This window comes from Pagrus major, chromosome 11 (assembly GCF_040436345.1).
Source record: "Pagrus major chromosome 11, Pma_NU_1.0".
NCBI classification, from domain to species: domain Eukaryota; kingdom Metazoa; phylum Chordata; class Actinopteri; order Spariformes; family Sparidae; genus Pagrus; species Pagrus major.
In genome coordinates this window covers 11514165-11586253 of record NC_133225.1, presented here as the reverse complement: position 1 = coordinate 11586253, position 72089 = coordinate 11514165, and the positions used below count along the sequence as shown (strand labels likewise).

Here is a 72089-nt window from a genome sequence, read left to right as displayed (position 1 = left end):
AGGGACCAAGCGCTGATCCCTCAGTGCAGATGACGTCTGATTGCTCCACTGTCCTTTTGCGGGGGTTAGTCATCTCTTGGATGAACGCAATTTTCCTGTCCTCAAGACCGTGCACTCTTTCCTCTCCTCCGGTGTTCAGATCACTCAGTCCCATGTGATCTGTCCATCAGGGCCAGGGTGTGTTTTTTCCGCCTCGTGAGACTCTTTCACACACATTTTCCTATGTGTAGTAGACTGGCTTTAGCTGGGTTAAGCTGCTCTGCCCCCTGTTTCCAAAACATCTACTGGATATGCCTGGGCACGTGAGGACGCATTCACACATGAGAGCATGTGAACACACACACGCTCATCAAAAAAGTGCAGGCAGTCATTTGTTGCTCTTTTAATTGCACGGTTAGCACAGGTGAGGGCCGCGTTACGTGCGCGCTTGCGTGTGTGTGCGTGCGCATGCCCGACCACAACATGCCAAAAGAGGAATCGAGACAAAGTGTAAATGACACCAGAGGAGCACCTCCGGGTTGCCTTTCCTTCCTCTTGAGCCGTGTTGAAACGTTCGTGTCATCGTATCTGTTCTGCCACCTGTGCTGTTTTGAAACTTTCCAACTGACACAGGATTTCTTGAAATCTGTGTCATGATGTCACACTTCCTGAAAGGCAGATGCAATGAGAAAAATAATCGCGTCCATTATTATGTCACTTTAGCAGAAAGGTAATTGACGTCAGACGCAGGACAGCATCGCCACTGTCCGATTCCTAATTCCCGTATGAGTCATACAGCAATTAAATGCCCCACGGTAAACAGTTAAATACTGTATATAGATCGTATATCGTGCAATGAGAAATTCACCACAACTCATTTGCATACAGTATGAAAAACAGCTTCCTCAGAAATATCCATTCCAGGCAAACCATAAGTAAACATGAACCCTGTGGCTTTTTATGAACTTTTATGCGGTATGTATTATATTTACTGTTACTCAAAGGAGGAAATTTGGGAGGCAAAGCAGCACTGAAACTGCCCTGTCACACTCATACTCACTCACACATGTGGCATACTTTGCAAGATGACTTGTATAAACGTGCTTCCCTTTAACCTTCACCGGGCCAGCCGCTCGCTTTTGTCCCCTGAGTGACTGACATTCACTCTTGTGGCTTTCATAGTCACGAGCCTCTTCGCTGAGGCACAATAGGAAAATATGCCAACAGGCTAGTTTCCACTTAGGACACCTAAAAGCAGGCAGAAATAACTCCCTGAACACGCACGGAGCAGCTCTGACTGACAGGGCCTGGATTCCAGGACTGTTGCTGGCCCTCGCCAGCACCCGTAGGCATGAGAGAAGAGCTTATAATGGTCAACGAGTGAACCTTTAGCCTTCGTGGCTCCTGTTAAAGAAATTAATTAATAGGGTCGTAATGATCCAAACTGTCAGTCAAGTACTTATCTCGTGAAAGCAGTCTTCTCCATCAAACGAAGGAAAGCCCATGTAGATTCCCCCTGCTGGATTCCCACTTTCCTCCACCCCTCCACCCCTTGATCCCTCTATCTCATCCACTTTTGATTTTCCCATGTTATACCATCTGGGATAGCACAGCCAATGACATCAACCGGAGACAATACGCCAACAGTCTAAAAACGTCAAAAAACTCAATTTTCTACTATTTCAACAAAAACCGGGTGTGACCCTGTTTTTTGAGTGCTGTGTTGTAACATGCAGCCCATGTATCAAACAGCTCTTATTGCATGAGCGTGACTTCGGCCCAGGTCAAAGATCCTCTGAATGCAGCCGATGACTGCCTCCATACAGACGGGGAGGTGGGGTTGTTCCATGACTCCAAATAGAGGCCACACTTTTTGAATGTCTCTGAAAAGGTCAGACAGATGGATTCCAGTACCGCTACTGTAAATACAGTGCACTACCTATTTATGGTCATAATCTTGTCATAAAGTCATCGTATGGCCTTTAAAATTTTTTCGTAAAATGTAGGCAAATATTAGAAATGTCTGATCAAATTGACAGCACACATTTGCAAATTGGAAACGGGGAAACAGTTTGCCTGGCGCTTGATACTTTTGATGAATGTCGCTCGACAGAAATGACCTATTTTCAACAACAACAACAAAAAAAATAGAAATGTTTCTTTCAGGCGGACCATGGACCATGGACCTTATTCCAGGAAACATTTTTCACAGTAACCAGTAATCATTTTTGATCCCATTTTAATTACACTTACGGTGTTTGTCAACTTTAAGAAGTCAAGAAAGTCAGTTTTTCGTCTTTATCAGCTAGATAAGCTGTCGAGTGACCCTCATTAAAAGTGTTGAGCGGCCTCCCATGGGGGTGCATGTTTTCATACTGACTGAACAAATTAGATATAAAGTGTTTACTGGTGAGCTTTGAAGGTGCTAATCGGTGGATTTTGTTACTTTTGGACAGAGCCAGGCTAAACTTTGTCTCCTGTTTCTAGTCTTTGGGCTCAGCTAAACTGGGAAGTAGCTCCATAGCTACTAATTAATCTTTAAGAGTGAAAGATCCATTCGTGGACTGCAACACTGTAATATTTTAATACATTTCAGTAACTACATTCAAGCAGAATACTGTTCAGTATGTTGATATAACAGTACGTGACTAACGATGTAGTTAATCAGTATACTGGCTCCAAGCAATTCAGGGGTTGTTGACATCGGAGTGAACATTAGCAATTAAAGTGTCAGGGCGTTGAAGGGAAGCTAGCCACTAAATGTGTTTATACTGTCAGTGGCAAAAAGTCAAAGTGGGAAATGTGAGTGATCTGAGTCATTATCTCAACAAAGATCATAAACCGAGGTCCTTTTTTACAGAACCGTGATTACATTTATCATATCTGGATCGAGTGTTATCTCCACCTCTGATAGCACGCTGGAAAATCGTACAATAATGTACATGAACCATCATACGTGACACTGTAGACTCAGAGCTCAGAGGATGAATTATGACCTGGTCCGCCGATGACACTGCCTGACAAAATATTTTCCTTGAGATGACACACTAGGTACCAGTGGATTACTGCCGCCACCCCTCAAATTTGCAGTTTCAGATTACCCTTTAAACGGCTGCTGAACTTGGCACATCACCGCCAGCCCACCGAGAAATGTGTCTGGTTACATAAAACTTTCACAACTCGCCTTTGTGCGACAAATCACTGGCGAATGCTCGATAAAAACACATCCCGACCAAGCAGTCAACACCAGACACGTCAGCTGGTACAGTATAAATAGACACAACTGACTAATTAAGCATGAACTCATAGTTGGCCCACTGGCTGTATCAAGTAACATCAAACAGAAAGAAGACATGACTAAACATAGACAAGGCCAAAGCCTGCTGGAGCGAGCGAGTTGAGGTTGGTGATCGTCTGGTTTATACTTCAGCGCTTCAGACATGTTGATGAAGGTTAACACAAGCTTGATGGTGAGAGACGGGAGCTGGAGAACAAATGACTGGAGTAGGTTGAATGTGAGCTTATGAGCTCTGTCTGTCGTCGTGACTGTTTTGATTCTGAACAGCTATTTTTAAATGCCTCCGGTTCCTGATGTGCCATGCAGGCAGACAAGCGATCATAGAGGAAGTGCGAATAAAGCAAATAAAGGAGTGACGATGAATAAATGTCTCCTTGTTAAGGCGATCCTCCTTTGACACGTCGTTGCTTTTAGCGCTTTTAAAGGGATCGTTTCAATAAGCCAAATATTTTGTCACTTATTTTAATTCTACATTATGTAGTTTGTACATAAAGTTAAATAAATAACTACTAGGGCTTCCTTATAACAAGACTAAGTGTCTACAGCTTTGGGCTAAATGCTAACAGTATGTCAACATGATGATGTTGTTGCAGGTGTAATATTTATTATCTTTGTTTGGCGTGCTGCCGTTTGCTTAATAGCACTAAACACACAATACAGCTGAGGCGGATGGGAATGTTGTGTGTTTTGCAGGTATTTGGACAAACTGAAACTATGGCCAGCTCTAAAGTATAAGGTCCAGTGTGCAGGAGGAGAAAAATGGAAAATAATATTCCAAATAATGTTTTAATTAGTGTATAATTACCTAAACATAACAATCTGTGTTTTTGCTACCTTAGAATGAGCCATTTGAACTCAAGCACAAGAAAAAGCTTTATTAACAAAGCCAAAATCCAAAATACAGGTAAAATGCCGGACCAGGACACAGGAAACACAGACGAACCAACGAAGAGTGAAGGAAAAACACGGACTTAAATACACAGGAGCTGATTAACTAACAATAAACAAGGTGTACACAGCAGACAGGCGGGAATAAGACAAAGACAGGAAGTGGAAAGTACAACGTGACAAGAGAAGATGTAACCTACAAAATAAAACAGGAAATGACAAAACCAAAAACCAAACCATGACCACATGGCCACTGTGGGTTCAACCTAACTCCTAGAATCCACTAAAGCCCACACAGCTGAACTTTAAGGGGTCATTGAATCTACGTTCTAGATGTTGAATGAATGAATTAAAACTTTGACCTGTTGGTGGTGCAGTGGGATCACCCACATCATAAGGATTCATCTTCTGGGGACCACGAATGTCTGTACAAGATTTCATGCTGATCCATTTCATAGCTGTTGACACGATGGAGTCTGGGCCAAAGTGGTGGACCAACCGACCGACACAGCCATGTGAAGACAGGCCAGCAGCTTTGCGAAAGTACACACAAATTTAAGATGGTAAGTAGCAAAGTCTCAATACTGTATGTGTGTTAGACATATATGCATTAGAGCATCAAGTATCTCACTGCTTGTTTATGATGTTAACTTGGAATGATTAATGATAACTTTGCTGATTTGTGCTGGCTTGACTCCAAAAGGGAAGAAAACGCAACAGTATCAAAACATCAAATTATGTGGTTAGAAGTAATTGTGCATAATGATGAAACATGAATTTAGATGTCTCAATATTTAAAAAAAAAAAAAAAAAGTCTAAGCGCTATTGGTGTTCTGAGGTTTTGGGGATCATTTCCTGGTTTATATATATATATGATAATGAGTCTGAGTCGTGTTTGAGAGCAACAGGATACCCGAGGTGTGGGCGGTGGAGCTGTCACGGCAGAACAAACGCTGCCTCACTTTCGGTCAGGGTTAAACTGAAGCCTCGCCTTTGATCATTAGTTATATTGATACAGAGGGTCATTGCTGTGCAGTCTTCCCAGTGACTCACTTGTGCTTCATGGTATTCCGCCCATGCACAGTAAATATTTAACCACACATAATTGGCAGCATTCTGTTTTGTCAGTATCCAAATGCACCTCTTCTCTGAAATGACGGTGACATTTCGACGCTTGAATTTTTTTTACAAGTGCCGGGGAAGTGGCAGGCCAGGGAAGGCCGCGTTCATTTGCATGTTATTGTTATCATTTTTTGGGAGAAACCCCTAATGGAGGTTTCCCTGATTGAATCGGTCACGGAGCATGTTTTTAAATTTTCAGGCCTACAGTTGAGAGATAGCCGTCTGCTGGAGAGCAATCAGCCTGAAGTACGATGAACTCTCTTTTATGGAATTACTGCTGTTATCAAGAAGCACAAACAGAGAGGCGGCAAAGAGGAAGAAAAAAGGAGCAGGGGGGGGGGGGGGGGACGACAGAGCCTGGAAAGTTAGAGAAGGAGGGGGTGGAAAATACAGAGAGCAAAGGGGGGAGAGTGGGGAAGAGAGGGAGGGAGAGAAAGAGTGACAAAGCAAGAGAGGGAAGGGGGCGGCGGAGCCAGAGGGAGACAGGAATGGATGACGTCGTCAGTGGGGACGGAGGGCTATTTTAAGAATGTGATAGGGAGAAGGCCGCTGCGCACTCCCCTGGGCTGACGTCACAGATGAGATCAACTCTCTGTGCGACCTGCCAGCCCGATCATGTGACCTGTAATGACCTTCGCTATCAGTGATTAGATTACCGCACGTCAACGGCGGAGCAAAGACCTGCAGCGGCGAAACAGATCCGCCGCTGCCAAGAAAACAACGGGCGAAAGCAAGAAGAAAGCAAGAGAAAGTGAAAGAACGATCAAGAGAGCTTCGAGACGAGAAGCAGGGGGTAAAGCAGATGGAGAGACAGAAAAAAAAACTAATTAAGCAACAGTGTGAGAGCAAAGACCAAGGGTGGAGAAGAGAAAGACAACAGGAGAGATATAAAAACAGAGGAGCACCAGCCAAAATTGAATTAGCCTGCAGCTTCGGCCACCCCAAAGCCTTGGATGGAGGAGGATTAGTGGGCAGGGATTCTGGAGAGTGTGTGTGGGTGTGTGTGTGTGGAAGTATTCAACCGTGTGGGAGGAGAGCAGGGCGATTTGGCAAGTTCTGAACTTACTTGCACCAACAAAGGAAATGCCTGCATCTGGCATTCATCACTGTGTACTGTACACACACACAAACACACACACACACACTCACTTGCTATTATCTCCTATCTGTTTTCTTTCAGTGTAAAAGTGCTAGAAGTACTTGTGCACATCACAACATGTGTCCCCGCTACAAACACTGACCTCAAAGTGCACAGTGTTTACAACTGATACTACTCAGTGAATGGGCCGAGCCGTTGCAAAACTCATATCTTTTGTTTTACCAGAAGTAATACGCAAGAAGTCCATTCTGCATTGCCAAAACCACCTACCCAGCCACCCACACTTCCTGCCCTGAGTCTCTCTCTCTCCTCCACTCTCTCTCACTCCTGCTTTCTCCAGTCTCTCTCTCTCTCACTCGCTCTGCTCTGTTCTATTTTATACACTCCACGCTGACACCTAACCTTTGTCGGACCACCAGTCCCTCTGGCGCTACGCCGTGGGCTGTCAAACAGACAAATAAACAAACAGATAGAGCTAACACCCTCCCAGCTTGGCCGAGTTTCGCAGCTATAAAGGTTCTTATCGTGCCCGGCTTGTGTCCTGTGGGTGGATTTCATTAGCTTATTTAGCACATTCAGCCCAGTTCCAGGCTGAGTCCTATTGTGGGCCTTTTAGCGTGAGCAGACCGGCTCTGTAAAAGGCAGCAATTATCAGGTCCACTTTGTGGGGGTGTCAAATTTACACCATTTGGAATAGGCTGTGCAGTAAGTGGTCGACAGGCCTGGATCTGGGGTATGGGAGAAAAGGGCAACACCAGTAGCCTCCTATGAGTCGTGCAGCGGCACGACACGAGACTGTGAACAAGACAAATGGTTCTCCGCACATGGTCAGAATATGGAGCACAGTGTGAAGTATCCTGTTACAAACGTGATAGGCTAAGCCTTAACGGTACATCGTATTCTCACAGGATCCATGTGGAGGCTCAGATCGCAGTGGTGTGCTGATTCACATTACTCTGCTACTACCAGCCAATGGTTGTATTTATAAATATTACATTAAGGAACTGTTTGACTCTTCTGAGAATTCACTTATTTACTTTCTTACCAAGAGTTAGATGAGGACATCATTCCCATGACTGTTTGCTAAATATAAAGCTACAGCCAGGAGATTATTAGCTTAGCTTAGCATGCAGACTGGAGACAATGGAAAACAGCTAGCCTAACTCTCTGCAAAACATAAAAATATGCCTATTAGCAACTCAAAAGCTCACTACTTAACATTTAAAGGATGGTTTCATGGCTCTGCAGACTGAAGCTGGGCTTACACTCCCGCACTACAAGACTTTAAATAATGGCACGTCACACACTACAGATAAGGTTACTGTACCACAGGGAGCAATGCACCACCTCACGGGATCTCATGGGGAAGCAGATGTAAACAAAACAGAGATTTCAAGGCACAAGGTACAAGGCAGTTTATTGGGCATTATACAACACAGGGTTGCATAACAAAATGGAACTGCATACACTCCTTCATGCTCCTTACATACAAATATAAATAAACACATAGTGAATCTTTTGAATGATGATGATAATGTGATCGGCATCTTCACATCAAAAGTTCAACAAACATGGAAGCATCAAGCATCAGTGACGGGGCAGAAGGTCAAATGAGTCTGGATGAGTGGGGACACTCGTTCCGGAGCTGAGGTTTTAAGTTTCTGTCAACAGTCGTATGCTAGCTAACATTAGCCTAAAGGGCTAGAAAGGTTACCGCTGCCTGGCAGAACTGTCAGCAGCTACGGGATGTGTCTCTCATTGGTTGTTGTGGTCGGGCTCGGGGAGCACCGTTGTAATAATCCAGATTTTAAACTGTCAATATCAAACATGATGACTCTGAAAGCAGCAATCAAACAAACAAGTCAGGGGATCAACTCTATAATCAAAGTGCAACTATGCCACAGTAATAAAGACAATGTTTACATCAAGTCGTCACTGTCTATACAAGTCTCATCAGCAAAATACTGTAAAAAAAAAACACAAAACACTCACATGCCATAATATGTGAATGGCATTTTGATTATACATTTGGTACACAAAGTATGTATTGTACTTGAATGTGCTGACTAAGGACGGAGTGACTGACATGTTCTCAATGCCGCATCTAAAGAAAACAAAAACAGGACGTAACGTAACTTGTCTCTGTTCGCACACACACAGACACACACATAAAACTGTAGCTATATGATGAATGTGTCACTTGTTGAGAAAGACTACTGCAAGTTTGATGTTGTGAAATGCTTGGACTGTATCCACTGTGCCTCTGGGCGCTCTTCAATCTACAAAGGTTTTCACGTTTAGTCATCACTCATCACTCGGTCAGAAACAGGAAAACATAAACTTTACAGTATGTTGATGCTGTGATTCATTCACCAGTCATGTTTGACAACAGATACATCTTTAAGATGAGAGTGGTGTCAGTGAAAGTTTTCAGGACAGAAGTCAGGGGAATGTCGTGACTCACAGGACTGAAAAAAAGGGGGGGTCTGGTTAAATGTCCGTGGCTTGGATGTTCAGAAGTTACTGTAGGCTGTGACTGTGACTAAATCCTAGTCTGGTGTGACACTTTCTTTTCTTGTCTCCTGTCATAGCACGTTTTGCACATTTTCTCTCTCTTTCTTTCTCAGTCCGGGGGCCCCCGACACTCTCTATGGCACGTTGTCTTCTTTGGTGTGTGTAAAGCCGTAGAGCTGGAGAAATGTCTCATCAATCATCTGTGCTGTGAGCCGCGAGGGCGAGCGAGCGAGCAGCACTTCAAACGGGGCTCCTTCTGCAGGTGTGGGATCAGAGGCCTTGTCCACACTGAAGCCCTTCCCACTCCCACTCATCTCCTCACCCCTCTGCTCTCTGATGACTCTTTTTTTCCCCCTGCCCTTCGCTGTATCTTGGGTCCTTTTGAACTCCTTTCCAAAAAATTTAACACTGATAGCACTCTTCATTTGCTGCAGCCATGACCAGATCTCAAGTTTCAGAAGAAGCGAAATTCCTGAGCAATAATTTGTATCTGTAGCAAAACGTACACAGAAATTTGTTTCCCCAGGAAGTTTTAAGCAGTCCTCTGCCACCGTCTGTTTTAATTTCTGTTAAGTAGTTTATATAGTTTATTCCTATGCATTTGTCACACACTGACTTGCACACGGACAGACCTCGACCGTGACTTCATGTCTTCACACGTTTGCATGACTACATTAAATCCAATGCAACAACTTACATAAAGCTGCGGGTCTGTGAGTTTCACAGACAGAATCTCTTACTACACGTCCTACAATTGATGTGTCAGGATGTGTTTGTTTGTGTGCTCACATGTCTCAATACATGTATGATGACATCATACCTGTGACGTGTCGTATGGGAAGCTGTGTGTCATTCAGACCGAAGCAACAGCCAATGTCATAACAGTCTCCACCCTGCTCGCTGATTGACACAGACTTGTGGCATTATGAAATAGAACTGTCATTTGTAAAACCCATATTGCGAAATAAGAGCATACTTTGGAAAACAGGCGTTTTGAAACACAAATGAATGGAAATGAAAAGATCGATTTATTGGATTATGACTCACTTCTTGTTTCTCTTCGTCACAGACTCAGTGACCTCGAGCATTTTCTTCTTCGATGGAAGACAGCTCAGACCTTAAAGATGCACTCACTAAACACACAAAAACTCACAAATCCGTCACATCTCTTGCGACATAACCTAGTGTCCCCATTATCGCTCATTGCCAGGAACATGCTGGAAAGGTCTCTCTAATCGCAATCCAATCTCATTCACCGGTCTGCCTGTACCGACCGCTCAAATGGCGTCCACATAACTCAGAAACTTTATCCACTTACAGTAACAGGCACTCAGGCTGTAGTCAATACCAGCTCAAAGATAACACGTGAATCAAATTAGAGACACATAAAGATCTGTGCCTTATTTAGTCAAAACCCAGAGAGACAGGAGCGAGTCAGGCCAAATCAATACCAGCACAACCCAAGACGAATGGACATTACATCTTTGGCACGATATTAGCATCATTTCTTTGAGTTTACATCAGAAATACGATGAGGCAACACATCAAACACACACATCGAAATTTAAAGTGCTGTATGTCTATGATCATACATTAACCTGTTCAGCCCAAGCAGAGCCCAACTTCTTAACATATACTGTCAGTGAAATAGATAGTTTGGTACCTGAGAAATATTCAAGATATTCATTCTAAAACTGTATTTTTTTTTAGCCGGAAATTAAATCTTTTTTATTTAGAGTATGCTGTGTGCCAACTTCATTTACTCAGACCTAGTTACATATATACTTATACTTATGCATCTGGAAAAATATTTCAAGTGTCCCCTTTATTATGATACCTTGATTATTCAAATAGACCTCGTAGTTGCTGAGATACACTGTTTATTATGGGCATGTAATTGTCGAGTAGAGACCCAAAACAGAGGCTAGTTCTTAAGTTAGTTTAAAACATTAAAAAAAATTAACCAACATCATCAACAGTGGTTGATGTTATGCCGAAGACGTCTATGTGTCTATGTGTCTATGTGTGGAAATGTCTACTGAAGTTAGCATGTTAACCAGCTAGCCCCGTCTGTCTCTTAATGCCTGATGTAAACTGATGTATACGACCATTTGCCCTCTGAATTCAAGTTTCTCTCTATCACCGAACTCGAACTCGACATAAACTAAATAAGACTCACCAAAACAGAACAGGATCTTTGATTTGTCTCATTTGGATTTCTGGAACGAGACATTTCTTTTTAGTTTTTCAGATTTATTTTATGGAGCTCTTAGTACCACAATGTTGAGTGCCATCTAGTTCCATTATATTCTTGAGAAGGCACACATCATAGCTCCAAAAGTCGCACCAAAACCATCTGAAGATCCTTTCATTTTAGATGGACATGATAGACGTGGGTTTTACAGCTTGGAATGATGATGTGTCTTACATCCCGCTGTGGGTACCTCGGTTGAACCTCACACACCATTTTCCTGAGTATTCGAGTCTACATGTCCAATTATTTGAGAACCACCCTCCCATCTGTCAGAAAGAGAGACACTCCTTGTGTGATAAGTTTTCCAAGTATTAGTTCACATTGTTTGTATCTGCACGCCAGGTATGCCGGCATCTTTATGTGTCAGCTTCCTGTGGTGGAGTTGTGAGCGTAGCGTGGCGTTGGCTGGCGAGGTGTGTCTGTCCCACTCACAGCCACTCGGGGTGAATCACAAGGGGAAATGGTGGCAGGAGAACAACAGTGCTGAGTGTGTCGGGCATGGTTCATTTTTCTCCCGAGGCAGAGGGCGGCCTACTTGTGACTTTGATGGATAGGAATGCTGCTCACCCACCCACACACACACACACACACACACGCCCACACATGTCCCACACACTCAGTCTCTCACACGTTATTGCTTGCACATGTACAGAAACTCGTAGACGGGTACACACACACAATCACACACAGGCTGCTCTGTCCCACCAGATCTGATATCCAACGTGAAATGTTTACGACCCGCCCACACGGCCTTCCTCCCCTGTCAATAAACTCTTCCCAGAAGTACGTGTGATGCATTATCATGTGGCTGCATATGGGGGGGGGGCTGCTCTTGCATCCTCCATCACAGGCTTACCCATGTGCATCCTGCTGCACCATGCAGCACACAGTGGAAAACATTTGGCTTTTAGGCTGCATGATGATAAATTTGTGCATTAACGCAATTCTTTGACTTAATCACATTGTGATTTGTCACATTAGCGCAGATAGAATGAGGGGACATAGCGTACTAGGTACTCTGGATTAAAACAAATGAAGTACTAAAAGAAAGTCCCGAGCCTTAAGTACATAGATAATATCAACATCAATATTATATTTCGTGAGAGTTTGTCAGAGAACATATCAGGTTGTCAGCTCAAGTAGGAGGTCTAATTGGGGCAAACGAGAGGAGGTTAGAGTGTTCTGCACGACCTCAGCTGTGCCGACAGCCAGACCTGCTGACAAGCACAGCCAAGCCTTCTCACAGCTGAAAGGAGAACTCGACTCATAAATACTCCCGTGCACAGATCCACTAATGTAATGTGCTCCTGCTGGCGTGACGAGCATCAAAACAAGCTACGCCGCAAGCAAATTCAAAAGCGCACACGGCGCCCCGACTCAAACAAAGGGTTGTGTTTCAGGTAGAGGAGGGAGTTTTTAACCAACTCCTTTCACTTTGTTCCACTGAGTCAGCATCTCTCAGAGACAAAGAGAGAGATTGGAGACCGATAAGGAAAGAGAGAGAGAGAGAGAGAGCAGTTGGGGCTGAGTAAAGACAGGCCTCTTTTTTTGGAGTCTGTGGGAGATGTTGCTTTTGAACACACAAACATCCATTCATTTCCTGGAGAAGTAACCTTATCTTAACACTTTAACGAGAGGGCCAGTCCCCGTAACAGATGTCGAGAAACACGAGTGATGCATGTCAACAAACACACAGAGGAGGCCGAATCAGTTCTCAGACCGTCATTGTGCCGGTGGGGCGCAGCGTCCTCCTGCACACTGGGGAGGAGTGTGTCTCTCTAATCAGACAGACAGTATGTGCTGGTCCTGAGGCTGGAAGGAAGGACAGTTCTTGGCTGGAGTGGTGCATGTTTGAATGTTCTCTGCGGCAGAGTCTGTGCTTTTTCTTCTGACACATTGCACAACATCTCCCTTGTCCTTGAGGTGAACCATAATGTGATGATTATCACAGATCTGAGTGATGTAGTCACTGCTGCACAGGCAAATCACAACAGCTTGCCATAACAGTTTGTCTACAGTCAGAGGTGGGAAGTACATATCAGATATGTAAAATATGCTGCATCTAGATTAAAGTATGGGAACGGGTGTTAAAGGATAGGTTCGCCCAAAAATCGAGATCCAGTCAGGTACCTGGCAGGTAATCGGTTGACCCATAGTATGCAGTACTGTGCACACATGTGAATATATGTGTTATTACTATTACTTGTACTTTTGATACTTGAGGACATCTATTGCACTTTTGATACATATATTTAATATCAGATACTTGAAGACTTTTACTCAAGTAATATTTGTATTTGAGTCCAATTTTAATACGGCATCTGTAGTTTTACTCAAGTCGGACTTTTGAGCACTTCATAAAACGCTGCTTAAAGGGCCACTATGTTGTTTTGGAGAATACATTTAAACTCAGAATTTTAATATTTACGATATTAATGAGGTAATAATACAAACTCAGAAGTATTTCTTTCTTTCCTATACCTGAATAAACAAGCTGTTCTCAGAGGAAAATAAGATCCCCAGAACACTGTTTGAAGCTAGGAAAGGTGGCAGGGTCCGCCACATATAAACTAAGTAAAAAATTGTGTTGTCCTTTAAGGTCAGTTTGATTAGGCATAAAAGAAATAATCAGTCAATGAAGATCTTTCTCTTCTGGTGAAAATGTCTTCCCCAAAACTACGAAGTGCACCTTTAAAGTACAAAACTTTGTAAAGACAAGTATATAATCTCAATACTTCTTCCATTACTGTCTGCATGTGATTGAGGGGGAAAAAACATGCAACTTTAATCTTCCAAATGATAATAATCCTCCTTCTGTTTTTGGACAGACGTCCATGCACTTCCCCAGTAACCTCGTCTCCACAGGTGTATCGCCTCAAACACAGCAGCCAATCCTGCCAGTAAAGTTTTTGTTTATCAGTGTACGTGCCCTCGTATCCAGGGAGCCTGTTTACCTGCTCTGTTGCTCAGTGACATTTTTTTCTCTCTATGTCGTCAAACGCTGGCACCACCCCTCATATCGCCAAAGCATTCAGTTCATTAACTTTTTCTTAAGGTGGAAAATCACACGCCGGTGGTGTTTTGTTTCTATTTGGGCACCTACCACCAATAAACGCCTCCTCTGCCGTCCAGAGGGCCGCGGCATTGACGCGGTTGGATATCTTTATCTGGTGCGTCTTTTTTGCGCAGGCACATTCTTTCCCACAGGCTGGTCGAGTCCGCGCTGGACAGCGGAGGCGGATACGGCGACGCGTAGTCCACCTTAAATCACATGCTGACATAACAAGAACTGTACTCTCCACCCATATCCGAGAAGAGTGTGTTAAGAGGTGTCTCACCTTCCCAGCGACGCTCTTATTACGGAGAAAGACGCCGGTGTACTGACAACACGCCGGGGCATCTTACATAAGTGCGGCTCCTTATTGGTCAGGACGGTCGAGATCTGGTGCGTAACGCGGCGCGCTGGACACGCACTGTCCCCGTCAGAGATCATACAGAGAAGAAACCCTTGTGGATACTCAAGTGTTTGGATTTTTTTCTATTTTTTTTTTTATTTCCGAGCTGTTCCCGTGTCACTCTCTGGTTTATCTTACATGCCAAAGCTGGGGACTGGAAGACAACAGGACACAGCGCGAAGCTTCACGGTTTCCGCCACAATAATTGGTGAGTGAGTGTTTTAATACCAAGTTTGTTCAAAATGAATCTCAACGCGTCAGCATTTCTAGCTTTTCAGAGATAAGTTTCGACACGGGGCTGTGTGGTGCTGCTGCTGGTGGGAAATCGATTGGAGACAAAGCAGTCAATCGCGGATCGATAAAAGCGTGGTGTGCGAGGATTGGGCGAGCCGCCCTCCATGTAAATACTGCGGGCATGATTAAGTTAATAAAGGTCGGCATCGACGACAGCAGAATGTCACTGTTACTGTGAATTATAATCAGCAGCTGACAGTGAGTCGTTTGTTGAGAAGCACAATAACAACATGTTCAGATCACACTGTAGCCGTGACAACCACGGTCACAGCATCGTGACCGCGTTAAGATTGAGCTCGAGTGAAAAATAAGATTATTTTTTTTGTTTCTAGCTGAATTCTTGCTGTTAAATCCGAGCTGAGGGGCTGCCATTGTTGGACACAAGTAAACTATGAATCGCTTGCAAGTTTTTGATTGTTTGTCCCCTCCTTGACCACTGGGTGGCGACCGAGTATCTTCTTTCTGTGTTGTTAAAGCCCCCTGCTCGAGTGTGTGTGTGTGAAGATGCGTGCATGGTGATTTGAAACAAGTCCCATCCTGACCTCTCTTTCCTCTGGTTTTACTCTGCGGCCGACCCGACATGCGTCGGCTCCAGACGCGAAGCCGTGCGCGTCAGTACGACATGTCTTTACGCACGTGTCACCGGGTCCAAGTGTGTAATTTACATACTATTCCCGATTCCCTGTTAATGCTTTTCTGCGTGCTGCTGAGTTCAGGGGAAACAGGATGGCGTCAGCACTATTAATGTCATCACGGCCCCATCTGATAACTTAGATTTAAAGAGCGTAGCCACCGGCCTCGGTGCCAAGTCTTTAAAATAGCTCCGAGGGCTGCAGAGTGGTGCTGCTGAGAGATAGAGAAGCCCGATCAGAAGTCAAAACAATAACCGTGATGGTCTAAATGCATCCTACATGTGGACTTGAACACATCTTAAGACGCACACAGGCATTTATAATAAAGATGTACAAAAATATATGTGTTTGTGTCTATAAGAGATATAAATGTGACAGCTGGCACAGATGAGAACTGTCTGTGTTGTGTGTGGGCAGACAGCCTCAGCTAACATCAAAAAATAAATAAACCGGCTCTTATCGATACATCTTTTAAAAAAAAATGAGTTAAAAAAATCGTGAAAAGTAAATAAACCGTCATTTCGGTTGAGCTCTCCTCAGTTTTAAGATGCCAAATATTTTTGCTCTATGCTGTAATTTATTATGAATGGCCTCAACTCGCCTGCCCTCCACGTGGGTGTGGATCTCGCCTCGCCATTGGCTGAGATCGAGCAGCGTCCTGAAGGAGCTCTCCTGCGATTGGCCGGGCTGCCCTTAGTCTGTGGGCGTACTTTCAGTCGATGGTGGAAGTGGGATACTTTGTGCCACAGTTCATTGTCGATATTCCACCGGAGCTGCCGTGGGTATGAGTGCGCAGCGGAGAGCCTCTCACCACTAGCCGTATGAGGCTTTGCAGCTCCCGGACTGGTGTGTGTGTTCTCATCTGAGGCTTGCAGAAGCTTCCCAAACACCGAGAGGAATTTATATTCTTTTTTTTAACCTTTACTATTATTAGACGTCCTAGTTTGTTTGTTTGTTTGTTTGTTTTAAAGGTAACCGCCTGCGCAAGTGAGCGTCCGAGACGTTTTTTTTGCTGACATACGCGCGTCTCTGCCTGGCTTTTGCCCATCTTATGTAGCATTTAGGAAGACTTTGCACGTCGGAAAAAGGGCAACAAAGAAAGAGATCAAACAAAGAAGAAAAAGAGAGGCTTGTGTAGTTGATTTTCCTCGGGGGAATATTCTCATGATATCGACCGGAGTGAAGACGGACGGGCTTTTATTGTGACTCTCGGAGAGCGAGAGGAAAGGAGGCACCGGAGAGACGCGCACACGCACACGGAGAGATCTCTCTGAATGCTGCCTTTGATTCGCGAGCAGAACACGGGACGGTAGCGGCCGAAGCGACGGATCTGCCCCACCACCACCATCCTCCTCCTCACCCCTCTCTGCTCGTCTTGCCCCCTCCCCCTCCCCATCTCTGATCACAGGTTATCGGATGGACCAGCATCCCAGCGCCCGGAGCTGCACCAGTCGCGGGGCTTCGTCCTGCGAAGCCGTCCCGACTGAGCCCTCCATGAATCTGTACATCCACTCCACCACCGGCACACGCTTCGAGCTCTCCCTGCCCCTGGAGGAGACCGTGGAGGGACTGAAGAGGAGGCTGTCGCAAAAACTCAAAGTACCCAAAGAGAGACTCGCTCTGCTGCACAAAGAAACGTGAGTAAACCTGACTGAAATGTTGCTTTTTTTCAAGAAGTGTGTCGTGTAACACCGTAACATTCACGTACGCTCGTCCTGATTCTGTATCTGCACTATACACACTGACATCATGAGCCGTAATGTCTAGGCTACTCCGCAGTTAAAAAAAAAAAAAAAAAAAAAAAAAGCCGAGTTCGGTGCGCTCACCCCCGCGGGCCTGCAGTGATCTGTTTTGAATCCATACTTTGGATTTATGCGTGGCTGAGCTCTCCTGAGCTTCAGAGACAACCTTGGCTGCTCTGCTCTGCTCATCAATACATTCAAGGAAACCACTGACCATCAGGACGCACGGTATTGGAATTACGCATAGGGGACGCACCGGTCACTGGAACAGTATTGACGGGGCGATCTGCAGACTTGCATTGATTCATGCCTCCTTCATTATAAATACCGAAGCCTGACTGAATTACTAATGCTGTGGGGATCAAACACGTTAAACATTGATGAGTAAAGTCACGCAGAGTTGGTAGCCTGTAATTTATTTACTCTGCTGCTGCACATGCACATATATTGTTAATCTTTGACATGGTGATTCCTTCCTAGTTACAGCCAGAGGAACTCCTTAGTGGTTTCAGTGCAGGTCTCGGTGTGGGGTATCGGCTGGCCGGTTTCTCAAGGGCTCAGAGAGCTCAGCATGGGCGAGGGAGTAGTTAAAACCTTTATTATTTAAAACCAACCGCAGCCTACGGTATTAGGCAGTTCCCATATGAATCAGACCCAGGTTCAGCAAACAATAATGCAGGTGGTGTTATGCAAAAACGAGAAGGGTGCTTTGAGTACATGCAAACAGTCAGCATTGTTTTTCTGCGTCCTTCCCCTCCCACCCATTGTAATCACCCAATAAATCACATCATCCTTTAAAACCTGCCCCCCCCCCCCTTTTTTTTTAATCCCCTCCTGCTCCTCAAACTGTAGACCTACAGCAAGTCAGTGCTGAGGGCCTTTGTTCAGCTGCACAGGGGTGAGATTTGGGTCATGCCTGTACAGCAGGCTGTCCTGAACATCCTCCAGTGAACTGAAAGGAGGCAGAGAGTCAGACACTTCAGATGCGAGTGGTTTTAATGCATCGTGACTGGCGAGGAAAGACAGTTCCCTCATTGTGGAGAAGACGCCGCTGCGCTGCACCAAACATTAAATAGTAAAGTCTAGGAAATCTTTTTTATACATCTCAAGGCTCAACTTTGTAAGACAGCCGCCATTATTCTCCGCAGTTCAGTGTCAATAATAGCTACGTGTCGCACCGTTCATCCTTTCTTATAACTATTGTAGTTTTGAATGCACCTTGGAGTTCCTTGTGCACATTTGTTCAAGTCAAAACGGCAAAAAAAAAAATACTTACCTCCACTTAGGCAAGTGGCAGTGGTGCCAGATATCAACTGCGAGCAGGTTGTCAAGCTCCACTATACTCGAAATTGAAATATGACAGCCCAATCAATACTTCTCTTTCATGGAGCTTTTCACCCACGGCTCTTTTCCAAACTAGTTTTGAAGTCTGTCTGCCCCCCCCCTCCCCCAGCTGAAGGCTGTTTGTGTGTCTGAGGAGAGGAGATATTGTCAGCACAGTCTAATTATCTTGTTCTCTCTAACCCTGCAGGCGACTAAGTTCAGGCAAACTCCAGGATCTAGGCATCTCTGATGGGAGCAAGTTAACACTTGTACCAACCGTAGAAGCAGGATTAATGGTAAGGCTGTGTTTTTTTTTTTTTAGTTTTGAGTCCAAATATATACAACAAATACTATATATGTACTGATTTTTTTTAACCTGTTTTTTCTTTCCTTGCAGTCTCAAGCATCAAGACCAGAACAGTCAGTAATGCAAGCCTTGGAGAGTTTAACAGAAACTCAGGTAAGATGCTGCAATATTACGAATGTCCAGCTTACTATCCTCGCATGCTTGCAATCTAAACTGAGCTGTAGGCCTTTTGTGTTTGTGTGTGTGTGTGTGCATGGGGGGATATGGGAGGTTGTAGCTTTGGTTAAGCACAGAGCAACACCCAGATATGACAGATACACAGAGAAAAGAGATGAGATGAGCAGGCTGCACCAGCACAAGCCTCTTTGCTTGTCTAATCTCAGCCTCTTAAACAAGCCAAGCCAAGCTCGACATCCAGTGTGAGCTGTTAGGATATAATAAGCAGCAACACCCTCCTGTATCCTAGTAACATCTGTGATAGCCTGCGTGTCCGCGCGCGTGTGTGCGCGCGTTCGCACGTCACTGCGGGAAGCCGGTGGCGAACACCGCACAAGAAAGGCTTATTTGTGAGCTGCTGAGAGGACCAGCACATAACACTCACTACCACCTTTCTGTTTATACCTTCTGTACTCTCTCTCTCTCTCTCTCTCTCTCTCTCTCTCTCTCTCTCTCTCTCTCCACTCCTCCTGGGTTTCATGCTCTGACACACTCGTTCACACACACACACACACACACACACACACACACACAGACAAGTTTCCAGGAAGTGTGCTGTGGCTGCATGGAGATAGAGTGTAGTCTCACTCACTCATAAATAGAGCGCTGGATCATCAGATGGCTGCCTTCTCACTCAGTATTTAGCATAGGGTTCCTGGAAGCCTCGCATGCACACACAAGCCAGAGTGGGTCCTTACACCCCGTCCCTGCAGTGAAGCGGCTCTGTGGCCCTGCTGAAATACAGTATGCATTTGAGTCACTGTGGCATGACTCACCAAAATGATCAATAGTGAGAGTAAAGTGTAAAAAAAAAAAAGCAGAGAGTTCTCCGCACCGGCCACAGGGAGAGCGAGAAGAGAGGCGATAAGGCCGAGTGCACACAGACAACAGCGTGACGTATGAAACACCGTGCAGCTGACTGACTGTATCAGATCGACTTCCTCTTGTTGCATTGGGTAACACTGAGATGTGCGTAAGTGCATCAGGGATGCGCTGCTCATTGATGTCAAAACAGTACGCGATGATGATGCCGGACGCTGATGTAAGAAGTTAAGCGTGTCAGTCATGCAGCGGTTTCTTTTCTGATGAATTAGTCCAAAGAACGATACTGTCACATTTCATTATCAGTGGATGTGGGCTGTTCGGAGATAAAGGTTCGGTACGGCAGATTTTATGGTGGAAATCCTGGCCTGGCTGTGTGTGTGTGTGTGTGTGTGTGAACTCAGCGTGCGCCTAGTAGCGCTGACAGCAGATGACTGCACGTGTGTAGGTGTGTGTAAGTCGACGTGCGTGTGTCTGTTACTGGATGTCAGAGTGTCAGTGGGCATTTTAACCGGAGGCAGATGATAATTCGACCGACGAGCAGGAAGAGCAGATTTCTCACTCTCCTTCCTGTGCCCCTGTTACTCTTACATTTGTTATGAGTCAGATGGTTTTCTCAAGAATCACTTACTGTACATTCATGATTATTGTGACGTAACTTGCGATCCCGCTGTGGGGATAGAAGAGGAATGGAAGGGGCGCGGTAAGAACGATAGCGGGGTAAATGGGTTAAAAAAAAAGAAGGCATAAAGCTGCTTTAGTGTGTTTTTATCCAGAGAAATTGATTCCTCTTTATAATTCATGAAGCGGAATGGAATGATATAGATTGCAGAGAGATTAAGGATCTGAGTAAGATTAGAAAATAGGAACACAAAAGCCTTCCCTCATTTCCTCCTCCCCCCCCCACACACAACTCTGGGGCTATCAAAAATCAATCAATGCACTTAGCTCTTAAAAGTGTCTGACATGATAACTGATATGCCCATATACCCAAAAATAGCCTCGGGGAAATGATGAAGAAGCGGGTGTGTGAACCCCTGGACCTCTTGTAACCCCTCTCTCAGCCAACAGTATTTTGGTCATGTAAGGTCTCATTTGTGGCTTTCTAGGAAGTGTGTGTGTGCGTGCATTCGTGGAGGACCTTTTTTTGTCTTCTCCTTTATCAGGATTCCGGGTAACTTCTCAGCTAGCCGGCCAACCAACCAACTGAGCCGAACATGACAGCTCCCAGGGCCGTTTCAGACTTTTGTGGAGCAAGATAGATAGAAGATGTTTTATGGAAATGGAGCCCTGGCAATTATCGAAATGGGTTTTCTTTTTCCCTCGCTCCGTCTCCCCCTTTTTCCTTCCTTTTCCCTCTCGTGTTTCGGCCTAACAGCTCTCCCAGGGCCCTATAATTTAAATGTGCTGTGGTTTGCAAGTCCAGCTAGCCGCCTCAGTTTGACCGTCTTTAGCAAGGACAATCCTGGCTGCCTTAATTCCTCCTCTGGCATCTCACTAGACTTTTTTGCATGACATCTAAGCTGCATTAAGCCACTGCCTCCTGACAGCCCATCAAAACACAGTTGCCTGCGCTACTCTCTTCTCATTCTGTCCGCTAAATAGAGGTTGTGTGTACAGCTTACATATGCAGTCATGTGCGGGCACACACGCGCACCAGAATTGAAAGGATATATTTAAGAGGATTTCTGATCCTGCGCAGAGAATGAGAAAATGTCTGATCGTAGTAGTAGAATGAATGTATACTTACAAGACAAGCAGTGGAAAGGAAATGAAAGCAGTATTCACTGTTTCTGGGCACAGAAAGCAGTGACATCAGCTCTCCATCTATTGATCTTGGCATTTGACAAAAAGAGAAGGATTATATGTCCCTCTCAGCACACGGGGACTATTTGCTCATTGATGCACATTGATGTTAGAATAAAAGCCAACCAGGCAGGCAGGCATCACCCCTTACCATCCCCCCGTTGCCCATCCCCCCATGCAGCCACCTCTTTGTTCCTGTCTTAAAGCATGAGCACCAACCTGCCCAGCTGACGAACCCTCAAGCACACAACAAAGATTGAGGGTCACTCTTTAAGTTTGGCTGTCGCCTCACGATCCCCTTTCATCCGCCATACATCCATAGGCATCAGATATACCCAGCAGAGTGCAGCCACAGCGGTGCATACTGGTTTCAAAATCAATGCACGGCCCAGCTGGAGCAAGGCGCAGCAGGCTGCAGATTGACAAATTTTTGCCTTGAACACTAACACAGATTGCTTTGGGAGGAGGCTGTGTGTTGCCATTCCACATGTCCCAGCGGAATACGCTGTTACGAATCTGCTCCACTTTTCTCGCTGCCGCCGACAAGCACCTCCTGTCCTCACCCACCCCCCCATCCTCCACCTTCTCCTCTTCCTCAAGGAAGGATATGGCACAGTTTTGTCATTGTGTCTTGAAGCGGACAGATGCAAACTAGCAGGATCTAACGATCTGTGGGGAGTCACCCTCACCTCATTCCCTTGGGAATGAGGTGGAGGGAGGAAAGGGAGAGTTTTGTGAGATTCTCTCTGTAACATATCAAGTCGATGTGAGGTTTGAGGTAAGGGGGAGGGTGATCACATATGCTTGGATAACTCACGGATGAACAAATACAGAGGAGAGTCAAACTATAACAAGGCGAAAGAGGATGGACGCCATTTGGATTCGGCAATGGTGGAGAATGGTGTGTGTGTATACCTGTGCGTGCCAAAGTGGTCGTACATGGCTGTGTGTACGACAGCTCAATGTAGATGGTCAATATGTTTCTTTTTCCAGTCCTGCACCCTGTAGTCCACCTTATCTAGATGCTAGTTAATCAGGAGGATTGGCACTACTGGAAATCATTGGAGAGTAATTGTATTGAGGATTTGGGAGTGCGAGGGATTGAAAAATGAGTCAGTTTGTTAGTCAATACAAGGAGATCCTCCCCTTTTTATAGCACGCAGCTCCCTCTGTCCTTCCCACTGCCATTGAAATGAAGGCTTTTTATATGCGCGCATTATAAGAGAGGGAGTCTCTGCTCTTTAGAATGGTAATTTGCTTTTTTTTTTGTTGTTACCTAAATGAAAGCTACAGAAATTAATTTGTTGCTGGATGTGTAAATCAAAACTGTGCATGCAATGAAAGACAATGCTGATCTAAAGACCCATTCAGTCCCCGCACATGTAAATCCTGGCCTTGAAAATGGCATTAATGAGCTGATCATGCAGTATTTTTTTGCACCTGTGTAATCCCCTTTGTGATGCTTAAACGCACAGCGGGGAGGGGGTGCAGGGAATCAAGGTGTGTTGTTGGGCAATCAAGGGGGAGAGATGGACTTGCAGGGGATTTCATTGTCCCATTGTCTATATGCATCTGCTTGCGCGTGTGTGTGTGAGTGCGTGCATGGGCCAACATCCATTTTTAATGTCTTTAGTGTCTTTTGTGCATTCAGCGGCTAGGGCAGCCTTATTTCTCCATATTTGAGTCGTGACCATCATTGTTTGCCATTCCCTTGTGACACTGAGCCTTTGTGATTCAAGTAGCAGGCATCGTGACTAGTGGGGCTACTGTGTGGGAGGATGGAGGGCAGGAATGTCGCGTCTGATAGCCACCACCAAGTCTAATGAAGTCAATTAGGCATATGCTGCCTGTGAAACAGAGAGGCAGGGGTCAAAAGATCCAGGTTGGTCCGATAAGTCGTAACAAAAACATAAAGAAGAAAAGGGACGTTTTCTGCAGAAAGAGAGAATTCTTTGCACCATCGCGGGTAGCCATTTTCTCTTCCCTCGTTCCTCTCCTGCCTCTCCATTTGCCTGCACCCACTTACTTAATCTCAAACAGATGAGATGTTATTTCCTCAGTTTTTCTTTTATCGGTGCAGAGGATGTTGTTCTCGCAAGTGTCCACACATTTGTCACGCTGGGCACAGAATCTGCTTGTTAAGTGATGATTGGCTTGTGTTAATCAGCAGGTAGAAAAGGCATTCGAGGGAGTGAAAGGAGCAACAGTTGGAGCTCAGTGGAGCCGACCAGTTGTCAACACAGTTGGAGCTTGAGGAGTGGCTTTAGCTGGAACCCGATCATCCTGAACTTTGCCATCCTGATCTCTCTTTTCACTCAGCCGATCAAATTCAGTGATGGCCAGCTGGTCCCCCCTCTGTTTCTTATCAGGCAGCATTACAGACGCCTATCTACTAGATAGAGCCTTTGAAGGCCCCCTCCTCTGGCTGCCTTTTAGGATTTGGGGCATGATGCAAGTCATTGATTTTTTTTTTCCTTCTCTCTTTTGAGAGCTTGTTATTGCATCTTTAGCCGATGTGTGTCTGCACAGAGGCTATCAATAGTGTCCTGGTGTGATCAAAACGGCCGGGTCGATTGGCAGGTTAATAAGCAGGTTTTTGAACCTCGGCTCTCACCTAGAGGTTCGACAGGTGAGCTGGAACCAGAGTAGCTGGAGGAGACGGCGTCCTCCTCAAGGCTTCCCCTCTCTCCACCCTCCTGTCCCGCCCTCCAATCCTCTATCCTCTTTTCTCTGGCACAAAGCTGCCTAGTTGTTCATGAATGTCAGCTCAGTGCTGCCAGCGCTCTCTATCTTCCCCTCCCTCTCCCTCTCCCTCTGCCTCTCACCCTCCCTCAGCCTCTCAGCCGCGCTCTTCCTCGCTCACTCCTTATCTCCCTCCCTTAGTTCGCTTAGTGTGCAAAGGAAGAACGACTGCAAATGAGTTCCTTGAACCACAGGGACCCCAATAAATAAAACTGTCAGCCAGAGATGTCGAAAGGGAAAAAAAAAAGAGGGGAAGGAGCCAGAGGCACACTCTCACTGAATATTTCATCACCCACCACCACCACCACCAATCTGACACCCTACCCCCATCGCCCACATCCCCCATCCCCCCTCACCATCCTTCCTCCTTCTCCTCTCATGCCACCCCCCCCCCCCCCCCCCCCCCCAACCTCTTTTTTTCCTCCATCTTTTCTCCACCCCTCCTCCCCTAGCTGCCCCTTATCATATTCTCCCCCATCGCTGCATAGCAACCAAAGCCTCATGCTAAACAACATACCACCTTCTGGACCCTGACAACTAAAACAAAATGGTTGATGGTGCCGGCTTTGGGGTCAGTCGTCAAAGCGGAGCGGTGATGGCATATTAAGCGGAGCAGCTCTTTATCAACACCTGTATGCCACCGAATAGACTCCGCCATGGCACGAGGATAATCCCCCTGCAAGCACACACCTTGTTCTTCAGGCATGAGCTCCTCCTCTCTTTGCATACCACTGCTGCCGCATCAGAAAGAAAACAATGAGCGGCTGGTTTCTCCCTGTCTGCCATAACACGACAAAAGCGGGGCCCTCCACTCCCCCCTTGTCTTCTCATAACAAACCGCTACTGACCAGCCATAGGAAAGCTCGCCTCACTCCCAGGCTAATTTGAAGCCTGCCATGTGGTTTTTGGGGAGCTCAGTAGGAGTACATGAATTTCATCTCGGCGGTTTGGAGTAATCCACACTAGTCATTATAAGGGTAATCAAGTCCCGTCTTTGTTTCTCCTGCTGTCAGTCACTGTCTGACTTTCCCCCCCACTTTCTCTCACGTGTGCCTGATGATAAAGGAAAAGGCCCTGCTCAGACTAGGGAAGTTAAACTTAGACTAGTTGACGAGTCCAAAAGTTTAAACTTTGTCTGAAAAGAAATTGTGGAACATCTTAGATGATTAGGGGCGATTAATACCTCAGTTACTGTTTCAGCTCACTGAAGACATTTAGATGATTACGTTTATTGTTAAACATTGCCAAAAAATGAGTGTATATCAACGGGTATATCACTTTCCTCTCGTCTAGCTGTATTACTGAGCACAAATGCACATTTTTCTGTTCAGCAGCAGTTGCCGTTACTTCACAGATAAAAATCAAATGTGAGCAGGGAAGTGAAATCTGATCACGAGCAGCCAGCCGAGACAGTTTCCGATGCCAGGTGTGAACTGTGACCCGTCTCGACTGGATGTTGACACAGTCGAGATACATGTGGATACAGAACACCACCATAGACTAACAGATACTCACCTCTCTCAGGGGTGTTTTCCCCATCTTCCTCCCACCCTTAAACCAAACACCGGGTTGATGGTCTCCCCCAGGGCGCCTGACTTTGTATGCACGTCTGTTTTTGTGTGTGTGTGTGTTGTGGGTTGGCAAACTGCCGACTCATTCTCCTGACAGCTGTCAGTCACAGACACAGTCAGCGTCTTCTCCCCCACCTTCTTCTTTTGTCTCACCCTCCCACCCCCTTTTGGGATTCCGCCTCCCCCCGAGGTCTCAAACAGACTCGCACACACACATCTTGTCTATCAGGTGACCTTTTGTATACATAGTTTCCCTCTCAGGTAGCACCCTGCCCTGTTCTCCTCCTCACTTCACACCCCACCCTGCTGAGTTTATTGTCTTTACCACAACGGGGTAATCATGGTGGGTGTGGACTTCACTATCAACAAACATCAGTGGCTGCGTTTACACACAGTAAAGGCTGAGTTTCTGTTTACTCTGCTGATTTGTGCCGCTTTGGCTGTTGATTATTTACATGCTGAAATGCAGCCATCAGATCAACCCAACCCCCGTCCCTGGTTCTTTCACCTGCCTCTCCTCTCCCTCCATCCTCTTTTCCACGCCATGTCAATACCAATGTGCAAAGGTCACCCTGGCAACAGAGAGGCAGCGGTCGATACAGAAATAAATAAGCAGAAGAAAAGGGAGAGCAGTGATGGAGGGCAGAGCCTGGTGATTCACAGGGTTAACTACAGGCCAACATCTCACAAGCACACTCCAAAGGCTGCGGGGTCTGTGGGGAGTGAGGCCTCTGCTCTCTTTTGCTGTCTTTGTATGTATGCCTCTATTACTTGTTTTCTCTGCTTTGTGTTCAGTCTCTCTCTCCATCCTCCATCCTCTTTGTGCTCTCTCCTCCCCTTGTGTAGCTTTTCGGTGCTGCTTCTGTCTTCCTGTCCCCCCCACCCGCCCTCCGCCCCTCTCTGGGGACTGAAAGCACACAGGCTGTAGGGGTTGTTGAAACCTTTTTGGACAGAGACGTCACATTGTATTTGCCAGGGCCACTTGTTTCTGCTTGCTTCTATTTGGGGAGAACCTGAGATGTCATTACTGCTGAGTCTTCAAGACCCAAACAAGCTTTCCGACCCCGAACGCGTCTCGCTAAAAAACGCACATGCACAGACAGTGGGTGGTGATACACAGGAGCAGAACCGCAGGCATGCAGGAAAAGGGACAAGAGAACTTTTGTTGTTTGGTGTGAATCCTCCAGCCAAGTCGTGACAACTCGGCTATCCAGTGTGTGTTTGTGTGCCTCCATCCGGGCCACGGGTGGGTCAGCGAAGGCCTTCACACTTGGCTCCTGTTAGCCGTTGCCAGAGCTCCAAAAATGGGCAGCCCTTCCAGATCCGCCGCAGACAATCGGCCATTCTGCGTTCAAGAGGCAGGCGGGGTGTATTTCCTGGACGTGGGACTGATTTTTTCAGGCCCCGGGCCAGACAGAAGGGTGGCCTCTGTATCTGAGCTGAATGACACTGCTGACTAAGAGCCGGCCGAGGGGGCAGTGGGAGGCAAGCGAGAGTGGGCTCTATTTGTGTGTGTTTTCCAATAGGTTTCCTCATCCAGCGCCCCCCGGCAGATGTAAATAGGCCAGTGTTACAGAGTGGTGATTGATTGCATGATGGGCTAATGTGAGTGTGTGTGTGTCTATGAGAGGGGGAGCTCAAAGCACTGTTGTGTGCATTTCAACTGCCATCCATGGTGCAGACTGTTGATTTACAAAGAAGGAAGTCAATAAGGATGGGGTGGGGCTTTCCTCTTTGTGAAACGTTTTGGCTTTCAGGACATAAACTTGATGCAGACTTAGCTATAAATCCAATTAATCCTGTATACCATATTGCTTATATTGTTAACTTTTGTAAAATTGTCACCTTTTCTGCGCAGAAGTACATTTAATGACTCTGATTCTCTTTTGTCTACCTGCAGGTCAGTGACTTCCTGTCCGGCCGCTCCCCCCTCACCCTGGCACTGCGTGTCGGTGATCACATGATGTTCGTCCAGCTCCAACTGGCGGCGCAGCAGTCCGGCGGTCCCCAGCTCCAGCACAGACACGTCATCACCCGGAGCAACACGGAGACCGCAATGGGACAGCCCACGGGGCAGCCCCGTGTGCCCCACCCTCACCCGCACTCCCATCACCACCCACATCACCCACACAGTCACCCCAGCTCCCACTTGTCCCAGCCTCACCTGGTCCCTTCCTCCCCGTCTTCCCCGGGCTCCCCCGCCTTCCCCTTACCCTCGACACACCACCAGCCGCTCCCTCCCATGTACCATCAGTCGCCCTCCTCCTCTCACTGTAGCCCCCCCACTCCTCCTCCTCCACCCCACTCCCCTCGCCCGTCCCACATCCCTGGGGGTCTCTATCGATCTCCGGCTCATCACCATCATCACCACCACTACCACCAGCCTTCCTCAGGCCAACCCAGCCACGACATCGGCCAGGCCAGCCCTGTAGCCCCAGTCCTCTGCCCTGAGGTAAGCCAAAAAATATCATTAGTAATCCATGTCGTTTGTCTTTTTGCACAAACTTAAGTGAGGAGACAAGCATGCATCTAAAATACTGTCTCTAATATAAGGTGCTACGAATAAAAAAAGTAGCTGAATTTTACACAACTGATGTCATCGAAAGCACTCAGCCCTCTCATGAATGAACAATGGCACAGATGGGTTATGACCGCTTGACCCGAGTGCCATGCACAACTAAATCAGCCTCAATTAAATTGATTAGATTAGTGGGATATCCCAGCAGCACGAGGGCGAACCCGTGGTTTACTCAGGTCTGGAGAAGGTTTTGCATGCGATATGTGTGCACTCGCTTCCAAACCACAGCGCACTTAGTCATCACTGGAGTGCAGCCTGCTTCCCAACACATACAAACAGGCCAACACACACATTGACGAGGACGGGCACGGCATCCATATGACCTCATCCTGCCTGCTGAGACTTACGGGGAAAAGGGGGGGTGAGATGAAGCGATTCAAAAAGAGGTAGATCTAATGAATTGGAGGTGGTTTGTCATGCGATGACTGATCATTAACCCCAGCATTGTCAGCCATTTATCGTTAACCATTACAACCATTTATTTAACTCGGGCTACGACTCTAAAACCAGCTGCACACACATGCACAAACACGCTGGCGTGTCTCCGCCAAGCAAATTTGCTGTTTATACTTTCTTTGCCTCCCTGAGCTCCAGCCTATGGAAAGTGAATAAGAACCAGATGTGAGTGGACTATGTGGGAGAGATTCACAACAAGAAAAAACAGAGACACAGGCCAGTTAAGCGCTGAGAAAACGGAAATGGCTATTCCTCATCAGGCTTTCACATGCGTGACACACAAACACAGGCTCGCACACAAACACAGAGACCTTTGCTCGGGTTTCGATTTCACTTTCAGATGTCGATTGAGTTAAGGTGAAGGTGCAGAAGCGGGGTTGTCACGTTTGGCCTTTCTCAGGTTTGAGGTAGCAAGATGTTCTGGGGCTATAGTATGTCGAAAAAGATCAGGTTTCCTGTTTTCTGGGGTTTCGTATAACCATCAGCCTGCATAGTTTACTTACATAGTGCAAATAATATTTGCACCTTATATAAAGGTCACGTATAGAGCTCAGTATCCCTTATATACTGTATATACAAGGGGTATAGGTCAGAACATGACCTCAACATTTCACAGCCGACAAGTTATGCATGACTGTCATTTCACGTATATGTTAACACAGTATGGGATGCAGGCTCGTACAGATTGTGTACAGATGTCTTCCTTCCACACAGCCTTTTTCCATCCCCAAAGCTTCACCTTATAATATTTAATATTTTCCCTCCAGGCTAACTGCAGCACCAACAGCTCCAGCAGTGGCACCAGTCCCTCAACACGCTCCCGTAAACCTGGCGCCATCATTGAGAGTTTTGTCAACCACGCTCCCGGAGTCTTCTCAGGGACCTTTTCAGGTGAGAGGACTGTGAGCTGCCTTCACGATTTATTGCTGCTCTAAGCAATACCCATGCACGGAGTGAGATCCAACTGAAACCCTCTTTTATGAGAAAATACCCATAAAATTAAAGGCAGGCTCCTGTGTCTGGTTTCTGTGTGTGTAGGAATGACCTTAAATGCTTTGACTTTCCTGCTCTTTTATTGAAAACTCAATATCTCCTGTAATACTTTTTTCCATCTTCCTCGCTCCTTCTCTCAGGCACTTTGCACCCCAACTGCCAGGACAGCACCGGGCGTCCCAGACGAGATATTGGTACCATCCTGCAGATCCTAAACGACCTCCTGAGCGCCACACGCCACTACCAGGGCATGCCCCCCTCCCTCACACAGCTCCGCTACCAGACCCAGTGCGGCTCGCCCACCTCCCCGTCCCCCTCGCCGCCTCCTTCACCCCCAGTTGCCGGCGTGACGGGCCTCTCTGCCAAAGCTACCTCTGTGCCCGCCAGCATCCCTAGCAGCCCTCCGCCGACTCTTCATCCACTGGTGCAGTGCCAGAGCCAGATCCGCATGTGCAAACCCCCTGGTGAGTGACTGAACACCGCACTCCCGCTGCTCATGCAAGCATGTCATGAACACAAACCAAAACACACACACACACACACACACATTAAGTCATATTGCATCTCTTGAAGCAGATGTTCCTGGAGTTTACACAGCTTTGGAAGAGTGTGTGTGTGTGTGTGTGTGTGTGTGTGTGTGTGTGTGTGTGTGTGTGTGTGTGTGTGTGTGTGTGTGTGTGTGTGTCTGCATTCTAGAACCTGTCATTGTACCGAGCTCTCTGCTCTTACATTGCAACATTGTAAAAAATTCATTGCCGTCTTTGTCTTTTCTGTCTCTATTACACATCATGGTAAGCTATCAGCTCTGTTGGGATGATTTTGCATCATTGTCTCGTTCAAGCACTTATTTTCATCTTCATAATACAGACGAAGCAAGAACAGAAAAGTCAGTTTAAAGAACAGAAACAGTCGTGCAAACGTCTCTCCTGGGTTTTGAGGCGGAGGAGAAGAGGAAGAGATGGGAGGAGGAGGAGGAGGAGGAGGAGGGGGTCTGCAATGCAAGCTTCTCCAGACCTGTTCAGTCAGGCTTCACTTGTCAGGCAGCAGAGTTGGCTTTGTTTTTGTGTGCCAAGGAGATAGGTTTACCCCTTCAAGCCTGGGCTGGGCTATGTTTAGATTAGATTAGGCTTTGGGTGGTTTAACCTTCCTCATAAAGAAGAGCTGCAGCTGGGGCATGTATGGGCTGGGGCTGGACAAACCGCGACATACCCATGCCCAAGGGCTGGGCCGGGGCAGGTGCTGGAGTTCAGATGATACCGTTTAGGGAGTCTTTTAAAACCTCCTTTCCCGTGCAGAGACACACAGGATGTTGAGTGTCAGACAGATGTCCAGGACAGATAACATTCAGTCAGTGTTGTAAGGTTAGACTGGCTGTGCTGAGAGAAACAGCATTGTCCTCTGCTGCCTCCTTATCTCCCGTGAAGGAAATCGAGCTCATCTTTGGTGAGCGGCTGGTGAATTTTGTTGCATAGTCTGCTAGGTGGGAGAGTCCTGGAGTGCGGTGATTAATGTTTAATGTTTTCTTTTGTTTGACAAAGCAAGAGCCTGCGTTTCTATTGTCACACTTGGGCTGTGTCCCCTGTTTCGTGACCTTCTCTTGCGAACAGAATGGAGTGTTTTAGTTGAAGCGGCTGAACACAGATTGACCGGGAATGTCCAGTATTCCTCTGCATCACCCTGGGCGCCCTTACAAGTGTTCAGCGAACAGTTGGAATAACACAGGCTTATTTTTCTAACTCAGGGAAGACCTTTCCTTCACTGCCCCCACCTACAACCCCTCCCTTCTCCCACTATTGTCCACTCTGTTCGTCAGCACTCATGCTCCCCTCATTTGCTGTCTGTAGAATCCATCTCTCCGTCTTCCTCCCTCTCTGTCCACGTCTGTGTTATGCATCAATACATTGTCTGTGTTCATTTGGCCTTTAAATAGATAGATTTGTTCCAAAATGCTGCTCTGAAAAGAATTTGCTTTGTGAAGTGGAGAGCAGTGAGAGGAGGAGGAGTAGGATGCGGAAGAGGGGGGTTGTTAAAACCACAACACTAAGCCTCCATTCATCATACGGGTGTTGATATCCTGTCCATCAGTCTACCAACTGCCCACTGATTTAGTGAAAAAAAAAAAGAATAGCCTGTTTCCTGCTCACAGTGTTCACTTCCAGAAAGTGACGCGAATGGCTAACTCGTCCCAACAGAGCGCACTTTGGCTCCCCGAGACAATTAATGTGCTGCTGTGCTCGCGTGGACGTAGGCTGTGCGCGCCGACTCGCGCTTCCACATGGTGTCCGAAGGAAGCCGATGACTAAGCGCTCTCAGGCAGTCTTATCAGCCGACACCTGATGGAAGACTTACTGGACTTAACATCGCGGCTTAACGCTGCTTCACAGAAACCTGCCTTCATTCAGCCAGAGAATAACCTGCGCTTCCCATCTGCCAGCACGTGTGTTTGTGTGAGTCTGCAGTCGCGCACCAGGTTGAGACAGCCTCTTGAAAATGTCACATAGCTTGGCTGTCTCCGGAGAGCCTTTACCCTTTCCACTGCAAGTTCATGTGCGAGAGGGAGAAGGAGACAAGCGTAAATAAAAAGCTTCAACACACGCACAGACACACACAGGGCTGGTTAAAGGCTCGGGCAACTAGCTTGGTTTCTTGTGCTTTGTAGTGCTGCTGAGTGTGGGGATTTGTTAGTCCAGGACGGCTTTGGCAGGCCGATTGTTAGCTAAATTCCTTTACTGAGTAGTGTGGACCTCCCCGGCACCTCCCGCCCTCCAGCCCTTCAGCCCCCTGCCCGGCCAAACCTATTGTGCAGGGGCCGGGGACAGGGGCTGCATACAGGGCACCAGGCTGAGCCATTGTGGGGCAGAAGAGGGGAGGGCTGTAGGATTATAGGCCTGCCTTTTAGTCCCACTCCCACTGCAGCTGCCTTAGTTCAACACAGAACCACAGTGAGGGGCAAAGTTAGCTCTGAAAGCTTCTCCAGCATCCTCTCTTGTGTGCCTTCCGCATCCCTTCACCCCGTCCCCCCCTTTCGGTTTGTCAGGTCACGTTAGCTTCGTGCTGGCTGGGACCGGGGCGAGCCAAAGGAGGAGGTAGGCAGACAGAGAGAGACCTCCATTGAGTTTAAGCCCTGACCTGTTTGGCCGAGGCGCACCGCACATTATCCACTGGTAGGCTTTACTCCTCTGATGTCACACACACGGGGGGTTTTGGTGCGACACACGTGTGCCGGTAACTCGGCGAACGCCCGAGCCACGCAGCATGGCGCAGAGCTATCTAGCAAAGGCAGCCAAGCACATCAGGTGCCCTTTCATTGTCGACAAGGAGAGCGGGAGGGAGAGAGCGAGAATGCAAATGAAGTTTAAAAGTCATTGAAGAGCTCGTGTCCCTGCAGGGCTGCCGGTGCCCTTTCACTGGCTGTCAGAGTGCTCATATTAGCGGCGATCTGATTGGTCGCTTCAGTTTGTGGCTGATAAGTCGGTCCAAGTTTTTCTTTTTGGAGATGAACTTGATTGCCTGTTTTTCTCCAGGTCAGATTTTACCCAGATTAATGGCTGAACTGTGTTTCAGAGTGCTTTCAAAATGGAGTGTTTACCTGTTGACACTGAGCTACTGGTCCCTAAATGCTTGACTCTGATTGGTCAGAGAGCTATGGAGTGTTTGGTCTGTTTTGGTAGTGTTAGAATAGTGTTTATTTTGCCAACATTGTTACCCACAAAATGGAGAAAGAGTGACACTCGAGGAAACCAAGCCTGACTTTGCTGCAATGTGAATTTCTTTCCTCTCTTCCTCTCCGTCCACCCCTCCCTCCCTCTTTCCCCTGCTTCCCTGGATGCTGAGCAAACACAATGTTCTCTCTGCAAGATCACAAGACTTATCAAGGCAAACAAACAAACAACAGCACTAAGACAACTGCAAATGAAGGCCAATCTTTATACAATCAATAAAAGGAGAAGCTCCTTTAATCTCCCTGTGCGTCCTGCACACTGCAGCCCTCCTCCCTTTTTCTCTACCTCCATCCTCTGCCTCTCCTCCTCCTCCCTCCTCCTCCTCCACCCGCCCACTCCTCCCACCCTCCCCGTGTGCTCCCTATCTCAGTCCTTGCTGTGTTGCTGGGCTGGGCTGAAAGGCAAGGAAAACTGACTGACGCATCGATTATTCATAGATCAGCCCCTCTTTCTCCCTCTCTCTCCCTCTCTGTCTGTTTTTCTCTGGCTCTCTCTGCAGTGCTCTGTGTGTTTACAGGGCCTGTGTCAATGTCTTCAGAGAGGAGAGTTTGGGGATGGAAAAATGTGCCGCTCGGGATTGAGTTGTGGCGTGATTGGCAGGCAGGGGAGTGGTTTTAAAAAGAAAAGAGAAAGTGGAGGAAGGGGAGACTGGCGTCGGCTTCCTCCTCCCTGCCCTTGACCTGTGTCCTTTTCTCAGAAAAGATCGGTCGTTGCCTAATCTGTCTTTTCTGTGTCACGCAGGGTTGTGTATGAACATGGGCCCTCCTTTGCTCTCTCTCTCTCTCTCTCCTCCATTCATTCCCTATGCCTCTTACCCACCTCTCTCTGGGTCCTCCAAGGTTACTGTGCTCAGGTCAAACCGTAGTCCCTGCATCCAGGCTCCGGGCCAGCCTGTGTGTTTTTCTGGATGTGTGTGTGTGTGTGTGTGTGTGTGTGTGTGTGTGTGTGTGTGTGTGTGTGTGTGTGTGTGTGTGTGTGTGTGTGTGTGTGTGTGTGTGTGTGTGTGTGTGTGTGTGTGTGTGTGTGTGTGTATAGTCTGTCCTTCTTAGCCAACCCTAATAATAGCCCTACTGTCATAAACATAGTCTGGAGATCCTTGCGGCCAGCTGTGTCCGGCCCAGCCGCCCAGGGCTCCGGTAGTGACGCTGATGAATGGCTGCACACACACACACACACACACACACACACATAGTTTGGTGTTGCTCCAAGCACATTCTCAGAGCTCTTGCCAAGTCAAAGGCCAAGACCTACAGCACCACCGAACTGCCCTTTAAACTGTGTGGGCGTGTGTGCATCTGTTCTTATATATTGCTCAGTCTTCTTGGTAAATGTACATCTTGACACTGTGAGATCGTAGCAGACAACCAGATTCTGCAAGCAGGCATGTGTTGGCTTGGTGCCGTTACATTGTGTACAGCCATATTTCCACACAGCCGAGGGGCGGTTTCACTGTTGGCTCGTAAGAGCAGTGGAGAAAGGGGGAAGAGGGAGGACCAGAGGGGGAACAAAGCCTTGCGGCAGGCAGCGTATATGGATGTCACATGGAGCTGAGGCAGCGGAACAATGGCTCTAATGTAGGAGAACCCCCCCTTTGGTATACCCCGCGTTCTCTAGAGATGACACGCTGCCCTCACACGCAGCGCACACCGCATCTGGATGCACGTCTGTACGAGGACAGAACACATTGGCAGGAAGTGGAAAAACCCCACTCCGTCTATGCGAAAGAAATAGTCTTTTCTGTTAACTCGGTGCCACTGTTCACATCCTTTCTGCCCTCGACGCCGCTCTACAGCAGTATAGTTCTTTAGTATGCACTGCCAGACTGTGGTGAATATTTATAGCTGGGAAAAAAAAGGCTCTGCGCTGCTCGATCCGATAAGCAGATGAGGGAAAAGAGGTAAATTAAGCCCACACAGAGTCCGGAATTCATTCCGATAGGGGGGGGAAGAGCAGAGGAGGGCACAATCGATTCGGAAAACTGCCACCTACGACTGATCCTTTACCCTTCACCCTCTTCCCTCTTCCTTTTTTTTTTTTTCACTACACCCCCCTCCCTCGCCCCTGGGGGAGGAATTCCTTAACCCACACGGCCGCCCCCCCCACCCTCCTCTCCTCTCCTTTCCTCTCGCCTCCTGCTTCCCCTTCTTCACACTGCCCCACCTAGCTGTCTCTGGGGAGATGTGGGGCAAGAGCTAGAGGAGGAGGAGGAGGACGAGGAGGAGGAGGAGGAGGAGGAGGAGGAGGAGAGGGGGGACCTCTGTATGTATGTGTGTGTGTGAGGGGTGAAAGGGTTGGAAGTGGTGGGGGGAAGAGAGAGAGAGAGAGAGAGAGAAGGGGGAGGCGGTGGGGGTGGTCGGGTCAATGAGCTGAGAGTGGGAAGCTACAGCCATAATAAAGAAAAAAAAAATAGCAGAAAAAACCCAATCTCTCCCTGTCTCTCTCTCCGCTTACAATTTCCATTCGCTTGCATTTTCTATTGAAAGCCAATAGCGTTGTCCCGGGCCTGAGATGGATGGCTGCACTAGAGCTAAGGTTTAATCAATAGGTCTTTTTAATTTGCCATCGATCCACGTTAAAAGCTACTGCGGCTGTTGCTGCCGTTGCTGTGTGTGTGCGTGCACCCCGCGAGTGTGTGCATCTGTGTGTGTATGCACGTGTGCACATTGTGTACGTGTTTCTGTGTGAATACACGATGTGCTCGAATGCGGATCTGAGTGTCTGCGTGTGTGTTTGTGTGTGTTCTGGCGTGCAGCAGAGGCAGAGATGGCCGCTGTGCTTCGGTTTATTGACATTCTAGCCCATTATTTAATTATTTAATTCCCAGACAGATACTAATGGAGCTGGCTAATAGATTGCGGTTGCTTTCCTTTCCTTCCAAGCCTCTGAATATACGCATAAATTGAATTAGGCTCGACTCGGCCACTGTAGGAAAGCATTCACAGGGCCATGTGAGGCCTCTCCCTCGAGACTGTATTCTCCTATAGGCACATCAACAGCTAGAAATGCACTTAGTAGCACATCCAGTCACTGAGGCATGTCATCTGCAGTTATGTGTGCAGATATCACCGGCAGCTATCACAATGTGTCGTCTCTGGCTCGCGTTTGTACGCTGTTGGTCTTGCTATTGGTTCTCAAGGAGACTCGGGTCTGAAAAGGTCTCCCCATTCAGCGATAAGGGGATGAAATGGCACCGAGGGGGCTAATGATGCTCGGTGGGGGAGGTTAAGCTGCAAATTCCACATTGTGTGTGTGTGTGTGTGTGTGTGTGTGTGTGTGTGTCAGAGTCAATGGAATGATGCTAGCATTATCATCAAGGCTGTGCTGCTTTATCTGCCGCCTGCCAAACACTGACACAAAAGCACACAGACATGTATTGACATTCTTCTCAATCCTGGCTTATATTTAAGCTCGTGTTGATTCTGTTCAGTGTAAATAAACCAATCGGCATGCAGAGAGAAATACCCGACTGACCACCTTTTCTCTTTTTGCTTTCCTTTGTCCAGGTGACCGGATCCGTCAGACCGAGAACCGTGCAACTCGCTGTAAGGTGGAGCGCCTGCAGCTGTTGATGCAGCAGAAGCGCCTGCGCAGGAAGGCCAGGCGGGACCAGCGCGCTCCTTATCAGTGGCTGCCCAACCGAAAGGCAGGACGCAGCAACAGCAACAGCAGCATGTCCAGCGAGGGCTCCCTGGACCTGGACTTTGACGATTCGGTGTGGAAGCCCGACGTCAAGGCTGACTTGAAGTCCGAGTTCGTCATGGCCTAAAACCCATCCGAACCCTGCTGGGGGCAGAGTTTCAAAGATGGGCGCAAAGCATTGCTTGGGATTTACTTAAGAGATATATTTTGAGGGGAGTGGATTGGCAGGAGGTGACACAGAACTGTGCAAAGAGGAAATCAAAGTCATCCTTGCGACTGGCATCTGTCACATGAGAGAAAAAAAAGAGGCTCCCTGCAGACTTTAATCCCATTCTGTCATTCACACTTGACCTTGTGAGAAACGGCGACAATAGCAAACAGAACTTTCTCTTGATGCTTGGATTGAGACAGGCAGCAACTGGACTTATCAGTGTACAAGACTTTTTACGGTGTGAGTACAGAGGCCGTACCTGAACTTGAGCATAGCAGAATTCAGTGGGTGGTGGGGGTGGTGGTGGTATTTACAGATTTTTTTTTTTTTTTAAACATTTGTTTTTTAAAGCGCACTCTGGACAGCAATGAAGAGATCCACACTGGACTTTTTAACAGAACAGGAGCACCAGAGGCCTCAGTGTTTCCTAATCACAAGAATGGCAGACCTGCCGAACTCTGGATTATTCCAACGGGCATTCTTATTGATCTCAAAAACGCACCAACCAGAGTCTAGTTTTTACCTGTTACGGGGTGGTTAAACTCTTTTTTTTTTTTCTCTCTCTTTTTTTTCTTTCTTTTTCATTTTGAAACATATTATATTTTATAAACAAAAAAAATATGTAGCATTGTTCACAAAGCATTCAGGTTTTCATATAACAGTTTCAAAGTAGTTGTTGATTTGCACATTTTCTTGATTTATAACAGCTGGTCAATGTGTGCAAGAAGAGAGGAGGTGGGGCCTGAAATAGAATTTAAAAAAAATGATTATGGAAGTATTGATATCAACCTCAGTGACATAGGGTATCGATAGGAATGATTAATGAATAAACAAAATGAATTAATATTAACAGAAAGTGCTTTAGAGGATTTTAAAATCTTTAAAATGTATATGGAAAAAAAAAAAATCTATTTTTTATTTCTCTTCCTATCTGCTGTTTTCAAAAAACAGCAGCCCTCTGTGGCTTCAGTCAAGTCGTTGACTACCAACAAACATCCATTCAATCATTCATTAGCTCATTCATGAATTATAGTCGTCTAGCCACAACAAATGACACGGAGAGATCAATTCCATCCAGCCCACCTTCACGTCTTACAGACCTGAATGGACTTGTTCGGGGGTTTGTATTAGTTTGTGTACATAAATGTGACAATTGGCAAAGGTTTATGAGGGTGTGTGTATGTTTGACTTTAGTTTAAATTGATTTTTGTCCGAGTTCTCCCAAATAATCCTTTACTTTTCTCAAAATCCCAAGGATCAGCTGCACTGAAGGCATGGGTCACTACTTTATATCACAGACAGGATTAAACTCCCCAGTTCTAGGCTCATTTGATGTGTACCTTTTACCGCAAGTCCTCATAGTAATGACTCTATTTTTTTATTGGCAAAGAGGGAGAAGAAGTGGGCTCTGTATCCAGCATCATTATCTAGTGCCTCCACCAGGACATCCATTGACATATCAGGTTAGGCCTTTCACAGTTCCGCTGCTACACACGGGGACTAAAGATGAACATGAAAAAAATAAAAAAGAAGCGAGAGGGAAAAAGTGACTTTTCTTTGCATGCAGAAGTGTGACTTACACTGATCTCTTTTTCTATCGATGGAAGAAAAAAAAAAGAAACTGGTGCTGGGGGGAATGAAGGTTAACAACATGCATGAATTTGTGAAGAAAATAAACAATGCTGCTTTTTGTTGGTAAATTTTTTTTTTTGTTTTTTTTGTTGTAATTTTTACTTTCCAATGTCAGAACAACGGTGTCCTGCTAAAGTATTACGACGCAAAACCAAAACAGATGAAGTTAAGTGTGGACTCGTGTCTTGCTCAGCACTGAACATTCCTGTTGTGTGACAATGAAGATGATGAGCAAAGAGCAACTGACTCTCTCTACTACCCGAACGCTGGTTTGTTTGTTTTTTACCCCCGTGACTCTCAAGGACCCAGACAGCCTAAGAAACTGTTTAGCCACCTCCCCCTTCCCCCCAAGCCCGAACGCCAACCGAGGCTCGCGTGGACATACTCTCGCAGGGAACCAACAGACCAGCGGATTTACAGTACTGTCCATCAGAACCTCCTCTAGAGAAGCGTCTGGTCTGTCTCTTTATCTGTCTGTCTGTCTGACCGATCGACCACCCTACCACAATTGCACTCCCAGAGATTGCAGTGAGAGATTACCTTTTTTGGTGAACCTCATCTTTTTTTTAAGTGGCCTTACCTTTCACTAAAAAAAATGAGACACTTGGGGACAATGGGGGCGGGAATGTTTTCTTTTTCATTTTTTTTTTTTTTCCTTTTGTTGGGAAACTTTTCTGTGTGCATCGTTGTCGGACTTGTTGTCATCAAGGCACCATTTTTTATCACTGAGGACACTGGGCATCTGTCGTTTAGTGCTTTTAGCTGGTGGAGTCTCTATTATGTCAAAGGCTTCTGTGCCTTAAAAATGTTGCCCTTGCTGTGTCAGTGTCAGATTTTAAGCTCGTTTTCATTGGTTGGTACACAGGAGCGTAGTATCCGCAGCCATGAGAGTGGTAGATTTTAGGGGTAAAGCTTGTTTGAGTGAATGGAAATGCTATTCAAAAAGTTGGTGTTGTTCCTCAAACACTGTCTTTGTCCCATTTCTTCATTGTGTTGCCATGCTTGTTGGTCACTGTTGTCCGAAAAACCTCACATCCCTCTTAGCTCAGTCCTCCCACCAAAAAGCTGCAAAAAGCTACAAATCTGTGTGACTTCTGTTACCTGAGGCGTTTTCACCACAGTACTTAAGAAGGCAAGAAATAGCCCTGATTCAGAATAAGAATAAGAGAAGGTCCTCTGAGGACTCCAGACTACATGCACTTCCTGTTTTCTCGGATGCGACATTATTAAAGGACAATTTATCCCCTGCCCCTCCCAAATTTTTTATTTAATTTCTTTTGTATATGTATGAACTATACTCTGTGTGTGCCTCACTTCTGTGTTAAACTCAAAAAGATGAAACAAAACAAAAAAGATGACTAAAGCATTACAGAGAGGATAAAAAACAGTATGTCGGTGGAATTCTGATCACGTCATTTAAGTTGCCTGTTTTTTCTTGTAGCCAACTATTGAAAATAACAGGATTCAAGAATACAATTTACAATGTTCTAGCTCTAGACCGGTGTAGCACATGTGTGACTGTATTAATTTATGAAACCAAAATGGTAACTGTGAATTATGTATTTCTTTGTGCATTTTTTTTTTTTTTTTTTTTTTAAAGCGGGGGAGAAGGTTGTCGGGACACGGCAACAGCTGATGCTCGTGTCCGAAAAAAACTGTTTTGTTTTTTGGTGGAATATAATGGAAACAATAAAACGTGTTTCCGAAAAACGAAAAAAAAAACGACAAAAAAATGAAAAAAAAATGAAAAAAAGATGAAAAAATATATAAATATATTTTTTTTCTTAAGCAATACATTTCAGTGTGACTTGTGATAGAACATTTTCTTTTTTTAGGTAATAAATAAATAAAAAACAAAATGAGTACGTCAGGTTGTGTCCGTGAGTATTTCATTACTGACCCATTCAATAACATTGAGTGAAAGCTGCTATTCTGTCTAATATTTCATGTGAGAATCCATTTCATGAGGTTACTTGATATAAGTGGCAGATGAAAACTAGACAAGCTTGGATCTGCATTGATAAAATATTGCCTTACACTTTATCAAAAGCTAATGTAATTGATGATTGGACTGAACCATCTCCGCTGGCAGGGGGGTGGACAAGGCCTATAAAAGAAGGGGGCCCAAGGTTTTATGGGGCCAAAGCTAAATTATCAGTGTTAGGGAGTAACTAGTTACACGTAACTGTGTAACGTAATTAAATTACGGAATAAATGCAATTGTAATCAGTTACACTATAAAAAATATGTAATTAAATTACAGTTACTTATCAAAGTGTGGCTGATTTCAAAGGGTTACATCAGAATATATTCTCTTTGGTAATAAGCTTATATGTAGAATATATAACATTAATATATAATTATATAACATTCATTCTTTTTTCATTTTACATATTCACAGTAATAACATAACATTGACTTTTCAGCTTTACTGACAAGTTTAAAGCATTTATTAAATGAGTAATAAAAAATCTTTCCTTATTACATTTACTACTACTCTTTAACCTACCTTCCTAACACTGAAAGTCATTAAAAACATTTTGTTGGAGATCAAAGACTGATCCTGATCCAATAAACTGGTCTGAGTACCTTCAAGGTGAAATATGTAAGAATTCTAGTTTCAAATATTCCAAAATGAACTAAAATTATCATCAGAATGATAAACTTTAACAGTGTTGACGTAATGTCAAAGACGTCTATGTACTGTGTTGCAGAGATATCTACTGAAGTTAGCATGCTAACCAGCTAGCCATGCACCTGGAAAACCCTCTTTCTCTTAGGGCGCACTCACACTTGGCCCAGTGGCTCCGTACTGTGCTGACACTGCACTCACATCGCTCCGGCCACAACCGGGCCTGAGCACGGTTACTACTCACATACATCATCATCATCATCATCATGCTTGAGCACGGTACGGAGCGCTCACACTAGTCAAACAAGCTGGACTTTGGGGGTCAAACGTGCTCGGGCACGGTACAGATGGCCTCGTGTGAGTGCGCTGTTAGTGGTCCAGCAGCGCTAGGGCCAACACTCCCCTGGAAGTCTGGCTAGCTGCATGGCTTACTGAGCTAACAAGCTTACAGTAGCTACAGTCATGGATGCATACACAGAATATAGTTAGCAGCAGTTATTAGCAGTGATATACTGCTTCTATTTGTTGGGAGTATGAATTCAGGAGTGGCCATTTCTTACATATTGCACCTTTAATGTTGAATCCAATCAAATTTCTTTTTTCATTTTTTGTTCCTCTTGGTAACACTAAGTTAATAGTTAATTCACAATGTAATGTTTTATAAACCATTTATTCAGCAGTTGTATGAATGATTTATGAGGCATTTCATTGCTTGTATACAGTGAAATAACTATTAGCTAAAGTTTGATTACTATAATACTACTATACATGTACTATTTATTATACATAAGTGTTACCTTCATTTTTTCCTACATATTACATCTGCACAGAAAACAACAACAGCTGTTTAGACTATCGGTTCACCTGCATAATGTTACAGAAAAGACCCAGAGACCAGTGGTTTCTGTGTGTGTGGGTGGGAGGAGGTTGAAAGGGGAGGACGGGGGTGGGGGGAGGCATTTCAGCGAGAGAGCCAACAGATATGTTCTCCACATCTGCGAGCGCAGCCCGGCTCGAGATGAGACAGAATATGGAAGTGGAATGACAGATTGGAGAAGGAGAGAGAGAGCCGTGCCTCGTGTGAAGCCTGCTTCCTGACACATGTACTCACAGCCAAAGGTGTTTAGAAGCAGCACTTGTAGCGGCCCGCTTTTGTACCCGGTGAGGCTGAGAACAGAGCTTGACTTGGAGCATCAAGACATAGCTGAGAGAGGATTGAACATTAAAGGGCAAAGCTACTGTATGTCAAAGCGCGGCTCACGCGGGGCGCCAATAACATAGCATACACACTGTGAGATGCTGCAACATGGCATGATGACAGACTGCTGCTTCTGTTCTTCATAGTCTATAGGGACAGGCAGGCGTATTACACATCTCCTAACAAGGCATGAGTGGTCTCACATCGCTTCAGACACATTTTGTTTTGCTTTGCTGTAAAAAGATTTGCTCATATTCAGCTGCAACAAAAGAAACTAATATATGTGAAGCCGTTTAGCAGAGTTAACTCCACATTAAAAAAGCCACATGTTCCTTTTCGGGCAAGTTGTTTGCACCTTCATTCTGACAACAGCCAAGGACCAGAAACATGTCCCTTCTCTCGCGCTTGGCCTCACATCCTCTTTCTGCTGAGATGACTCTGGTAATGAAAGCCTCCTACACAGTGGCCTTCTGCACATAAGCAAACACACCTCCACTCTGTCCGTGGCCTGTGGCGAGCACAGGGCCAGCAAAGTCTGATAAGGTAAGCCTGATGAAAGGGAGAATATCGATGAGCGCCCTTTCACTGATTAGCCAATGGTCATGCCTTTCCCTTAAACCCAAACTCTCTCAGGTTAATTCAACATCCGTCACTTTGTTAGCTTCTTTTCACAGACATCGTTTTTTTTTTAATCATTTTGGAGGCTTTTTTTGGCATTGAGCTACACACAAGCGTATCTGAAGTGGATTTTCAACACAGAAATGGACCCAAATGTTAAGTTTAGTAGATCTGAATGATCTAAAGAGACAAACACAGATTTGCAAGGTGGTTTGTTTCTACTGAATACATAAGTCTTTAAAAATAGGCAACAAATAAACACGTTCAGTTTTAAATAAAGACACCTGGGCACCGTAGTCTTCAGCGAACATCACTCGAACAGGAGTAAATACTGCATTTTTTTGGGAACTACATTCAGCTGCGTATCAATACACACCTGCTAGTCAAATGGGTATGTACAGCAGCAGGACTGTGTGTTCGGGGTTGACTCAAGTGATACGCATGACCTGATGTGGCCATTATACCACCATCATTGCAACTGACCAATTTGGGTTTTTTTAATGTCATAGGTTTGCGATTCGGGGAAAAAGATAAGAAAACGACGCACGTGCACCCTAGCCACGTTTTATTAAGCCTAACCATGTATTTTAGTTTTAACTAAACAGCAACCAAAATCTGAGAAGAAACAGAACTTAATGTTAAAATAATAAGTGAACAGTTTAAAGATGTGCTTCTAACAGGACTCCAGTAGTCTCCTAAATAAGAATCGTATATGTCACCCAATCAATGACTCACTCCAGATATGGTCAACACCAACGCAGTGACACATTGCGTGTTTATCGCCTGACTTTTACATCAGGAGGTGGAAGGTGGTTGAGGTGTTGCAGGCGACACAGCTGTCAAAAGGGCGACCACAGCTCGTGCCTGCATTTCAACATTTGTAAGTGCGACACCGCTGATGTCCAAACACTGTTTGTCCAAACCATGATTTCTTAACCGTAACCAAGTGCCTTTTTTGTGCCTAAACCTCACCAGAGCAGAAGCAAAGCGTTGTGAAAAATGATCTTAAACAGTTGCAACACAAAGAAATGTGAAACTTGAACTTATCTCTGGTTTTGCAGAAACTTTTTACAGTATGTACTGTGTACATTAACACACATTTTTTGCTATGATCCCTCAAATGTGGTTATCAAACACTTCTGACAAAGATACGAATGTGATAGAGGAGGATATTTTGCCGTGTAACAACAAACTTTATTTCCAAAGGAACATATCACCCGGTGCAACAGTGTGGCTCTTTCATGTGTTTGTGAGGCTTTTGATACAAAGGAAGTACTTGTTAATAGGTTACATTCAGTGCTGGGTTTGGTCTTTTTATAGAACTTGATGACAATAATAAAATTAGAATTTCTAAAGAAAAGAATAACTAAAGCTTTGTCCTATAAACTCAGATGTTTGAGTGTTTTTCGTCCTCTCGATTTATGTAATCTGAAAACCGAAAATAGACCATGGTTAAACTAAAAAGTACAGAATGTTACAAAGACTCAAACAAAACAAACCACAAGTGAGAATGTTGACACGTATTTACGATGAATACTGCCAGGTGTACCTCGCAGTCTCCTCTAATGCTGATTGTGATTCTGTACATTTTGACTGTTCACAGCTTTACATTTTACTGGATACAACATGAGCAAGAAGTTCTGCAGCACACTGATAAAACTCTCAAAGCTTCCAGTCATACTGCAACTATCAGAGAGCCTCTTCTGAGAAGTCACTGCCTATTTCTGACTTCTTCTGACTGTCAGTCTCTGCCTCCACACTTATATCTGCTGCTTTTTCTGCAAGCTTGCTGTCTGAGGATGTAACTGTCTTCAGAGACAGAGAAGAAAAAGAGAGAGGCAGGCAGACATATAGAGAGGAGAGAGACACACAGAGAGAGCGAAAAGGCTCAGCTGCCACCGCAAACTGAAACCCTGTGGCTCTGGGATCGAGAGGAGTTCCGCAGAGTTGGGGTTTCACACGTCGTTGTGTGATCTAAGATAAGACACACTCAGCTGTATCCTCCCTTCACATAAAAACACACACACCTATATATATACACACACACGAGCATAACGGAAAATATTCCAGGATGTCAGGCTGCGAGAAAGCAAGTATCGTAAACCCTGCCTGTAATAATGAGAATAAAAGTTCATGGCGTGTGCATGTATCTGCGTTCGTGTGCGTATGAGCCGCGTGTGTTTTGCATACGTTGGTTCAAAACCACTGAGAGATAATTAGGTGTTTTTTTTCTAATCATGTAGAAAGAAAATACATGGATGTATTTTACTGTAAGATGTGTTTACACCCTACATCTGAAAACCACAGAGACAGATTGCCGTTTAAAGGAAATCCTGTGTTTTACATGATGTTACACTTTGCTAATTAAATGAAACACTTTAAGATGTTAAGAAGTAGTTTGACATTTTGGGGGGAAAATGCGCTTATTCGCTTTTCTTGCAGAGTTAGATGATAAGATTGATATGTCATATTTTTAGGCCGTGGTGGAAGAAGTATTCAGATCATTTACTCATCATTTAGAAAAAGAAGCCCACACCACACTGTGAAAATAGTCCACTGCAAGTAAAAGTCCTGCATTCAAAACCCTACTTATATAAAAATGTAGGTTTAATCAGCAAAATGCACTTAAAGTATGACAAGTCAAAGTAGTCATTGTGCAATTAAGTGTTCCCTGTCAGGGTTTTTAAAACATTTTCATCATATGTGATGTTTTTGCTTTGTCAGAATGTGGTTTTCACTGAAAAGGAAGGTATTTGTGTTGTGTTTCTTAGAGAAGTAACCGGTGACTAAAGCTTTAACAACAACAACAATAATGAACATTTTGTACAGCACCTTTCAAAACATAATCACAAAGGGCTTTACAGCAGCACTAAAACATGTTGATGAAGGTCCTCAGTCATCCAGGTCATGGTAAATCTAGGTGCTGTATCGTAGGCAACTGGACGTGTTTCAGTTTCTTGAAGACGTTTCACGTCTCACCCAAGAGGCTTCTTCACTTCTAACTAACTGGAGGGGAGTCGCAGGCTTTTAAACTCTGCGTGGGAGTGTCCTTACAGAGTCGTTAAGGACACGTGTGAGCTCTGAGTTTCAGAGTCGGTATGGCCACTTGTGGGTCGTTGACTCAACCGGCCTTCATGTGGGTTGCTAAGGCTAGGTGAGCCCGGGTGTGAATGGTTGTTGAGCTGTCTGGGGAGAGAACTCAGTACAGCATTGTAGGTGGGTGATAAGTAGTGTCGTAGGCCACCTCCTCTGTTCAAAGACGGTCGTTCCAGTTTGACATAGCTGGATTCCTTTACTCCTCTTTCAAACCATCTGTCTTCTCTGGCCATGATGTTTACATTGTTGTCCTCAAAAAAATGATTGATCTCCTTCAGATGTCAGTGGACAGCGTGCCATTTGACAGGCGGTGCCTTCTTACATAACATGTCAGTTGCACTCCCTGGGCAGGCATACATAAACACATATAAAATACATTAAAAACTTTAGTAAATGTAATTGTTACATTTACCACAGATGCAGAATTAGCCTGGCTGTGTCCAAAGGTAACAAAATATGCCTCCCATAGCTCTAAAGTTATTGTGCAAAAGTATAAAAACTAAGCTAGCAGTTGCTGTGAGTAAACTATCTCATGTAAGTTGTCTTATCTATCTCTCTGCAAGAGAGCCTGGCTATTCCTTGAAGAAATGTCCATCTTTATTTCAAAGTGTTTTGCCTTACAGTGTGTAAAAGACAGATTTAGGCTGAACTAATCACTGAGATTGCAATTATAGGCCTAAAATCCTAAAACCTAAAAAGGTTATTTCCTTCAACCCTAGCCTTTTTCCTCTTTTTCATGCATTTTGGTCTTGTATTGAAGCACACGTGCCTCTCATTTTATATAAGGACAACACACAGCCTCTTTGCTGTAATGAAAGCCCCATCTGCACAAGAGAGTAATGAAGCAAACACACTGAAGATGCATTTTCTTCAGATCGGGGCACAAACATCAGAGCTGGGCCTTGAAGCTTCCTCCTCTGTAAGACCCAGGGCTGTTCGCATGGTCAGCAGGGACCTTGTTGTCTTTTGTCTATTTTTGTTTGTTCCCTGCACAGTTGAAAGAGAAGAATGGCTTTCTGTTTGAAACATTACCTGATGGATATTTATGCAGCTGTGAGGCCGTGAAGAGAACCTTTGATATCTTTTTCAGGCTCGACACACACAGACACACACAGACACACACAAACACACACACAATTCCTCAGTGAGACTCCAAAAAAGGCCGTCGTTGGGCCACTGCCGGACAAGTGAACACACACATGCGCACATTAGACTCAAAGGTGTTCAGCTGTCTGTTCCCATCAGTGAGGAGTTGACCTCGGGAGCTTGACCCCATGACCTGAGGGGAAGAGACACAGAGGTCATGGTTAAAATAAACCCTGGAAACTGGGTAAACAGGATGTGTACACCCACCCAGACAGATGGCACTCACTAATCAAACAGCACTGAGCTGGGAGAAAAAAGGGAGTGGAAGTCATCTCTGTGGAGGCTATGAGCTTGCAGTATTAGTACAAACCTACTGTACTGTAATATAAATGGATCAAGCTGCTTAGCAACGAAAGCAGCTCCCTGAGCTCAGAGAGGCGTCTCTCATCCAATGTACAGTAATTTATTTTGAGACTAACTTCTGAGAGGGAACTGTAAATATCAAGGTATTACATCTAGTGAAGTTCTTTGTCACACATCAACAACCACGATGCACTGATAATGCATCGGTTAGAACTGATCTGATCAGTTAAGGTTACACACTTTTGAGGTTTTGTACTTCAAACCAGATCTTGATTATCATTTTGTTTTCAGTCTTGGAAGCTGGCAAGATGCAACAGTGTTATCATTCAATGCAATACATTATTTTATCTTGTGATGTGAGTGAAAGTTAGCGTGATAGTTAGGCGTAGATGTGCATTTATCCCCCCAACAACACAAGGATATATCACCGGGGAACCACTTACTCTTGCTAACTCTATCTGCTGTTTGCTAGTTAGCATGGTAAGCCGTGCATCTAACGGTCTGGACCAAGCTAAGGACACCAGGGGAGTGTTGGGGGTTACACTGCAAGCACAGGGGCTTTGGAGTGGGACAGGCCGGGGCTGGCTTGTTAGCATGCCAGCTTCAGAATACATATCTGCAAACGTCATTAACATAACATTAGCATGTGTAATTTCTTCACTCTCTGTTGATAATCGTAGATAATTTTTCTATTTTTTCAGCAGATAGAGTTGTCCCAGTTGTAATGGTGTTGTAAACTAAAGCACCTTAAGAAATATGTTCAACCACAACTTCTTGACAACTGGAGATCATTTAATATGACTGAAAGCCCTGGAACAGATACTAAATGGACGTTTTGAAAATTGAAAGAGAAAAATGTATATTGGTCTGTAAATATTTACCCAAATAATTTGGGATTAAGGACAATGACCGGTTACTATCATTTTGTCTTCTTTACTCCTCATTATCAACATGGATCACTCTTGACTTGGTATAACCGGGGATCTTGGTGCCGCTTGGCGTTCACTCACAGCCCTCTGCACTGCGTGTTGCTGTTACTCACAGATTTAGCACTTAGGAGGTTTCTGGCAACTGTCATACGTCAAATGCTCTTTTTGTTGGTGTCCTCCACCTCTCTCTCTCTCTCTCTCTCTCTCTGTCTTTCCTCTGAGAAGTAGATCAGGTACCTTTCAGCAGTTGCTCCAGTGACCTTTAGCAGATGTGGGGGTGAAATTGGCTGAGCTTCTTTCACCTCATCCTGGTTCTCTCGCTCTTTCTCAGTCTCTCTCCCTGTCTCATGTGTGAATGCACTCTACTGACTTACAGAGCTGCCATATCGCACATTCACTATCTGCAATGCAAGTCGGGCACGTGCTGTGTTGTACAACCTTGGAGCTTTGCATGAAAATGATTGTAGCCTAAATGACATTGAAGTAAGTCAGTCAGAAGCACATGTTATTTTCTGTTAATCTTCCCGCACCACCTCTGTAGCAACATGGTACGCAGCACAAAAAGCCTTGACAATACAAACATCCACCCTGTCCAACGTGTAAATACTGTACTGCCTGATATGGCAGCAAATAGCCTGAACAGTCCAACATTAACAAACCTGGTCTCACCTTTAACAAGTCAGAGAGGAACATCCAGAGCCTCACCTACAGTAGATCCTCGGGCTTGTTGCCTAATTGGGCCTGCGTCTGAGTTAATTGTGAGAGGTGAAGCGTTGCTGCTCCGTGCTGACCATGCTTCCTGTACAAACGATGTGATTTCTCGTGCTAAGCACTTCAATGAAAAGGCCAGGCCAGCGGTTTGGACGCCCTCCAACAGGTATTCACGGCAGCCGGCGCAGGCAGGGAGGGAGAGACAGACTGAAAGAATGAGTGCAAGGCTGATAAATGTACATTTTTTGCATCTTCTTCCCTCACCTCCTCGTTCCCTCACGCCCCACTTATCAGCTTCCCCTCCCGTCCACTCTTTGGCCCCCCAAAAGTGAATGTGGCACTTTGAGTTATGGAATGGCTTTACAGTGTGCTGAAACAGCTGAGGTCATGGATAGAGACAGAGTGCACGCAGCCTCGTGTGCTGAATGTAAATGAGCTGGCCTTTCCGCAGCCAGGAGCCGTGCATGATCTTGTCTGCTCCTCCCTCCGAGACGCCAGGCAGGGCAGGGATCCTGCTAATCAGCCCCAAGTATGTGGGACAGTAGTCAGTGTTTAGAAGAGGACAGAGATTCTTTTGTGAGAGCGAAGGACCCAGCTCCTCTTAACACACAAAACACTTTTTGACAGCCATCTCTCGCTCTCTCTCCCTCCTCTTGTCACGACGTTAGGACTCTCTCAGTCTTTCCCCTTCTCTTTTGTTGCAGTGCAGAACACGTAGCGAGGAAACACCGGTTGTGTGCGTGGGTTTAACACAGTTTCCACTGAGAAAAGGTGAATTTCAAATCCCCCAAACAGAGAGAGAAGCTCATCTGCAGAACGTACAGAGAAATGGGTTAACACATTACAATGAGGTTCACAAAAATGCGAGTAGTTGCTGAGGAACGAGTAAGTGATGGATCAGGAACGACTTGACAGTTAATGAATCATGAATGAGTAATTCCTGAATAACTGTGATTCAAGGACAATATAGTAGATACTGATGAGTTACTGGAGAACAGACTGTGAGATACTACATTAATGGACATAGTATCTTTAAAATATCCACTTGAATGTACACAAAAACAGTAACTAATGATTCAGTAATTAGTAATTATTGAGTCATCGCTAGTTCGTGCCAATCTGCTGGCGGTTGATAGTTAATAAGAAACAGCTCATGAAGAAAGTCGTCAATATTTTGATGAACTCATCATTACCTAGTTAGTCAGGAATTAGTCATTAATGATTCATTAACTATCAAGTCGTCCCTGATTAGTTCTTCAGTAACTACTCACATTTTTGTGTACCTTACTTTATGGCAACGAGAAGGAGAAAGGCTCTGATAATTGTTGTTTGCTGGACCGGTTAGCAACAGAAAAATAGGTTGCTCTTATGCTGTAGTGTTTAAAAGCCTCGGCGTAATTAACATTGCAAACTCCAACCTCACCTAACTGAAGCTTTATGCTTTATCCTTTGTTCCACAGTCCCTTGAAATCCCGTGTCAAGTAGCGTTCACATTTACATTCCATTTAACTCTAAGTGGAGATAATTGTGTGCAAATGGGTGAAGTTTAAAATGCCTGATAAGGAGCACGACTGTGTGTGTGAGTGTGTACGTGTGTGTTGTGCACGTGTGTACCAACTGTGTGTGTGTGTGTGGACACCGTTAATGGTGTTTATTTGACTTCGGGGGAAGCCCTGTGCCCATTGTTCATAAAACCCCATATATGGCAATGTAAACAGAGCGCTTCGTAACTCCTCTAGAGCGTGCACACAAAAATGAATGAACACAGGAAGACCCACACTGGCAGGAAGTGGCAGCTGCTGCCATGGTAACAAACTGAAACCTGAAGCAGCGAGCGAGGGAGAGAGAGAGACTCGCCTCTCTCACTGTCTTGACGTCATTTCTAGTACGCTAGAAGGCAGCAGCTGCAGAGCACACGCAGAGAAAACAAATGATAGAGGGAAGTTTCGAATGCTTACAGAAAAATGACGAGAGACATAATGAGTGTTTTACCAGTTTTGTCCTCATTGTGCTGGAAAATCCCCATATGTTCATTACTATCAAGGACAATGCTTTAAAGGCAGCAGTGGCAGCATTTACCAATAATAATAGCATATTATCAGCAGTGTGACTGATGAATATTCAATGTTTGCTGTGTTAATGCCAAATTAGCAATATGTTGGCAGCACATTTTTATACTCTAACACTATCGCTTTTACAGCTTAGTGGCGTGTGAAACGAGTGCAGTTTTATTGTTTACACAACCACTGGTTTAGTAGGTCTGCGCTGCTCAGTTTTGGCTGAGAATGCAAACCAGAGCGGTGCCAGCAGGACTTTACCAAAATGATAAAGGGAATGTGGAAGCAATCAGATAATTTTGTGAAATTACTCTGAGTGGCTTCAGAGGACGAAATGTAAGGGAACAAAGCAATTATCACCACCAGCTGGAAGGGTGTTGAAAATGGTGCAAACTGGGAAATGGAGGAGGACTGTGGGCATGCATGCATTATAAAAAAAAAAATAAAAAAAAATGCCAGAAGCACGCATATCATGCTGTCAGATTTTTAGGTCAGGGCTCAAATAGAGTATGTTGCAGCCCATGATGCCTTCAGGGCTGAAGCAGTTAACTTATTCCTTTAACTATCTCTGCCAGGAAAATGTTTTTGAAATCATTCAAAGCAAGAACTCCCTCTAAAGAAAGCTTTCTTCCTTTGACTTTGCTTCTTTTAGTCACTGTGATGCCCTGTTTAAGTTAAACATACATTGGTTGCTTCATATATAAAACGTAAAAAGAGCACATTAAATACAAAACATTTTTTAAAGGTGCACTATGTAGAAATCTTAATCAGAAGAGAAATATCTTAATTGACTGTTTTTTCATGTCGAAACAAACTAAATAAACAAACTCTTTGTTTTCATGACTTTAAAGGACAATACAGTCTATATTTGGCGGACCCTGCCACCTTTCTAGCTTCAAACGGTGTTCTGAGGACCTTATTTTCCTCTGTGAACAGCTTGTTTATTCAATTATGGAAAGAATAAATATTTCTGAGGTTGTATCATAGCCTCATTAATATTGTAAAGATTCAAATTCTGAATTTGAATTTCTTCTCTAAAACTACATAGTGCCCCTTTAACTCTATCTCTGCAGGAAAGCTTTTTTGAAATTATTCATAGCAAGAGCTACTGTACCCGTAAAGTAGGCTTTTCCTTCTATTATTTACTTTGCTCACGACTTTAAGTTGAACAATGATTGTTGCCACGAATTTAAAAAGTCAGAGAGTACAATGGATACAAAACAGGAACATTTTCAGCTAACAAAAATGCCCTCCCGCTGTCTAGGCAGGTGATTTGTTGTCAGTCAAAGAGGGCCAAAAAAACTAGTCCCTCATGGCCCTGCTCATCTCACCCTCGCCTTTCTCCCCCCTTGCCGCCTAATTAAAATCTCCGCATCCATACAGATTTATCCAGCTCCGTCTCTACAACAGCCCCTCACTCATTAGCCTTATCCTTTGTAATTAGCTGTTGCTTCTTAATGCCGCAGCTGTATATTAGAATTGAGGTTTGAAGAAAAGGGGTCAGATTTCGTTTGGCCCTCAAGGCTAAATCCATAGACAACAAGCCTCTTTTAAAAAAATAGGGGGGCGAGGGGGAAGCAATACAAGTGTGCGTCTGTGCTTGTTGGTGTGGGGGTGCTTATAATGAATAAGGCACGTGCAAGAGGATAGGGGGCTTAAGAGGAGGTGTGTATGCATGCAGATAGGGGAGGGCTAGGGTAAACCCTGAGCCCCAACAACACCCACACTGAGCCCGTGTGGTTTGTATGACGAGAGCTCGGCTTCAGTTACACACACACACACCTACAGACAAACAAATGAATTTTTGTTCCCAACCTTCTTAACCCCCCCATCATCCCTCTTTTCCTACAATACTCTTGAGTGGCAAGGGACAGGTGCTGCTGCCTCGTGGGCTTTAAGCTCCTCAGAAATTGTATTCCACTCATTAGCCCCCTGCACATACCACACACACACACACACATACAGACACACACAATGATGGAAACTCAGGATTGTTATTCCATGTCCGTCATTGGTTATGATTTATGACCGTAAATCTCTCAGAAGAGCCATACGTTGAAACATCTGCGTCTGTGGCAGTAAGCAGGATTCTGGGGTGTCAGCAGTTGTGTTGCCAAATCGTGTTTTTGTTGGAAGCATTTTTACGTTCTGGTCTGTAGGTCAGGAATCCAAAGACAGTACTTTGTAGGTTTGGGACATTTATGTCGCACATTATGTATCCGTTTAAATGTTAGGCTCAGTAAACTAAATACAAGCCAGGGTTGTACCACTGAAGACACCGAGATCCTCAGTATTGTTTTGGGGATTTTAACAACCTTAGAAGAGTCTGTTTAACAACTGCATACAGATTACAAGTTTGATTCGGATATTGTTTAGGTCCAGTATCTTCAAATGTGACTGTTTGTATGCAGGACATGTGAAATAAAAGTAAAATGTTTCCACCACCAGTTATATTCCTGGCAGTCTGGTTTATTCATAGAAAAGTCAATGAAAAAGAAGCTTCACGTGAACAGTTAAAAAAATTAATATGACAAGAAAAGCATAAAATGAGATGAAGAGAAGAGTGATGTGGAGAAATATTTCAACTTCAGGCTTAGACGCCCACTTAACAGCTAAAAATACAACAGATTCAATTCTTAATGACAAGTGATTTTGCCGATATTTAGTGGTTTAATTCAGTGTATCAGCAACCTTATCTGCCACAAAATATAATTATGTACGGCTCATTTCCTTCCAAAATATGTTTCAGAGAAAAAGTAATTGTTGTCCAGATAACATTCAATGGTAATGTTTTTCCCATCCAGGAAATGTGGCTTGTGTGTTATACTGAGGTCACAGGGAGTAGATTAGTGTGGATGGTTGGCCAAATACATCTACGTCTCTTTTTTAATATTTAAAGCAGACATATTATGCTCATTTTCAGGTTCATTATTTTATTTTGGGTTACGACTAGAATAGGTTTACAAGGTTTAATGCTCAAAAAAACACATCAGTGTTCTCATACTGTCCAGTGCTGTAGCTCTGTATTCCCTCTCCTGTCTCTTTAAGGCCTGCCCTCCTGAATACCCAGCCTGCCCTGATTGGTCAGCTCACACACGCCTGAGCCAGTGCTGCTCACCGTGTCTCCATCGTGTTTTCAGCTCTCAGTTAGCTTCACCTCTAACATAAATATAGACGTCAATTATGTGTTACATGGTGACGGAGTGTGATGTCACAAGGTCAAAGAATTAAAGGTGGGACTATCGACGAGGCGTTTCAGGAGCAGGGTTTTCTGTGGGAGAGAGGAGCTCCCTTTTGGCGCAGATTTGGGGTTTTTAAATTTCAACAATGTTTAAAAGAACCTACATTACAAACTAAAGGAAAGGAAAAAAAACACAAAAAAACAAAACATTATAGGCCTTTAAATGGTTATATTTTTTAATATTAAGCAATACTTCCATAGTTTCCTTCCCTTAATCTTCAACATGTGGACACAGGTCACAAACTCCAGTCTGTGATTTGTAAAAGCTATTAAAAGAGTAAAAGTGACTTTTTTAGCATTTTACCATCATTACAGTCTTTACCCAATTTCAACATAGCGCATTAAGTTGCCTAAATATAGCCATGACAACATTATTAATGCCAGTGAAATGCATTGCACTGGGAGTAAACAGTTTTCCTTGTGATGTTGAAAAAATGTCTTCTCATTAGTTGTACATGAAGTCATTTTCAGGAGACAGGCATGGCAGGACTCTTTTTAAAAATCAATGTTTGTTACAGTCATTGTTAATTCTAACATTAATGATGTAGCCGGTATGTCATGTTTGTCCAGTAACAAAGGAGCCGTGAGTGACACATCACCAGCCCTCCAGTAGATACCACTGAGTGTGATCCAATTGTCCACGGTGGGATCAGTGGATCATCCGGGACCCTCCTGCTATGCCGCCCTCCCTACCACCTCCCCCAAAACAGTGTGGGGCCTCTGGTGCAACAGGGGGGCCAATGATCAATAGGGATTTTGTGTGTTTGAATGTGTGTATGTGTGTCTGGTCACTTGGTGTCTGTTTCCCAGTCTGTGTGTATGTGTGCGTGTTTTTCCATCTGTGTGTGTTTAAGTGATGTGAGGAGGGGGGTGGAGAGGGCGAGGTGTCTTTTAGTTCAGTGCTGTGGTTGTGACTGATAGGGTGGCGGGCCCCAGCATGTAGGGGGCCCAGGGGAGCGGCTCTGTATTGGCAGACTCTGTAGAGAGGCTTTCTGTTCCCCCATCGATCCCAACATGTCAATTAGACAGATTCAAATAAATGTGCCCTCAACCTCAGCAGGCCGGCCGTGCGCCGAGCCTCCCGTGTAAGCGACACCCACACATCAGCCCCCGTGTCACCAGAGCTGGGCCGATACCAAAGGCCTTTCTGGGTTAGCATTGACCGAGAGCTTTTCCGCTACACAGATTGTTTTTCACTTTGACCCCGGCCTTTGCTCGTGAGCAGTCAGAGAAAGCGCGTGACGCTGCAGACATCATGTAGATGAACTACCTTTTATGGCTCTGACTTTCCTTTTGGTTTCTCTGAAAACCAACTGCCGTTTATAAAAATGAAAGCAGGGGAACAGTGCGCCCCGAGCTTGTTTTTTGTTTTGTGAAAAAAAATGTTCATTTGCTGAATAATAGTGTGAAACCAAAGTGGTTTGGGCCGGGGAAAATTACTCGAGAAAAAGGGCACACGGCTGTTTCTACTGAAGGAACCAATCTGAGTGTAAATTTCAACACTATTGCAATGAAGAAAAAACTTTGATTAAAGTTGCAATTTGTAAGATATGGAGAGATTTCTTTTTAATTTAATATTAGTGGAAAGGAACTAACATCATCAACAGTGTGTCAGCTTAGCACAAAGACCAGGGACAGTGCTAAAGCAGCTAGTCCAGCTTCATCTGAAGGTAAGAAAAACAATTTACCAGCACCTACAAAGCTCTCTTAACACCTAATATCTTTTGTCTAATCCAGACAAAACCCACGTGTTTAAAGAAGACAGTTGAGTCCTTTATAGGGCATTACTGTTTCTTGGCTGTGACCAGTTACTACCTGGTGTCTACACTGGTCGTCTGGCATCTAATCCGAGCCAAGAAATAGTTAAAAAACCCAGCAAAAACCCCCAGGATAATTGTCATTTTTACACTTTTAAACGAGACATAACGTGTCAGTTATTGAGCTTTAGTGGTGCCAGTAGGTGGAATTTGTTAGCCAGGCTAATGGTTTCCCTTGGTGTGCTCGTCGAGGCTAACCAGCTGCTGGCTGTGGCCTTTTATTTAAGATAGGAGGATGGTATCAATCTTCTCATCTGACTCTCAACCACAAATCAAATAAGCTTGTTTGCCAAAATGTTGAATTTTCACTTCAAAGCTATCTTAAAATACAAGATTATTGCTCCACTGCGTCTGAACACACACCGACACACATAGAGACACAAGTGGACATTTGAAGAGTCCAGATGAGACTATAAAATTGACTGTGTCCAAACAAGCCCACCATTATAGAGACAGATTGGGGGTGAAGCCTCTTGAAGATAATGACAGGGAGAAGAGAGTGACCCCCTGACTGGAAGTGATAAACCGAGACTACCGCCGTCTCTTCCCCTCACTCCATCACCTCTGCGGCTTCATACTCCCTCCCCCCCATCGCCGCGCTAAACCCAACTCTTCACGCCTCCTTCCCCTGAGCAGACACCCCTGTGAGAGGACGTCACACCCTCCCCACACCCCCTCCTCCCTGCCCTCCGCACTGATCAGTAGGATTTACTGTGCACTCGTCCACCGTTCTCAGCCGGTCACACACGCCCTCTGGGTCGATCCAGGTCGAATTCAATTTGTAAGATATTATGTATTGATCCCTGTGCTCCGTCCTCTGCCCTCCCCTCCCTCCCCACCTCTGCACAGCCCTGGCAGGCGCTCATTGACCCACATGCACGATTCCTCGGATCATCATCATCATCACAGAAGTGCGGCAGTCTGAGCCAGTATTAGGGTCGGCGGCCTTAGGCCTTTAGTGGCGACCCTGCGTTACATCTGCTCCACACAACACCTAAGACTGTAAGGTAGGAGCGAGCTTCTGACGCTCGGGTGGAAAAATACAAACCCAAATCTGTTGTGACAGCTTTGTCAATGCTCAAGAGACATCTTTTATGAAAATTTGTCAGCGTGAAATGTTTGCTGAATGAGTCTTGGCCTTTGGTAAAAGTATATTTTGAGACATGACGGATGGATTCTGCTTCTGTTCTACCTTTTCACATAACTCCTCCTTGCATATTTTTTTTATAAAGATTTGATATCCAGACCCCCCACCGCTTCCACTAACCATCACATGCTGCCACTTAGCTTAGCCAACAGGCTCTAAATCTTTCAGATCAATAGTTGCTCCCCAGTCTCTCCATCAAACCCACAAGTAAATAATTCAAATGAGATAGTTAAACCCCTTGGAATATAAATTGCGGGAGGAAAAAAAAAAAATCCTCATTGTGATTTGGATGTGCGATTTACGGGCATAAAATTCACTGCGGTGAACCGATTGGGGGGGAGCAGGAAGGGGCCGTCTATAAATTTGCAGGTTAAATCAATGGCCGCTTTGACTGGATAAATTGAGATCTGAAAAGCTTTTATGACTTTTCCTATTACATTAACATCAAATATTCAGGAGGCTCCAGATCACTTTCCCATTAGGCCGATTGTGGTATTGCACTGTTGTCAAACAAAACAGCGGCCCGCGCGTTCTCAGCACACAGATGTCGGCACGGCCTCACACCCAAACATATTTTGGTGCGCCACAAATGACTGACACAGAAACAGAGGAGCGAGAGGGCCTGCATGGCTGACACAGATAAGGGAAATAAGGTCACATGCTAACAGGGGAGGAGGCGCGACGCCAAGGTGAGCAATGGCTATGACATTTCACAAACTAGGCTAATTCCCCTGAAAATTTAGAAAGGGCACGTTGCACATTATTGCATCACCATGGTGATCATGTTAAAAGCAGATCGGAGTTTCCACCTTGCAGCTCTTCTTTTTTCTTCTGTGCACGGTAATGTTCCCCGTCAAAGAGACATAAGCCATCACAACAAGCACATACATAAATTACCACGCTTTCATGCCGTGCATCGTAAAACAAAGCTCGGAGAGTGGAAGTTAGTGAATGGAACAAAGCAAAAATCTTTACAGAACAAATTTAAAATTCTTATCTCTGCCAGACACTTCACAGAAATCTATTGTCTCGAACCGAGGACATGAGGGACTCTGTGCATGCACATGTTGACTTAAGTGGGGGGCATCCATGCGTGCATATGTGCGTAGGGAAAAGAGACGGGAGGTAGTCTCAAGAGTCCCTGCGGGGTGAGTGTAGGACGGCACTGCAGAGTTTCCTCGTCAGCACGAGGGATTCCCTCTGTTTACCCCTCCACTTCCTGTCCCAGCAAGGAAGCATAAAACACTCTCCAACTCCCCTGGCAGGAAAACGAGCCCGCTCTGCTTTTGTGACTCACATTGTGACCTTCAGCCAAACCCTCATCGCATGACAGATTTGGAAGTGCCCAGGGGGAAATTTAAATGCTCAAAGAATACAAACGTGCACGCTGACAGTGAATTTGTACGTCTCTTTCGGTGAACAGCGTTGCCTTTTGCCAAGGCCCTTAAACAATTACACTGACTCCGGGGTAAATTTAGCCACTAACAAAAATAATACCAACAGTAACCTCACGTAGCCACAGAAAATGAGGGTAAACACAATGTTGCGGGGGCTGATAGCAGTAAGAGTTTCCACTTGAATTCACATAACTAGACTGTATCAGATTGTGTTTTTGGAACTTTTGATGGTATTTTATTTTAAGATTGAGACATTTAGATTGTAGGACTGCGGTTCCACTGAACCAAACAGCAGCTATTTTATGCTATAACGCAACAGTACAGAAGTGAGTAATGTAAAAAAGTCTTACTCATATTTAGTTAAATATAAATGATGACAACAGCTTCCACTTTTTTCCCCCCATCCTCTTGTGTGAATATGCAAGACTGCCGCATGTCTCTGAGGCCGTTACACAGCAGAGTTAAGACACTCATTAAAGCCGTGAGCACATCGACAAGTGACAATTGAACGATTAAAATTCATCGAAGGCCTATTAACAGCTCAGTCAGACATAATCACTACACTCATGACACATTGCACTCAGTGATTAAGGAAGAATTCAAATTAAGAAGTAAAAGTACCAGTGTCACAATGTAAAAGTAAAAGTCCTGAATTCAAATTACCAAAAGTAAAACTACTCATTATGCTGTTCTATTATTGGATTTCTATCACTGGTGCATTACTATCTATGAAGCTGATCAACGTAAAGCTAATTCATATTAGACTCAAAAAAATAATTTCCCGAAAACATTAACTTTGTGTATAGCAATCACACATAAACTTTCCCTCTAATTCTACTACGTCAGTTCTACAGGAAGTATATTTTTTAATGCAATGTATTGTATTCTCATGCTGAGATGTGAATAAATTAAATAACTTGTAAGAAAATGAAATTAAGTTAATTAAATTTTTCATCATGTATTACATATGGATTACTGTAATGGGTTGACATTTTATGTGTGATTGCAATGCATAAAGTCAATGTGTTAGGGACATGTTTTAACCTATTTTATATACTGTTGACTGTAAAAAAAAAAAGCATATTTTTACATATTATATGCAAAACCTTGATCTTCACAGTATCTTGTAACTATAGCTATAAAATAAAAGTAGAAGAATTACTTAAAAGTAAGTATCTAGCCTTTAAATATTTTGCGTAGAGGTTAGATTAGTGCCATATAATGTAAATAATTAAGTAAAGTACAAGTGCCTCAAAATAGTACAGTGCGGTACTAAATGTTCTTAGTTACTTTCCACCATCAGGCTAGGTGTTTCCCCTGTTTCCAGTCTTTATGCTAAGCTAAGCTAACCGGCTGCTGTCTGTGAGTGTGGTGTCAATCTTATCATCTAACTCTTAGCAGTAAAGCAACCACAGTAGTGCATGCGTCTGTGTAAAGTTGTCAGCTTCATTTATCTATACGCTTTATGGGCTCTTAAAAAAAGCTCCTCATCTTCAGCTGGAGCTCCATCAATCCCCGAGAACTGCTCAGCCTCACTGACTTCAGTGAACAGTTGTGTAAGATGTGGTGGCGCTGAAGACTCATCTATCCTTCCAGCAATGCCTGTTAACTGGATAAAGACACTTGGTGAGGAACTTAAGATGGAATGAATAAGCCGTCACGGTTGGATCCATTCAGAACATCATCCTTTGTTATACATCCACGTTACAGCTGCTGAAGGTTTGTAATTGTAAATGAGCACATCTCAAATTAATCTCCTATTAGCTAACATTTCCACAAGCAATTTCAATTTTGGGAAATTGTGAATAAAGTTCACTAAAACCATTAGCGACTAACACATTGAGGGAGAGCAGTGACTTACTTCTAAAGGTTACCGCTACAGGCAGCTTTTTAACACCTAATGAAAAACTTGTCTCCGTCCAATATCAGCAGATGTAGATTCTCAAGCCTCTGGCACACATTTCAACATAATTTAATACTAATTTCTTGTTATTCATTAAAAAAGTATATATTATCCCTCCTGCAGAGTGGTAATTTGTTGCACTTGTTGTAATATTACTTTTCCACAATGCCCCAGATCAGAGCAATTTAATACTCATTTACCCTTCATTAAAAACTGGGACAATTCAGCGGACCTCTCTGCTGCCTGATCAGTGTGGCTGTTATAGTTTTCATCATGTTTTAGGCCTGACTCGTGCAAAACAGTGTTTATATTGCTCCACTTTATGTTGATGTTTAAAGGGTTATTACCAAATTATACTATACTATAAAAATAAGCTATACAATATATCACCTTTAGTTACTCCAGCATACCATGTTTACTATCTTAGTTTACCAAGTCAACAGGCTTACATGTGCATGTAACCTGATTGTAGCTACACCGGTACAATGAAATAATGGCCATGCATCATTCAGCTTTCCTCAACAGACACCGTGAAAACTACAACAAAATGAAAGACGCAATGATCTCTCACTCACTGTTGAAGTCTCTCGAGCTAGTGTCCATTGATTGACACACTAGCACAACAGAAATATGCTGAAATCAAATAAAATGACTGAAAACGTATCACCAATGACCAAGTTAGAGCACATTAACAATATTATACATAAATATTAAAAAAGCTAAAGACAATTACCGAGTGCACCTCTTGGACAACATGTGGAGTAACATTACTTTAGAGCCGTATCCTCTTCCTCTGCAGCCATGGCCCTTGACATCACCGCATGGCATCACAACATTTCCCACAATGCTCTCAACTGTAGGCTGTTTTCAGTCTGTTATGACTGAAAAATGACAAATAAACTTCTCAATGAAACTGTCTCTGAGGCAGTCCCACCGATTTCTACATGATGGCGGCGCTACTTGAAAAGTCAGAGGATTGCCAAAGTTCTTACGGTTCATCCTGAAGGGAGCATGAATGTCTGATTTGATCCGTCTGATTGCTGTAGAGATATTTCACGAAAAACAAAAACTTCAACCTCATGGGAACACTAGTGGAAGTGTTGGAGGATCGATAAAAAAAGTCATGAGGACTCAACGTCTGGGGATCATCAACATCTGGATCTAAGTTTGTGCCACGTAGCTGTTAACATGTTTGACAGGATACTAAGGGAAAAGTCAAGCGATCACAGTGGCTATCCATCTATACTTAGTAAGTTGTTCCAGTCTGGATCAAATGTGTCATTGGCTGTGTGTTTTCTTTGAACAGGAGGAACCGTTCCTATTTTTGGAAATGGCTCAGGCATCACTAATATTTCCATTTTATCTTCATTCTGCTTTTCTTCTTCCCATCAAAAACAACTCGGCAGAACCCTTGAACTTTGTCACGATGTATAAGCACTGACTGAGTGATGACTGGCTGTTGTTTTTCTTTCTGAGTTGTCTGTCTTGGAAGTGTGCTTCCTTCCTTCCTCCCCTCCAGATTGCAGCTCTGTCTGAGTTTGGTGTCATGGGCCAACAGTCAGAGACGGGGCCGGCGGTGAGCCTGGACTACATCAAACGCGCACCAGACGCTGCAGCCGGAAGACAGGCAGGAACCGTGAAGCTCTGCTCGGCTCTGTCACTGTCTATCATCAAAAAACTGACCTAGAACGAGCAGCGCTGCGTGGATGGGGGTGTCAGGCAGGTGGGGAGGGAGGCGAGCCAACATTCAGTCTGCTTTGTGTCAGCATGTTCTTCTGCTCAGCCTCGTCTGAACTTTGTGTTCACGGAGGGGAGAGAAAATGAGAATATCAGAGTCGGTGTCAAGTGGCGGCTGTTCCCTCATTCATCTGCAATCCTTTCTCTTGGAGCAGGGCAATTACAAAATACAGTACATGCCAATTTTTCTGAGGGAAAAGGTTATTTTCAGAGGATGAAGATAGACTTTCCACTTGACCTGTGTATAATCAAAGAGCATAACAATGAAACCAGGGTCTCTCTGTGGTTTCCCCCTGCAGCTTTTTGACATTTAGCAGCACTGTCTTCTGACTTAATGACTTGTGAATGAAGGAAGAGATGAGGTAACGTGTGCGACTGTTGTTGCATTCGTCTAATCCATGCAGCCATCAATCATTCTCTTGCAGATTTCTATCTTTAAAAAAAGATTCATGAGTTTTGTCCAAAAAGGAAGAGAAATCTTAGGATGAGTGCCTTCTAAAGTCTGTTTTTTTTAACATGACTGATGAATTGGAAATGGCATTTGTTCACAAACTGTACAACATTCAAACTGAAATCTTAACATGTCAGGCCTGAACAAGACCAGACAGGACTTAAACCAAACCAAGCTAAACTAAGCCAATCCATGACCAGAGGAGACTCGCCCAGACTGGACCGGCCATCAGACGTTCGTCAGTCTGCACAGATCGTCTCAGCCAGTCTGGAGGTATTGATCTCTCTGATTGATCTAAGGCTCTGTCCATCTGCCTGATCCAGACCTTAATGCCACAGAGTACACAGGATGAAGAGGTGGGGAGGGTGGAAAAGGATAGCGGAGAGAAGATAAACAGATAAGGGACACAGATAGGACGGTGCATCAGGAACTGTAGGCGGTGTAGGAGGGGATCGAGAGAGTCTAGCCAGTCTAGTCTGGACAGCTGGTGTTGATAGCTAATCTGCCATTGCTGGCGCTATTTGTAAAACATGAAACCCGGCAACCTGATAGCATGAATTAATAAATGAACAATTTCTTCTACAACGGGGCCCCCTGTTCCATTGGAGTTTCTTTACACAGACACAATAGATGCTCAGAGGGGCCCGCCGGGATGTTCATTCCCTCAAGTACTAACTGCACAAACCACCGCATGACTGAGAACCACTTGATCAAATAATGACACCAGGAGCTGATATACGCGCTCATGTAGCCGTCTGAGTAATATGCAGTGTGGGATCTGTGAATAGCATTTGGGAGGGAACTGACTGCCGCTTCTCTGTTTCTTTTTTCGGTTATTTAGAGCAGGCCTAATAAGCAGTGTGGGTGGTGAATGAGGAACCATTAGCTCAATAGCTGAATGAAGCGAAGCTCAGCCTCCTCTTGCCTCTTTGCTTTTCACCCCCGGCAATTGGAACACCTGCACCGAGACACAGGCACGGCAGCAGGGGCGGAGGGGCGGAGGGGATAAGAGTGTCGAGGGTGAGGTGGAGAGGGTTAGGTGAGGGGGAAAGGTGGGGTTGAGGGAAGGAAGAAAGAAAGAAAGAAAGAAAGAAAGAAAGAAAGAAAGAAAGAAAGAAAGATACTCATTGCTGGTTAGCTTAGCTTAAAGACTGGAAACGGAAAACAGCTTGCTTGACTCTGACCAGAGAGCGAAGCATTTTATGGGGAAAAGATGTCCTCTGATTTTCCCTCTCATCTCCTCCGGGTGCTCTGTCTCAACTCTGTGATTTATGGAGTTTCCCGAGCCGTCATGTTGCACCACCCTGGACAACATTTTGTCTAAATGAGTCATTCTGGGTTAAGACAGGACAGGAGGCAGATTTAAGATGTTGCATAAAAAGTCCATAGAAAAGTCTGCACCTTTAAACCTCACTAATGAGTAATAGACTCATTCACTAACACGTCATATCTTGTTTGTCTAATCTGTACTTTAATTTCCTGAAAGGTCAAACTCTTCCTTTAAATGCACATCAGTTGTTTGTCCTCACTTCCTGCAGAGAAACACTCATCCTCGACGTCTGTTTTGCAATTGACAGCTGCAATTGATGAAACTGACGACGAAAGGTGAAAAGAATGAGACCGAGGCATTGTGGGTGCTGAGTGAGCCTGTCAGACGGCTGATGTATGGCCGGGCAGATGCAGCGAGGGAGAGCTGGGGGTGGTGGTGGGGGGGGACGGGGGCGGTTATAGGCTTGGCTGAGGTAAGCTGGCAGGCGGGGCGAGGAGAAAGAACAGTGAGAGAGGAGAGGAGCAGGCATGCAAGCTATGTGATGATTATCACAAAACACAGGGGCCGTCTGTTCTCCACCCTGCCAGGGCTGGGAGGCACAGGGCCTGGTCCCTGAGCAGGTGTGCAGGGCGTGGAAACACAGGAGAGGAGGGAGGAGGGGGAGAGGCGGAGAGAGACAGCCAGGGAAGTGGAAACTATAGGAGAAGAAAAGACAAATTGGAGAAAGACAGAGGTGAGTATTGATAAAAAACACTGAAAGACAGGCATGAGGTCTTGATGACACCGTGGCCGCGAGCGATCGTACGCGAGATGAGAACAGAGGTCAAAGTAGGTGGAGGAGAACGGCACGCAGGCTTCGCTGGAAGCTATCCCGCTCATTAGCGTCTCTCGCATTGGCTCAATAAAGAGCTCAGACACTGGAAGACTGTATGCCTTCCAGCATCCGTCTGTATGGTTAGATGTCAATATAGAAAACAGCAGTGTATCAGAGGAATCAGAGGGATCAATGAGGAAGAAAGGTGAGTGTAACCGGATCACTGTGACCCTCAGCTGACCCTTCATCACCAGGACACACACACTATGTCACCTGTCCCCGGGACGCACACAAATACACATTCACACACACACAGTTGACCTCTCACCTCATCGGTTTACTGTCAACATTTTTTACTTTCTTTCGGTCACGTTTATTTCTAACAGTCGGGGCACAGCGCACTGATATATCCCTCGACACACTAAGTCAAGTCCTGCGCCGAATTGTACATTTTGACATTCAAACTTTTAATGTTTACAAAATTAATGAGGTAATAATACCATCTCAGAAATATTGATCTTTTCCATAACTGAATAAACAAGCTATTCTCAGAGGAAAATAAGAACACTGTTTGAAGCTAGAAAGGTGGCAGGGTCCGCCAAATAGTGGTAAGAAAGTATGAAATTAAGGTCTGTTTGTTTATTCAGTTTATTGGGTCGTGAAAACAAAGACAGTTTGTTTATTTAGTTTGTTTGGGCATTAAAATAAATCAGTCAGTGAAGATCTTTCTGTTCTGATTTGTTTTCTGTCTTCCCCAAAACTACATCTTTAACTGTTGGCTGTTGTACTTTTGTGCCGCTCCAGTTATATATCTAAAATCACAACTGTGAATGAAAAGGTTCACTTCTGGTCTCATAAAGGCCAAAAATGCACCCGTGACAGCATATTTGTGTACTTGTGTTATGCTAAAAATACGCCTATCTCGTGCTCTTTTCTGAGTATCTTCTAAAGCTTCGAAAGGGCAAATAATTGGCTTGTGACTCCACAGTGCAACATAATTAAGCACAGATAAATCAGCAGAGACCCGCGTAGGCCATGCCTGTGTACACACACACACATATACACACGCAGCCACTGTTGCCTTGTCAGCTGCTGCTGCTTCTGGTAAAGAGCGCACACTGTGGGAGTGCAGGGACATTTCTCGCGAAGGGAAGTGGTGGGTTTTTGTGGTCTCGCTTTAGCCCGGCGTGTTGAGAAATGGCCGAATGCTGCTTTCATTTCAAGCCGACAGGCTAGCAATTACACTCTGCGCATCACGTGACGGAGATGCATGGCTTTTTATTGCACCGGCGAGGCCCTCCAAGGCTGATATGCCAAGAATGAAAAATAAAGAGCCGACCCCTCCCCCTCGCCCCCTCCGCCGATCTGACCCCCGCCTTGCACACACTCAAATAAACAGACACGCACACACACATGCACACAGTCAGTATCTTGCCCTCTGAATGGCTTCCAGCCCCATATGTGCATGCAGCTCATCTTTGCATTTATCAGTCTCACAGTATAATGAATACCTTGTGCCGGAATGAATGGATTCGCCAATAAAGGCTCCAAATGTTCTCGGGCTAACATGGCATCAGGCCGTAATGCTCTTATTGTTCTCTGTTGTATTTGCTCCATTGAAATAAAGATCAATATCCAGAGACAATAGATGACCAGCAGCATCAGATGAAAACAACAAACACTCATTTAATTGGCGGAGAGTTGTCATTAATCTACACTAGATGTGTGTGCTGTACTTTGCATGTTTGTGTGCCCCCATTGTCTGTGCACCGGCGTACTTTTTTTCAAAGTGCCGGTGCTTTTTTTTTTTCTTCCCCTCCCAACGACAGGCAGCGCATCTTTTTCTGGTCAAGGAGGACATTGATGAATTGCTGCGAGGCAGGCTGGAGAGGCACAATTAAGATTCCATCAGGATAAAGGTAAAGGTAAATTATTTACATTAACAAGAAGGCTTGGCTCACCCAAACATTCCTCCACAAATGGAGAAAAAAAGCCCCTGCGTCTGGGAGCTGGAGGAGCCGGCTTCCGTAAATTGTTTGTGCTTTTAATTAATGAGCTAGGCAAATGTTTGTGTGTGTGTGAGAGGACTGAAGGGAGGCAAAGAGGAATGATGTGGTGGGTGGTAGAAGAGGGAACTATCACTGGCTCATTAAAAGGCACAGGCTACAGATAAGGTGTTTCCTCGTTTGATGCAGAATCAATGAATTGATGATTCACAAAAAAAAACAAAACACTGGAGCTTTGGAAAGTATAGTTCACTAATCTATTTTTAAGAAAAAAAAATGTTTCTTTCTAGCAACTTTGGTTAGCAGGGCTCTAAAGATAGCTTTAAATTATTCCAATGTTCTGCTTTTCTGTAATGGTGTAATGGTTTATGTAACGGTGGACTTTTGAGCATCACAACCCATCCAATTACGAAATTTGGAAAGTCCGGAAGAGCTGCACGGTTAAATCATTTTATCCCTATCCAACCAGAAGTTAGCCAGCTCGGTCCGCGGAAGTCTCTAACGCGCACGCTCTGTTGGCTGCACAACACGGAAGATCCGTGTATTTTCATACCCGGGAAGTCTTCAAGCTTTTTTTGGCTTCAAGCGCTACTGAGCAGCTTTCATAGGAATGACTGGGGTGCCTTTTCTAACACTGTATCCAGGTTTCTGGATACAGTCCGAGCAGAGTTAGCTAATATGATCGGTTAGCTACAAGTTTAATTGAACTTAATAGATACTCTGCTGATATGCTGCCACCTATTTGTAACGCGATTGGTGGCCAATTCTTACGTATTGCACCTTTAATGTGCTGAGGCACAATGAACCGTAAATAGACTGGTCTCGGGCTTCAGGTTTTTAAAAATAGTGGCTGAAATAAAATGCTGTGGGTACAGAAATGTTCTGCACCATCAAAGATCCTTTACTTTTGGCCTTATGGAGGTTAAAATTATCTCCCCAGAGCTTAATTTTGAATTTAGTGCCTGTGGTGGAAGTTCGTCCAAAACTTCCTGGACCCTTGGGGAAAGTTCCTGTGGTGGAAACACAGGCAAAGTTTTGTCTGTCTGTTTTTGGTTCTGGGCAGGTAGTGTACGGTGAGATTTTAGAGCTTTTTCTGGTGTCAAGTCTGGTGAGACTGAAGCAAAACACAAACGTTTTTTGTAAAAGTCTGTAAAACCAAAACTACAAACTGAAAGTTAAGCCGTGTAGCCGAGGGGAGCTGCAGAGTCGAGTGATAATTCTGTGTGGGTTCATCACCTCTTTCAAATACAAGTTTTCATTTGATTCATTGTTAATATAAAAATACTGGACATAGCTGCTTTAAGTTCATTTTCTGACTGCGAATCATTGAGAATATTAAGGACAGAGTAACAAAGATAGAAAATATCCACACTTAGGAGAAACAGGGTCAAATGAGAGAAACTAATATGGAAGTAATCAGAAACATAAACACGTCTATGTGAAAAAAGAGTCTTAGTGAGGCAATCTGAATTCAAAACCTTGATTTTGGACTGCATTTGTTTGACAGTTTTCCAAAACAAACCTTTTCCCCCACGTGACATTTAGATAACATTTCTAAATTGACAACCCGCGGTACATTTAGGTTTGTTTGGAACGTATACATGCAAACATTTATGTGCTTCCTCAAATTACAGCGCTAGGCCGTCTCCTTTTGTTTGCACGAGTGAACCATTGAGTGTATTTTGGCAGCAGGCAGACTCTGGCTGCTTTTTTTTTTAATAGCTTACAAAAAGGGATCCAGGCAAAGGGGCAAACCGCACAACGAGAAATTCATTTTGATAGCATGTCTCAGCTCAATCATCTCAGAAAATATGCAGTCACTCTTCCTTTCCCTGTTTGCTTAATGTTGTGGAACGAGCAAATTGAATAATTGTCCAAACTGTGGCAATTACTTACTAATGAGCAATAACCTACATGAATCTGACATTTCACAAAAAAAACAACACACAAAGGAGGCAGGATTTAAAAAAAAGAACAGATGAATACAAGTTAGTGTAGCAGAACTTGTTTTGGTCTTTTCTTTTACAGTCAATTAATTATCTCACGCCCCCGCAGATTTATGTAATGACCCATTGGAGGGGGCCCGACCCATATATGAGAACCATGGTTTAGACGTATTTAATGGTAATATTTTCTACATTTTTATGTAGACAAATCGATTTTTTCTTTAAATAATACATCTACAGAGCTTGTAGAAAATAATTTTAGTAAGAATTTGTGAGCCAATAGTATAATGCATTGGTATCACATGGTAACTGTGTTTCATCAGTGATTAAGAGTCTTCGTAGTTGCCAGTTTGTTGGAAAAAACGTAAAAATGGCTGAGAGCATGCGCCCTGCATACTGTACTGCCCTGACGTTGGCAATGTTAACTTGCAATGTTAATGTCAGCTAGCTAGCGTTAGCAATGTTATCGTTAGCTAGCTATCATTGGCAATGTAAGGCACTGCAACAACCTGGCAACCACTTGAGTGGTCAGATGAGCGTTTTGACATGAATGCAATGTTAGGAGGCTGGACTGCCACGTTTAGTGGCTGAATGTTGTCAATAACACCTTAAAAACCATCATACTGTTTAAGAAATTAGTCCCAAAATGATCAGCTACACAATAAAATGCTACCTATGCATTACTAATGCATCACTAATAATAGCCTTATAATGTAAAATAAAATTAACACTCACAAGGAACATTTTTATAAAAACTTTTAAAAAATTAACACAATACTTTCCCACTTATGCAGGATTTTGAATGTACTGAGTGTTTTCACACTGTAGTATTAGCACTTTTACTAAGATACAACACAAACAATGTTCAAAGTCTGTCATTTTATTCAAGGGTAATGGTGCCTTTCATTTAGTCGACCGTTGCAATAACGGCCAGAGAAGCATCAGATGACAAGTCAGAGAGTGAGGAAGGAAGTCGGCAAACGACTAACTGCCATGACTGTGAATAAAACCTTAATTCATCACCTCTTCCTTGAACCTTTCTGCCTGAGTCACTTCAAATGAAGACAACGACTCCCACGATCGTGCGCTACCTTCCCAACATCATAAAACTACGTCTTTTGTTTTCTTTGTTTTGACAGAGAGACCCCTAGCGGCAGAAATGGCATACTGTGCGTTTAGGGAAAGGATGGGACTACTCCTGACAACACTGCTGCATCCTGCGACACCCCTGTAGCAGGTGTAGTGCATCTACGTCATCTTCGTAGAGCTCCTGTATTGTCTTTTACATGTAAACGGACCTTATTTGGAGTTTGTTCCCTCTCATCCTTCATCAGCGATGCTTGATTTGCTGTCAGAATGATGCTGAATGCCACATGACTGCTCACAGGCACAGATGCCCTTGGCTTGATGGGATCGATCAGACAACATGCCTCAGAATTCAAGTCCTGCACGTGCGTGTGTCTGTGCGTACAAGCGACTTCACACACTGCCTCCGAGTGTGCGTTTGCATATTTGCACAGCTGTGTATGTTTATACCCACCAATGTATGTATGTGCCCACACACGCTCGACATGAAAGTTTCAAATCTGCGTGTATGTGTGTGTGTGAAGCGAGCTTGTGCTTGTGTGTGTGTGTGAGTGGGTGAGAGAGCCAGGGAGAGAGAGAGAGAGAGAGAGAGAGAGAGCCAGGGAGAGAGAGAGAGATAGTGTGTGGGTGGGATCCGTTTTGACAAAGTTCCCCATTTTTCAGAAATAATCACTTGTTCCCGTTACAGAGACAGAGTCGTGTGACTCCGGGGCTGCTGAGGAGGCAACGAGAAGAAAAAAACTATCTGGTTCTCTCTCTCTCTCTCTCTCCTTCTGTCTCTCTCCCTCTCTCGCTCCTGGTGCATCCGACCCTTGTCCTTGTGGCTGCTAACGAGGGGGTGTGGCTGTCACTGGAGGCGTCGGGGCTAAATTACCATATTAATTAGCTCATCCTTTGACCGACAAACACAGAACTGAAATGTCACCACACTCACATTGGCCATAGGAAACACAATTAGTGGAAGTCATTATTGTTTTAGCAGTGCCCTGCGTTTCTCACTCCATTTCCTGTGTCCTCCATTCCTCCCACTCCTCAGCTCTGTCTCTGTCTTTGTTGTTTGGCCCTGACAAGCTTTGTTTCTTGTTTGCATTGCAAAGCTCAAATAGGAGCCATGTAGGATGGAGTTAGTCATGTACTCAAAATGTTCTTGCCTGACGTGAACCCACTGCTTCGGACGGCGTGCCGAGCTGAAGAGGTAGCCTTCACTCACAAGGCTCAGGAGCGGCAGTGAGGTTTCACTTCCCCATACTAATGATGTCACGCTGGGCAAAACTGCTGGGATTTCTATT

The 72089-nt window shown here is 44.7% G+C and overlaps 1 protein-coding gene across 1 annotated transcript; it reads left to right on the top strand.

The window, feature by feature from the left end:
* The first annotated feature begins 14187 nt into the window (after positions 1-14187).
* Positions 14188-39358, top strand: midn (midnolin). Its single transcript, XM_073477227.1, has 8 exons — positions 14188-14817; positions 16944-17172; positions 18809-18896; positions 18998-19060; positions 27965-28516; positions 29866-29989; positions 30232-30555; positions 37317-39358. Exons 1-8 carry the CDS (start codon positions 14748-14750, stop codon positions 37577-37579), a joined length of 1713 nt encoding a protein of 570 aa, XP_073333328.1. The 5' UTR covers positions 14188-14747; the 3' UTR covers positions 37580-39358.
* Positions 39359-72089: the final 32731 nt, after the last annotated feature.

Coding starts and splice junctions, on each gene's coding strand:
- midn (XM_073477227.1), top strand. CDS start 14,748: ATGCCAAAGCTGGGGACTGGAAGACAACAGGACACAGCGCGAAGCTTC. Junction 29,990..30,231: donor CTTCTCAGGGACCTTTTCAG/GTGAGAGGACTG, acceptor TCCTTCTCTCAG/GCACTTTGCACCCCAACTGC. Junction 30,556..37,316: donor CCGCATGTGCAAACCCCCTG/GTGAGTGACTGA, acceptor TCCTTTGTCCAG/GTGACCGGATCCGTCAGACC.